Source organism: Peromyscus maniculatus, chromosome 5 (assembly GCF_049852395.1).
Source record: "Peromyscus maniculatus bairdii isolate BWxNUB_F1_BW_parent chromosome 5, HU_Pman_BW_mat_3.1, whole genome shotgun sequence".
Taxonomy (NCBI): Eukaryota; Metazoa; Chordata; class Mammalia; order Rodentia; family Cricetidae; genus Peromyscus; species Peromyscus maniculatus.
In genome coordinates this window covers 36,940,236-37,012,324 of record NC_134856.1, presented here as the reverse complement: position 1 = coordinate 37,012,324, position 72,089 = coordinate 36,940,236, and positions in this window count along the sequence as shown.

The window sequence follows — 72,089 nt, the reverse complement described above, 5'->3', positions numbered from 1 at the left end:
GCCAGTACAGTGAGCTAGCTCAGAACAAAAGAACTGTGCTTCCTACACAAATGGGGCATATCTAGTTCAACTCAGTATTGGAAACTAAGTAAAACAGGAGCTTCTCTTCAGTCCAATACACTGCACTCGCTGGGAACAGACGGGAGTGCTATTTGCACTGTTTATGGCCAGAATAGCACAATAGTGGTGTTCTTACCCTGAATTAACACTAAATGCTAGAACGTGAAACTGAATGTGATTCAACTCCTTTTAGGAAGTTGTACTGAACCCCAGTTGGCCTTACCAGAAAAACACTCTGCTTTTGAGAAACAGGCACATTGCGCTCTACTGTGTTTCCTATAGGGCCAGTACAGTGAGCTAGCTCAGAACAAAAGAACTGTACTTCCTACACAAACGGGGCATATCTAGTTCAACTCAGTATTGGAAACAAGTAAAACAGGAGCTTCTCTTCAGTCCTATACACTGCACTCGCTGGGAACAGACGCGAGTGCTATTTGCACTGTTTATGGCCAGAATAGCACAATAGTTGTGTTCTTACACTGAATTAACACTAAATGCTAGAACGTGAAACTGAATGTGATTCAACTCCGTTTAGGAAGTTGTATTGAACCCCAGTTGGCCTTACCAGAAAAACACTCTGCTTTTGAGAAACAGGCACTCTTGCACTCTACTGTGTTTCCTATAGGGCCAGTACAGTGAGCTAGCTCAGAACAAAAGAACTGTGCTTCCTACACAAACGGGGCATATCTAATTCAACTCAGTATTGGAAACTAACTAAAACAGGAGCTTCTCTTCAGTCCAATACACTGCACTCGCTGGGAACAAACGCTAGTGCTATTTGCACTGTTTATGGCCAGAATAGCACAATATTGGTGTTCTTACCCTGAATTAACACTAAATGCTAGAACGTGAAACTGAATGTGATTCAACTCCGTTTAGGAAGTTGTATTGAACCCCAGTTGGCCTTACAAGAAAAACACTCTGCTTTTGAGAAACAGGCACTCATGCACTCTCCTGTGTTTCCTATAGGGCCAGTACAGTGAGCTAGCTCAGAACAAAAGAACTGTGCTTCCTACACAAACGGGGCATATCTAGTTCAACTCAGTATTGGAAACTAAGTAAAACAGGACCTTCTCTTCAGTCCAATACACTGTACTTGCTGGGAACAGACGCGAGTGCTATTTGCACTGTTTATCGCCAGAATAGCACAATAGTGTTGTTCTTACCCTGAATTAACACTAAATGCTAGAACGTGAAACTGAATGTGATTCAACTCCGTTTAGGAAGTTGTATTGAACCCCAGTTGCCCTTACAAGAAAAACACTCTGCTTTTGAGAAACAGGCACTCTTTCACTCTACTGTGTTTTATATAGGGCAAGTACAGTGAGCTAGCTCAGAACAAAAGAACTGTGCTTCCTACACAAACGGGGCATATCTAGTTCAACTCAGTATTGGAAACTAAGTAAAACAGGAGCTTCTCTTCAGTCCAATACACTGCACTCGCTGGGAACAGACGGGAGTACTATTTGCACTGTTTATGGCCAGAATAGCACAATAGTGGTGTTCTTACCCTGAATTAACAATAAATGCTAGAACGTGAAACTGAATGTGATTCAACTCCTTTTAGAAAGTTGTACTGAACCCTAGTTGGCCTTACCAGAAAAACACTCTGCTTTTGAGAAACAGGCACATTGCACTCTACTGTGTTTACTATAGGGCCAGTACAGTGAGCTAGCTCAGAACAAAAGAACTGTACTTCCTACACAAACGGGGCATATCTAGTTCAACTCAGTATTGGAAACAAGTAAAACAGGAGCTTCTCTTCAGTCCAATACACTGCACTCGCTGGGAACAGACGCGAGTGCTATTTGCACTGTTTATGGCCAGAATAGCACAATATTGGTGTTCTTACCCTGAATTAACACTAAATGCTAGAACGTGAAACTGAATGTGATTCAACTCCGTTTAGGAAGTTGTATTGAAAACCAGTTGGCCTTACAAGAAAAACACTCTGCTTTTGAGAAACAGGCACTCATGCACTCTACTGTGTTTCCTATAGGGCCAGCACAGTGAGCTAGCCTAGAACAAAAGAACTGTGCATCCTACACAAACAGGGCCTATCTAGTTCAACTCAGTATTGGAAACTAAGTAAAACAGGAGCTTCTCTTCAGTCCAATACACTGTACTCGCTGGGAACAGACGCGAGTGCGATTTGCACTGTTTATGGCCAGAATAGCACAATAGTTGTGTTCTTACCCTGAATTAACACTAAATGCTAGAACGTGAAACTGAATGTGATTCAACTCCGTTTAGGAAGTTGTATTGAACCCCAGTTGGCCTTACCAGAAAAACACTCTGCTTTTGAGAAAGAGGCACTCTTGCACTCTACTGTGTTTCCTATAGGGCCAGTACAGTGAGCTAGCTCAGAACAAAAGAACTGTGCTTCCTACACAAACGGGGCATATCTAATTCAACTCAGTATTGGAAACTAACTAAAACAGGAGCTTCTCTTCAGTCCAATACACTGCACTCGCTGGGAACAAACGCTAGTGCTATTTGCACTGTTTATGGCCACAATAGCACAATAGTTGTGTTCTTACCCTGAATTAACACTAAATGCTAGAACGTGAAACTGAATGTGATTCAACTCGGTTTAGGAAGTTGTATTGAACCCCAGTTGGCCTTACAAGAAAAACACTCTGCTTTTGAGAAACAGGCACTCTTGCACTCTCCTGTGTTTCCTATAGGGCCAGTACAGTGAGCTAGCTCAGAACAAAAGAACTGTGCTTCCTACACAAACGGGGCATATCTAGTTCAACTCAGTATTGGAAACTAAGTAAAACAGGACCTTCTCTTCAGTCCAATACACTGTACTTGCTGGGAACAGACGCGAGTGCTATTTGCACTGTTTATCGCCAGAATAGCACAATAGTGGTGTTCTTACCCTGAATTAACACTAAATGCTAGAACGTTAAACTGAATGTGATTCAACTCCGTTTAGGAAGTTGTATTGAACCCCAGTTGGCCTTACAAGAAAAACACTCTGCTTTTGAGAAACAGGCACTCTTGCACTCTACTGTGTTTCCTATAGGGCCAGTACAGTGAGCTAGCTCAGAACAAAAGAACTGTGCTTCCTACACAAATGGGGCATATCTAGTTCAACTCAGTATTGGAAACTAAGTAAAACAGGAGCTTCTCTTCAGTCCAATACACTGCACTCGCTGGGAACAGACGCGAGTGCTATTTGCACTGTTTATGGCCAGAATAGCACAATAGTGTTGTTCTTACCCTGAATTAACACTAAATGCTAGAACGTGAAACTGAATGTGATTCAACTCCTTTTAGGAAGTTTTACTGAACCCCAGTTGGCCTTACCAGAAAAACACTCTGCTTTTGAGAAACAGGCACATTGCACTCTACTGTGTTTCCTATAGGGCCAGTACAGTGAGCTAGCTCAGAACAAAAGAACTGTACTTCCTACACAAACGGGGCATATCTAGTTCAACTCAGTATTGGAAACAAGTAAAACAGGAGCTTCTCTTCAGTCCAATACACTGCACTCGCTGGGAACAGACGCGAGTGCTATTTGCACTGTTTATGGCCAGAATAGCACAATAGTGGTGTTCTTACCCTGAATTAACACTAAATGCTAGAACGTGAAACTGAATGTGATTCAACTCCGTTTAGGAAGTTGTATTGAAAACCAGTTGGCCTTACAAGAAAAACACTCTGCTTTTGAGAAACAGGCACTCATGCACTCTACTGTGTTTCCTATAGGGCTAGTACAGTGAGCTAGCTCAGAACAAAAGAACTGTGCATCCTACATAAACAGGGCCTATCTAGTTCAACTCAGTATTGGAAACTAAGTAAAACAGGAGCTTCTCTTCAGTCCAATATACTGTACTCGCTGGGAACAGACGCGAGTGATATTTGCACTGTTTATGGCCAGAATAGCACAATAGTTGTGTTCTTACCCTGAATTAACACTAAATGCTAGAACGTGAAACTGAATGTGATTCAACTCCGTTTAGGAAGTTGTATTGAACCCCAGTTGGCCTTACCAGAAAAACACTCTGCTTTTGAGAAACAGGCACTCTTGCACTCTACTGTGTTTCCTATAGGGCCAGTACAGTGAGCTAGCTCAGAACAAAAGAACTGTGCTTCCTACACAAACGGGGCATATCTAGTTCAACTCAGTATTGGAAACTAAGTAAAACAGGAGCTTCTCTTCAGTCCAATACACTGTACTCGCTGGGAACAGACGCGAGTGCTATTTGCACTGTTTATGGCCAGAATAGTACAATAGCGGTGTTCTTACCCTGAATTAACACTAAATGCTAGAACGTGAAACGGAATGTGATTCAACTCCGTTTAGGAAGTTGTATTGATCCCCAGTTGGCCTTACAAGAAAAACACTCTGCTTTTGAGAAACAGGCACTCTTTCACTCTACTGTGTTTCCTATAGGGCCAGTATAGTGAGCTAGCTCAGAACAAAAGAACTGTGCTTCCTACACAAACGGGGCATATCTAGTTCAACTCAGTATTGGAAACTAAGTAATACAGGAGCTTCTCTTCAGTCCAATACACTGCACTCGCTGGGAACAGACGGGAGTGCTATTTGCACTGTTTATGGCCAGAATAGCACAATAGTGGTGTTCTTACCCTGAATTAACAATAAATGCTAGAACGTGAAACTGAATGTGATTCAACTCCTTTTAGGAAGTTGTACTGAACCCTAGTTGGCCTTACCAGAAAAACACTCTGCTTTTGAGAAACAGGCACATTGCACTCTACTGTGTTTCCTATAGGGCCAGTACAGTGAGCTAGCTCAGAACAAAAGAACTGTACTTCCTACACAAACGGGGCATATCTAGTTCAACTCAGTATTGGAAACAAGTAAAACAGGAGCTTCTCTTCAGTCCAATACACTGCACTCGCTGGGAACAGACGCGAGTGCTATTTGCACTGTTTATGGCCAGAATAGCACAATAGTGGTGTTCTTACCCTGAATTAACACTAAATGCTAGAACGTGAAACTGAATGTGATTCAACTCCGTTTAGGAAGTTGTATTGAAAACCAGTTGGCCTTACAAGAAAAACACTCTGCTTTTGAGAAACAGGCACTCATGCACTCTACTGTGTTTCCTATAGGGCCAGTACAGTGAGCTAGCCTAGAACAAAAGAACTGTGCATCCTACACAAACAGGGCCTATCTAGTTCAACTCAGTATTGGAAACTAAGTAAAACAGGAGCTTCTCTTCAGTCCAATACACTGTACTCGCTGGGAACAGACGCGAGTGCGATTTGCACTGTTTATGGCCAGAAAAGCACAATAGTTGTGTTCTTACCCTGAATTAACACTAAATGCTAGAACGTGAAACTGAATGTGATTCAACTCCGTTTAGGAAGTTGTATTGAACCCCAGTTGGCCTTACCAGAAAAACACTCTGCTTTTGAGAAAGAGGCACTCTTGCACTCTACTGTGTTTCCTATAGGGCCAGTACAGTGAGCTAGCTCAGAACAAAAGAACTGTGCTTCCTACACAAACGGGGCATATCTAATTCAACTCAGTATTGGAAACTAACTAAAACAGGAGCTTCTCTTCAGTCCAATACACTGCACTCGCTGGGAACAAACGCTAGTGCTATTTGCACTGTTTATGGCCACAATAGCACAATAGTGGTGTTCTTACCCTGAATTAACACTAAATGCTAGAACGTGAAACTGAATGTGATTCAACTCCGTTTAGGAAGTTGTATTGAACCCCAGTTGGCCTTACAAGAAAAACACTCTGCTTTTGAGAAACAGGCACTCTTGCACTCTCCTGTGTTTCCTATAGGGCCAGTACAGTGAGCTAGCTCAGAACAAAAGAACTGTGCTTCCTACACAAACGGGGCATATCTAGTTCAACTCAGTATTGGAAACTAAGTAAAACAGGACCTTCTCTTCAGTCCAATACACTGTACTTGCTGGGAACAGACGCGAGTGCTATTTGCACTGTTTATCGCCAGAATAGCACAATAGTGGTGTTCTTACCCTGAATTAACACTAAATGCTAGAACGTTAAACTGAATGTGATTCAACTCCGTTTAGGAAGTTGTATTGAACCCCAGTTGGCCTTACAAGAAAAACACTCTGCTTTTGAGAAACAGGCACTCTTGCACTCTACTGTGTTTCCTATAGGGCCAGTACAGTGAGCTAGCTCAGAACAAAAGAACTGTGCTTCCTACACAAATGGGGCATATCTAGTTCAACTCAGTATTGGAAACTAAGTAAAACAGGAGCTTCTCTTCAGTCCAATACACTGCACTCGCTGGGAACAGACGGGAGTGCTATTTGCACTGTTTATGGCCAGAATAGCACAATAGTGTTGTTCTTACCCTGAATTAACACTAAATGCTAGAACGTGAAACTGAATGTGATTCAACTCCTTTTAGGAAGTTTTACTGAACCCCAGTTGGCCTTACCAGAAAAACACTCTGCTTTTGAGAAACAGGCACATTGCACTCTACTGTGTTTCCTATAGGGCCAGTACAGTGAGCTAGCTCAGAACAAAAGAACTGTACTTCCTACACAAACGGGGCATATCTAGTTCAACTCAGTATTGGAAACAAGTAAAACAGGAGCTTCTCTTCAGTCCAATACACTGCACTTGCTGGGAACAGACGCGAGTGCTATTTGCACTGTTTATGGCCAGAATAGCACAATAGTGGTGTTCTTACCCTGAATTAACACTAAATGCTAGAACGTGAAACTGAATGTGATTCAACTCCGTTTAGGAAGTTGTATTGAAAACCAGTTGGCCTTACAAGAAAAACACTCTGCTTTTGAGAAACAGGCACTCATGCACTCTACTGTGTTTCCTATAGGGCTAGTACAGTGAGCTAGCTCAGAACAAAAGAACTGTGCATCCTACATAAACAGGGCCTATCTAGTTCAACTCAGTATTGGAAACTAAGTAAAACAGGAGCTTCTCTTCAGTCCAATACACTGTACTCGCTGGGAACAGACGCGAGTGATATTTGCACTGTTTATGGCCAGAATAGCACAATAGTTGTGTTCTTACCCTGAATTAACACTAAATGCTAGAACGTGAAACTGAATGTGATTCAACTCCGTTTAGGAAGTTGTATTGAACCCCAGTTGGCCTTACCAGAAAAACACTCTGCTTTTGAGAAACAGGCACTCTTGCACTCTACTGTGTTTCCTATAGGGCCAGTACAGTGAGCTAGCTCAGAACAAAAGAACTGTGCTTCCTACACAAACGGGGCATATCTAGTTCAACTCAGTATTGGAAACTAAGTAAAACAGGAGCTTCTCTTCAGTCCAATACACTGTACTCGCTGGGAACAGACGCGAGTGCTATTTGCACTGTTTATGGCCAGAATAGTACAATAGCGGTGTTCTTACCCTGAATTAACACTAAATGCTAGAACGTGAAACTGAATGTGATTCAACTCCGTTTAGGAAGTTGTATTGATCCCCAGTTGGCCTTACAAGAAAAACACTCTGCTTTTGAGAAACAGGCACTCTTTCACTCTACTGTGTTTCCTATAGGGCCAGTACAGTGAGCTAGCTCAGAACAAAAGAACTGTGCTATAGCTAGAATTTTCCGCCTTGCCCACAATCAGGACAAATCTTTGTCACCCCCCAGTCCCACAGCCGCTCAGACCCAACCAAGTAAATACAGAGACTTATATTGCTTATAAACTGTATGGCCGTGGCAGGCTTCTTGCTAACTGTGTTTATAGCTTAAATTAATCCATTTCCATAAATCTATACCTTGCCACGTGGCTGGTGGCTTACTGGCGTCTTCACATGCTTCTGGTCATGGCGGCGGCTGCAGTGTCTCTCTGCCTCAGCCTTCTGCTTCCTTGAATTCTCCTCTCTCCTTTTCCCTCCTATTTCCTGCCTGGCCACTGGCCAACCAGTGTTTTATTTATTCACCAATCAGAGCAATTTGACATACAGACCGTCCCACAGCACTTCCCCTTTCTTTTTTTTAAAAGGAAGGTTTTAACTTTTACACATCTCCAAATTCAGCTTGGTATATATTGGAATTTGGGAGTAGCTTCTCTTACTACTTCCTGCTGGAGGGGGGCGCTGTATCTTATGGGGACACAAAGATAATTTTAGGATCATGGAGTAGTCCGTGAGTCCGTATTGTCTGAGCCAGTTGCCTTGAAACGATTCTGGATGTTGAATCATCTGGGTCATGGTGTCATCAGAGATCTTTCAGGTGGTCTTGGCTGGTCAAACCTGATGTATCTTAATCTGGAACAAATCCATAGCCTCTGGCTTTCTGTGGAAACAAAAGCAGAGCCTCCTTTCCAAAGCAACATATCCTTACATCCAAATTTTGAAGTTAAGGTACCTTAAAAATACACATTTTGGCATAACTCAACAGCATTTGCAATCAAATGTTTTTCTTCAGTTACAAATATCAAAGAGAACATAATCCAGATTCTCTGTGTGGTAGCCATCTTTACATGGCTTATTTTTTATATTACCTTGAGCCTATTGCTTTAAACTGCAGCCTTCTAAGCCTGAAAAGGCGCTGTGGCTGCTGGCTCCTCCCACTTCAGCTTCCCAACACGGCGGTGGTACATTTTCCGCCAGCTCTGGGAGCCATCGTGGGTCTATGCTTTTATCCAAGCAGCGTGTAGCCCAGAAACCTCTTTTTGTTTTGTACTAGCAAAGGCTAAATCCACCATGCAGCTTAATGTGCCACTTGCAGAGGCCTCATTCCCGCCATACTGCAGGTCGAGCACACACGCCAGGAACCCGCCAGTAGCTCAAACCGGCAGGCTGCCGCTCATTTGAGAGAGACAATTAGGAAGCTGTTTTTAGTTCCGTTTTAGAATCTTTTCTCAGGTTTTAGGTGGAAACTCTTGCCAACACGTTGGGCGCCATTTATAGCTAGAGTTTTCCGCCTTGCCCACAGTCAGGACAAATCTTTGTCACCGAACAGTCCCACAGCCGCTCAGACCCAACCAAGTAAACACAGAGACTTATATTGCTTATAAACTGTATGGCCGTGGCAGGCTTCTTGCTAACTGTGTTTATAGCTTAAATATATCCATTTCCATAAATCTATACCTTGCCACGTGGCTGGTGGCTTACCGGCGTCTTCACATACTGCTGGTCATGGCGGCGGCTGCAGTGTCTCTCCGCCTCAGCCTTCTGCTTCCCAGAATTCTCCTCTCTCCTTGTCCCACCTACTTCCTGCCTGGCCACTGGCCAACCAGTGTTTTATTTATGGACTAATCAGAGCAATTTGACATACAGACCGTCCCACAGCACTGTGCTTCCTACACAACGGGGCATATGTAGTTCAACTCAGTATTGGAAACTAAGTAAAACAGGAGCTTCTCTTCAATCCAGTACACTGTACTCGCTGGGAACAGACGCGAGTGCTATTTGCACTGTTTATGGCCAGAATAGCACAATAGTGGTGTTCTTACCCTGAATTAACAATAAATGCTAGAATGTGAAACTGAATGTGATTCAACTCCGTTTAGGAAGTTGTATTGAACCCCAGTTGGCCTTACAAGAAAAACACTCTGCTTTTGAGAAACAGGCACTCTTGCACTCTACTGTGTTTCCTATAGGGCCAGTACAGTGAGCTAGCTCAGAACAAAAGAACTGTGCTTCCTACACAAACGGGGCATATCTAGTTCAACTCAGTATTGGAAACTAAGTAAAACAGGAGCTTCTCTTCAGTCCAATACACTGTACTCGCTGGGTACAGACGCGAGTGCTATTTGCACTGTTTATGGCCAGAATAGCACAATAGTAGTGTTCTTACCCTGAATTAACACTAAATGCTAGAACGTGAAACTGAATGTGATTCAACTCCGTTTAGGAAGTTGTATTGAACCCCAGTTGGCCTTACCAGAAAAACACTCTGCTTTGAGAAAGAGGCACTCTTGCACTCTACTGTGTTTCATATAGGGCCAGTACAGTGAGCTAGCTCAGAACAAAAGAACTGTGCTTCCTACACAAACGGGGCATATCTAGTTCAACTCAGTATTGGAAACTAAGTAAAACAGGAGCTTCTCTTTAGTCCAGTACTCTGTACTACTTGGGAACAGACACGAGTGCTATTTGCACTGTTTAGGGGCACAATAGCACAATAGTGGTGTTCTTACCCTGAATTAACAATAAATGCTAGAACATGAAACTGAATGTGATTCAACCCCGTTTAGGAAGTTGTATGGAACCCCAGTTGGCCTTACAAGAAAAACACTCTGCTTTTGAGAAACAGGCACTCTTGCACTCTACTGTGTTTCCTATAGGGCCAGTACAGTGAGCTAGCTCAGAACAAAAGAACTGTGCTTCCTACACAAACGGGGCATATCTAGTTCAACTCAGTATTGGAAACTAAGTAAAACAGGAGCTTCTCTTCAGTCCAATACACTGTACTCGCTGGGAACAGACGCGAGTGCTATTTGCACTGTTTATGGCCAGAATAGCACAATAGTGGTGTTCTTACCCTGAATTAACACTAAATGCTAGAACGTGAAACTGAATGTGATTCAACTCCGTTTAGGAAGTTGTATTGAACCCCAGTTGGCCTTACCAGAAAAACACTCTGCTTAGAGAAAGAGGCACTCTTGCACTCTACTGTGTTTCATATAGGGCCAGTACAGTGAGCTAGCTCAGAACAAAAGAACTGTGCTTCCTACACAAACGGGGCATATCTAGTTCAACTCAGTATTGGAAACTAAGTAAAACAGGAGCTTCTCTTTAGTCCAGTACTCTGTACTACTTGGGAACAGACACGAGTGCTATTTGCAATGTTTAGGGGCACAATAGCACAATAGTGGTGTTCTTACCCTGAATTAACAATAAATGCTAGAACATGAAACTGAATGTGATTCAACCCCGTTTAGGAAGTTGTATGGAACCCCAGTTGGCCTTACAAGAAAAACACTCTGCTTTTGAGAAACAGGCACTCTTGCACTCTACTGTGTTTCCTATAGGGGCAGTAGAGTGAGCTAGCTCAGAACAAAGAACTGTGCTTCCTACACAAACGGGGCATTTCAAATTCAACTCAGTATTGGAAACTAACTAAAACAGGAGCTTCTCTTCAGTCCAATACACTGCACTCGCTGGGAACAGACGCGAGTGCTATTTGCACTGTTTATGGCCACAATAGCACAATTGTGGTGTTCTTACCATGAATTAACACTAAATGCTAGAACGTGAAACTGAATGTGATTCAACTCAGTTTAGGAAGTTGGATTGAACCCCAGTTGGCCTTACAAGAAAAACACTCTGCTTTTGAGAAACAGGCTTCTTGCACTCTACTGTGTTTCCTATAGGGCCACTACAGTGAGCTAGCTCAGAACAAAAGAACTGTGCTTCCTACACAAACGGGGCATATCTAGTTCAACTCAGTATTGGAAACTGGGTAAAACAGGAGCTTCTCTTCAGTCCAGTACACTGTCCTCGCTGGGAACAGATGCGAGTGCTATTTGCACGGTTTATGGCAAGAATAGCACAATAGTGGTGTTCTTACTCTGAATTAACACTAAATGCTAGAACGTGAAACTGAATGTGATTCAACTCCGTTTAGGAAGTTGTATTGAACCCCAGTTGGCCTTACAAGAAAAACACTCTGCTTTTGAGAAACAGGCACTCTTGCACTCTACTGTGTTTCCTATAGGGCCAGTACAGTGAGCTAGCTCAGAACAAAAGAACTGTGCTTCCTACACAAACGGGGCATATCTAGTTCAACTCACTATTGGAAACTAAGTAAAACAGGAGCTTCTCTTCAATCCAGTACACTGTACTTGCTGGGAACAGACGCGAGTGCTATTTGCACTGTTTATGGCCAGAATAGCACAATAGTGGTGTTCTTACCCTGAATTAACACTAAATGCTAGAACGTGAAACTGCATGTGATTCAACTCCGTTTAGGAAGTTGTATTGAACCCCAGTTGGCCTTACCAGAAAAACACTCTGCTTCTGAGAAAGAGGCACTCTTGCACTCTAATGTGTTTCCTATAGGGCCAGTACAGTGAGCTAGCTCAGAACAAAAGAACTGTGCTTCCTACACAAACGGGGCATATCTAGTTCAACTCAGTATTGGAAACTAAGTAAAACAGGAGCTTCTCTTCAGTCCAGTACTCTGTACTACTTGGGAACAGAGGCGAGTGCTATTTGAACTGTTTATGGCCACAATAGCACAATAGTGGTGTTCTTACCCTGAATTAACACTAAATGCTAGAACATGAAACTGAATGTGATTCAACTCCGTTTAGGAAGTTGTATTGAACCCCAGTTGGCCTTACAAGAAAAACACTCTGCTTTTGAGAAACAGGCACTCTTGCACTCTACTGTGTTTCCTATAGGGCCAGTACAGTGAGCTAGCTCAGAACAAAAGAACTGTGCTTCCTACACTAACGGGGCATATCGAATTCAACTCAGTATTGGAAACTAACTAAAACAGGAGCTTCTCTTCAGTCCAATACACGGCACTCGCTGGGAACAGACGCGAGTGCTATTTGCACTGTTTATGGCAAGAATAGCACAATAGTGGTGTTCTTACCCTGAATTAACAATAAATGCTAGAACGTGAAACTGAATGTGATTCAACCCCGTTTAGGAAGTTGTATGGAACCCCAGTTGGCCTTACAAGAAAAACACTCTGCTTTTGAGAAACAGGCACTCTTGCACTCTACTGTGTTTCCTATAGGGGCAGTAGAGTGAGCTAGCTCAGAACAAAGAACTGTGCTTCCTACACAAACGGGGCATTTCAAATTCAACTCAGTATTGGAAACTAACTAAAACAGGAGCTTCTCTTCAGTCCAATACACTGCACTCGCTGGGAACAGACGCGAGTGCTATTTGCACTGTTTATGGCCACAATAGCACAATTGTGGTGTTCTTACCCTGAATTAACACTAAATGCTAGAACGTGAAACTGAATGTGATTCAACTCAGTTTAGGAAGTTGTATTGAACCCCAGTTGGCCTTACAAGAGAAACACTCTGCTTTTGAGAAACAGGCTTCTTGCACTCTACTGTGTTTCCTATAGGGCCACTACAGTGAGCTAGCTCAGAACAAAAGAACTGTGCTTCCTACACAAACGGGGCATATCTAGTTCAACTCAGTATTGGAAACTGGGTAAAACAGGAGCTTCTCTTCAGTCCAGTACACTGTCCTCGCTGGGAACAGATGCGAGTGCTATTTGCACGGTTTATGGCAAGAATAGCACAATAGTGGTGTTCTTACTCTGAATTAACACTAAATGCTAGAACGTGAAACTGAATGTGATTCAACTCCGTTTAGGAAGTTGTATTGAACCCCAGTTGGCCTTACAAGAAAAACACTCTGCTTTTGAGAAACAGGCACTCTTGCACTCTACTGTGTTTCCTATAGGGCCAGTACAGTGAGCTAGCTCAGAACAAAAGAACTGTGCTTCCTACACAAACGGGGCATATCTAGTTCAACTCAGTATTGGAAACTAAGTAAAACAGGAGCTTCTCTTCAATCCAGTACACTGTACTTGCTGGGAACAGACGCGAGTGCTATTTGCACTGTTTATGGCCAGAATAGCACAATAGTGGTGTTCTTACCCTGAATTAACACTAAATGCTAGAACGTGAAACTGCATGTGATTCAACTCCGTTTAGGAAGTTGTATTGAACCCCAGTTGGCCTTACCAGAAAAACACTCTGCTTCTGAGAAAGAGGCACTCTTGCACTCTAATGTGTTTCCTATAGGGCCAGTACAGTGAGCTAGCTCAGAACAAAAGAACTGTGCTTCCTACACAAACGGGGCATATCTAGTTCAACTCAGTATTGGAAACTAAGTAAAACAGGAGCTTCTCTTCAGTCCAGTACTCTGTACTACTTGGGAACAGAGGCGAGTGCTATTTGAACTGTTTATGGCCACAATAGCACAATAGTGGTGTTCTTACCCTGAATTAACACTAAATGCTAGAACATGAAACTGAATGTGATTCAACTCCGTTTAGGAAGTTGTATTGAACCCCAGTTGGCCTTACAAGAAAAACACTCTGCTTTTGAGAAACAGGCACTCTTGCACTCTACTGTGTTTCCTATAAGGCCAGTACAGTGAGCTAGCTCAGAACAAAAGAACTGTGCTTCCTACACTAACGGGGCATATCGAATTCAACTCAGTATTGGAAACTAACTAAAACAGGAGCTTCTCTTCAGTCCAATACACGGCACTCGCTGGGAACAGACGCGAGTGCTATTTGCACTGTTTATGACAAGAATAGCACAATAGTGGTGTTCTTACCCTGAGTTAACAACAAATGCTAGAACGTGAAACTGAATGTGACTCAACTACGTTTAGGAAGTTGTATTGAACCTCAGTTGGCCTTACAACAAAAACACTCTGCTTTTGAGAAACAGGCACTCTTGCACTCTACTGTGTTTCCTATAGGGCCAGTACAGTGAGCTAGCTCAGAACAAAAGAACTGTGCTTCCTACACAAACGGGGCATATCTAGTTCAACTCAGTATTGGAAACTAAGTAAAACAGGAGCTTCTCTTCAGTCCAATACACTGCACTCGCTGGGAACAGACGCGAGTGCTATTTGCACTGTTTACGGCCAGAATAGCACAATAGTGGTGTTCTTACCCTGAATTAACACTAAATGCTAGAACGTGAAACTAAATGTGATTCAACTCAGTTTAGGAAGTTGTATTGAACCCCAGTTGGCCTTACAAGAAAAACACTCTGCTTTTGAGAAACAGGCACTCTTGCACTCTACTGTGTTTCCTATAGGGCCGGTACAGTGAGCTAGCTCAGAACAAAAGAACTGTGCTTCCTACACAAACGGGGCATATCTAGTTGAGCTCATTATTGGAAACTAAGTAAAACAGGAGCTTCTCTTCAGTCAAATACACTGTACTCGCTGGGAACAGACGCGAGTGATATTTGCACTGTTTATGGCCAGAATAGCACAATAGTGGTGTTCTTACCCTGAATTAACACTAAATGCTAGAACGTGAAACTGAATGTGATTCAACTCCGTTTAGGAAGTTGTATTGAACCCCAATTGGCCTTACAAGAAAAACAATCTGCTTTTGAGAAACAGGCACTCTTGCACTCTACTGTGTTTCCTATAGGGCCAGTACAGTGAGCTAGCTCAGAACAAATGAACTGTGCTTCCTACACAAACGTGGCATATCTAGTTCAACACAGTATTGGAAACTAAGTAAAACAGGAGCTTCTCTTCAGTCCAGTACTCTGTACTCGCTGGGAACAGACACGAGTGCTATTTGCACTGTTTATGGCCACAATAGCACAATAGTAGTGTTCTTACCCTGAATTAACACTAAATGCTAGAACATGAAACTGAATGTGATTCAACTCCGTTTAGGAAGTTGTATTGAACCCCAGTTGGCCTTACAAGAAAAACACTCTTCTTTTGAGAAACAGACACTCTTGCACTCTACTGTGTTTCCTATAGGGCCAGTACAGTGGGCTAGCTCAGAACAAAAGAACTGTGCTTCCTACACAAACGGGGCATATGTAGTTCAACTCAGTATTGGAAACTAACTAAAACAGGAGCTTCTCTTCAGTCCAATACACTGCAATCGCTGGGAACAGACGCGAGTGCTATTTGCACTGTTTATGGCCAGAATAGCACAATAGTGGTGTTCTTACCCTGAATTAACAATAAATGCTAGAACGTGAAACTGAATGTGATTGGACTCCATTAAGGAAGTTCTATTGAACCCCAGTTGGCCTTACAAGAAAAACACTCTGCTTTGGGAAACAGGCACTCTTGCACTCTACTGTGTTTCCTATAGGGCCAGTACAGTGAGCTAGCTCAGAACAAAAGAACTGTGCTTCCTACACAAACGGGGCATATGTAGTTCAACTCAGTATTGGAAACTAAGTAAAACAGGAGCTTCTCTTCAGTCCAATACACTGCACTCCCTGGGAACAGACGCGAGTGCTATTTGCACTGTTTACGGCCAGAATAGCACAATAGTGGTGTTCTTATCCTGAATTAACACTAAATGCTAGAACGTGAAACTGAATGTGATTCAACTCCGTTTTGGAAGTTGTATTGAACCCCAGTTGGCGTTACCAGAAAAACACTCTGCTTTTGAGAAACAGGTACTCTTGCACTCTACTGTGTTTCCTATAGGGCCAGTACAGTGAGCTAGCTCAGAACAAAAGAACTGTGCTCCTACACAAACGGGGCATATCTAGTTCAACTCAGTATTGGAAACTAAGTAAAACAGGAGCTTCTCTTCAGTCCAATACACTGTACTCGCTGGGAACAGACGCGAGTGCTATTTGCACTGTTTATGGCCACAATAGCACAATTGTGGTGTTCTTACCCTGAATTAACACTAAATGCTAGAACGTGAAACTGAATGTGATTCAACTCAGTTTAGGAAGTTGTATTGAACCCCAGTTGGCCTTACAAGAGAAACACTCTGCTTTTGAGAAACAGGCTTCTTGCACTCTACTGTGTTTCCTATAGGGCCACTACAGTGAGCTAGCTCAGAACAAAAGAACTGTGCTTCCTACACAAACGGGGCATATCTAGTTCAACTCAGTATTGGAAACTGGGTAAAACAGGAGCTTCTCTTCAGTCCAGTACACTGTCCTCGCTGGGAACAGATGCGAGTGCTATTTGCACGGTTTATGGCAAGAATAGCACAATAGTGGTGTTCTTACTCTGAATTAACACTAAATGCTAGAACGTGAAACTGAATGTGATTCAACTCCGTTTAGGAAGTTGTATTGAACCCCAGTTGGCCTTACAAGAAAAACACTCTGCTTTTGAGAAACAGGCACTCTTGCACTCTACTGTGTTTCCTATAGGGCCAGTACAGTGAGCTAGCTCAGAACAAAAGAACTGTGCTTCCTACACAAACGGGGCATATCTAGTTCAACTCAGTATTGGAAACTAAGTAAAACAGGAGCTTCTCTTCAATCCAGTACACTGTACTTGCTGGGAACAGACGCGAGTGCTATTTGCACTGTTTATGGCCAGAATAGCACAATAGTGGTGTTCTTACCCTGAATTAACACTAAATGCTAGAACGTGAAACTGCATGTGATTCAACTCCGTTTAGGAAGTTGTATTGAACCCCAGTTGGCCTTACCAGAAAAACACTCTGCTTCTGAGAAAGAGGCACTCTTGCACTCTAATGTGTTTCCTATAGGGCCAGTACAGTGAGCTAGCTCAGAACAAAAGAACTGTGCTTCCTACACAAACAGGGCATATCTAGTTCAACTCAGTATTGGAAACTAAGTAAAACAGGAGCTTCTCTTCAGTCCAGTACTCTGTACTACTTGGGAACAGAGGCGAGTGCTATTTGAACTGTTTATGGCCACAATAGCACAATAGTGGTGTTCTTACCCTGAATTAACACTAAATGCTAGAACATGAAACTGAATGTGATTCAACTCCGTTTAGGAAGTTGTATTGAACCCCAGTTGGCCTTACAAGAAAAACACTCTGCTTTTGAGAAACAGGCACTCTTGCACTCTACTGTGTTTCCTATAGGGCCAGTACAGTGAGCTAGCTCAGAACAAAAGAACTGTGCTTCCTACACAAACGGGGCATATCTAGTTCAACTCAGTATTGGAAACTAAGTAAAACAGGAGCTTCTCTTCAGTCCAATACACTGCACTCGCTGGGAACAGACGCGAGTGCTATTTGCACTGTTTACGGCCAGAATAGCACAATAGTGGTGTTCTTACCCTGAATTAACACTAAATGCTAGAACGTGAAACTAAATGTGATTCAACTCAGTTTAGGAAGTTGTATTGAACCCCAGTTGGCCTTACAAGAAAAACACTCTGCTTTTGAGAAACAGGCACTCTTGCACTCTACTGTGTTTCCTATAGGGCCGGTACAGTGAGCTAGCTCAGAACAAAAGAACTGTGCTTCCTACACAAACGGGGCATATCTAGTTGAGCTCATTATTGGAAACTAAGTAAAACAGGAGCTTCTCTTCAGTCAAATACACTGTACTCGCTGGGAACAGACGCGAGTGATATTTGCACTGTTTATGGCCAGAATAGCACAATAGTGGTGTTCTTACCCTGAATTAACACTAAATGCTAGAACGTGAAACTGAATGTGATTCAACTCCGTTTAGGAAGTTGTATTGAACCCCAGTTGGCCTTACAAGAAAAACACTCTTCTTTTGAGAAACAGACACTCTTGCACTCTACTGTGTTTCCTATAGGGCCAGTACAGTGGGCTAGCTCAGAACAAAAGAACTGTGCTTCCTACACAAACGGGGCATATGTAGTTCAACTCAGTATTGGAAACTAACTAAAACAGGAGCTTCTCTTCAGTCCAATACACTGCAATCGCTGGGAACAGACGCGAGTGCTATTTGCACTGTTTATGGCCAGAATAGCACAATAGTGGTGTTCTTACCCTGAATTAACACTAAATGCTAGACCGTGAAACTGAATGTGATTCAACTCAGTTTAGGAAGTTGTATTGAACCCCAGTTGGCCTTACAAGAAAAACACTCTGATTTGAGAAACAGGAACTCTTGCACTCTACTGTGTTTCCTATAGGGCCAGTACAGTGAGCTAGCTCAGAACAAAAGAACTGTGCTTCCTAAACATACGGGGCATATCTAGTTCAACTCAGTATTCTAAACTAAGAAAAACAGGAGCTTCTCTTCAGTCCAATACACTGTACACGCTGGAAACAGACGCGAGTGCTATTTGCACTGTTGATGGCCAGAATAGCACAATAGTGGTGTTCTTACCCTGAATTAACAATAAATGCTAGAACGTGAAACTGAATGTGATTGGACTCCATTAAGGAAGTTCTATTGAACCCCAGTTGGCCTTACAAGAAAAACACTCTGCTTTGGGAAACAGGCACTCTTGCACTCTACTGTGTTTCCTATAGGGCCAGTACAGTGAGCTAGCTCAGAACAAAAGAACTGTGCTTCCTACACAAACGGGGCATATGTAGTTCAACTCAGTATTGGAAACTAAGTAAAACAGGAGCTTCTCTTCAGTCCAATACACTGCACTCCCTGGGAACAGACGCGAGTGCTATTTGCACTGTTTACGGCCAGAATAGCACAATAGTGGTGTTCTTATCCTGAATTAACACTAAATGCTAGAACGTGAAACTGAATGTGATTCAACTCCGTTTTGGAAGTTGTATTGAACCCCAGTTGGCGTTACCAGAAAAACACTCTGCTTTTGAGAAACAGGTACTCTTGCACTCTACTGTGTTTCCTATAGGGCCAGTACAGTGAGCTAGCTCAGAACAAAAGAACTGTGCTCCTACACAAACGGGGCATATCTAGTTCAACTCAGTATTGGAAACTAAGTAAAACAGGAGCTTCTCTTCAGTCCAATACACTGTACTCGCTGGGAACAGACGCGAGTGCTATTTGCACTGTTTATGGCCACAATAGCACAATAGTTGTGTTCTTACCCTGAATTAACACTAAATGCTAGAACGTGAAACTGAATGTGATTCAACTCCGTTTAGGAAGTTGTATTGCACCCCAGTAGGCCTTACCAGAAAAACACTCTGCTTTTGAGAAACAGACACTCTTGCACTCTACTGTGTTTCCTATAGGGCCAATACAGTGAGCTAGCTCAGAACAAAAGAACTGTGCTTCCTACACAAACGGGGCATATCTAGTTGAACTCAGTATTGGAAACTAAGTAAAACAGGAGCTTCTCTTCAGTCCAATACACTGCACTCGCTGGGAACAGACGCGAGTGCTATTTGCACTGTTTATGGCCAGAATAGCACAATAGTGGTGTTCTTACCCTGAATTAACACTAAATGCTAGACCGTGAAACTGAATGTGATTCAACTCAGTTTAGGAAGTTGTATTGAACCCCAGTTGGCCTTACAAGAAAAACACTCTGCTTTTGAGAAACAGGCACTCTTGCACTCTACTGTGTTTCCTATAGGGCCAGTACAGTAAGCTAGCTCAGAACAAAAGAACTGTGCTTCCTACACATACGGGGCATATCTAGTTTAACTCAGTCTTGGAAACTAAGTAAAACAGGAGCTTCTCTTCAGTCCAATACAGTGTACACGCTGAGAACAGACGCGAGTGCTATTTGCACTGTTGATGGCCAGAATAGCACAATAGTGGTGTTCTTACCCTGAATTAACAATAAATGCTAGAACGTGAAACTGAATGTGATTCGACTCCGTTAAGGAAGTTGTATTGAACCCCAGTTGGCCTTACAAGAAAAACACTCTGCTTTTGAGAAACAGGCACTCTTGCACTCTACTGTGTTTCCTATAGGGCCAGTACAGTGAGCTAGCTCAGAACAAAAGAACTGTGCTTCCTACACAAACGGGGCATATCTAGTTCAATTGAGTATTGGAAACTAAGTAAAACAGGAGCTTCTCTTCAGTCCAGTACTCTGTACTCGCTGGGAACAGACGCGAGTGCTATTTGCACTCTTTATGGCCACAATAGCACAATAGTGGTATTCTTACCCTGAATTATTACTAAATGCTAGAACGTGAAACTGAATGTGATTCAACTCCGTTTAGGAAGTTGTATTGAACCCCAGTTGGCCTTACAAGAAAAACACTCTGCTTTTGAGAAACAGGCACTCTTGCACTCTACTGTGTTTCCTATAGGGCCACTACAGTGAGCTAGCTCAGAACAAAAGAACTGTGCTTCCTACACAAACGGGGCATATCTAGTTCAACTCAGTATTGGAAATTAAGTAAAACAGGAACTTCTCTTCAGTCCAATACACTGCACTCCCTGGGAACAGATGCGAGTGCTATTTGCACTGTTTATGGCCAGAATAGCACAATAGTGGTGTTCTTACCCTGAATTAACACTAAATGCTAGAACGTGAAACTGCATGTGATTCAACTCCGTTTAGGAAGTTGTATTGAACCTCTGTTGGCCTTACAAGAAAAACACTCTGCTTTTGAGAAACAGGCACACTTGCACTCTACTGTGTTTCCTTTAGGGCCAGTACAGTGAGCTAGTTCAGAACAAAAGAACTGTGCTGCCTACACAAACGGGGCATATCTAGTTCAACTCAGTATTGGAAACTAAGTAAAACAGGAGCTTCTCTTCAGTCCAATACACTGAACTCGCTGGGAACACACGAGAGTGCGATTTGCACTGTTTATGGCCATATTAGCACAATAGTTGTGTTCTTATTCTGAATTAACACTAAATGCTAGAATGTGAAACTGAATGTGATACAACTCCGTTTAGGAAGTTGTATTGAACTCCAATTGGCCTTACAAGAAAAACACTCTGCTTTTGAGAAACAGGCACTCTTGCACTCTACTGTGTTTCCTATAGGGCCAGTACAGTGAGCTAGCTCAGAACAAAAGAACTGTGCTTCCTACACAAACGGGGCATATCTAGTTCAACTCAGTATTGGAAACTAGGTAAAACAGGAGCTTCTCTTCAGTCCAGTACTCTGTACTCGCTGGGAACAGACGTGAGTGCTATTTGCACTCTTTATGGCCACAATAGCACAATAGTGGTATTCTTACCCTGAATTAACACTAAATGCTAGAACGTGAAACTGAATGTGATTCAACTCCGTTTAGGAAGTTGTATTGAACCCCAGTTGGCGTTACCAGAAAAACACTCTGCTTTTGAGAAAAAGGCACTCTTGCACTCTACTGTGTTTCCTATAGGGCCAGTACAGTGAGCTAGCTCAGAACAAAAGAACTGTGCTTCCTACACAAACGGGGCATATCTAGTTCAACTCAGTATTGGAAACTAAGTAAAACAGATGCTTCTCTTCAGTCCAATACACTGTACTCGCTGGGAACAGACGCGAGTGCTATTTGCACTGTTTATGGCCAGATTAGCACAATAGTAGTGTTCTTACCCTGAATTAACACTAAATGCTAGAACGTGAAACTGCATGTGATTCAACTCCGTTTAGGAAGTTGTATGAACCTCAGTTGGCCTTACAAGAAAAACACTCTGCTTTTGAGAAATAGGCACACTTGCACTCTACTGTGTTTAATAGGGCCAGTACAGTGAGCTAACTCAGAACAAAAGAACTGTGCTTCCTACACAAACGGGGCATATCTAGTTCAACTCAGTATTGGAAACTAAGTAAAACAGGAGCTTCTCTTCAGTCCAATACACTGCACTCGCTGGGAACACACGCGAGTGTGATTTGCACTGTTTATGGCCATAATAGCACAATAGTTGTGTTCTTATTCTGAATTAACACTAAAAGCTAGAATGTGAAACTGAATGTGATTCAACTCCCTTTAGGAAGTTGTACTGAACTCCAATTGGCCTTACAAGAAAAACACTCTGCTTTTGAGAAACAGGCACTCTTGCACTCTACTGTGTTTCCTATAGGGCCAGTACAGTGAGCTAGCTCAGAACAAAAGAACTGTGCTTCCTACACATACGGGGCATATCTAGTTGAACTCAGTATTGGAAACTAAGTAAAACAGGAGCTTCTCTTCAGTCCAATACACTGTACACGCTGGGAACAGACAGGAGTGCTATTTGCACTGTTGATGGCCAGAATAGCACAATAGTTGTGTTCTTACCCTGAATTAACACTAAATGCTAGAACGTGAAACTGAATGTGATTCAACTCCGTTAAGGAAGTTGTATTGAACCCCAGTTGGCCTTACAAGAAAAACACTCTGCTTTTGAGAAACAGGCACTCTTGCAATCTACTATGTTTCCTATAGGGCCAGTACAGTGAGGTAGCTCAGAACAAAAGAACTGTGCTTCCTACACAAACGGGGCATATCTAGTTCAACTCAATATTGGAAACTAAGTAAAACAGATGATTCTCTTCAGTCCAATACACTGCACTCGCTGGGAACCGACGCGAGGGCTATTTGCACTGTTTAAGGCAAGAATAGCACAATAGTGGTGTTCTTACCCTGAATTAACACTAAATACTAGAACGTGAAACTGAATGTGATTCAACTCAGTTGAGGAAGTTGTATTCAACCCCAGTTGGCCTTAGAAGAAAAACACTCTGCTTTTGAGAAACAGGCACACTTGCACTCCACTGTGTTTCCTATAGGGCCAGTACAGTGAGCTAGCTCAGAAAAAAAGAACTGTGCTTCCTACACAAACAGGGCATATCTAGTCCAACTCAGTATTGGAAACTAAGTAAAACAGGAGGTTCTATTCAGTCCAATACACTGTACTCGCTGTGAACAGACGCGAGTGCTATTTGCACTGTTTATGGCCAGAATAGCACAATAGTGGTGTTCTTACCCTGAATTAACACTAAATGCTAGAACGTGAAACTGAATGTGATTCAACTCCGTTTAGGAAGTTGTATTGAACCCCAATTGGCCTTACAAGAAAAACACTCTCCTTTTGAGAAACAGGCACTCTTGCACTCTACTGTGTTTTCTATAGGGCCAGTACAGTGAGCTAGCTAAGAACAAAAGAACTGTGCTTCCTACACAAACGGGGCACATCTAGTTCAACACAGTATTGGAAACTAAGTAAAAGAGGAGCTTCTCTTCAGTCCAGTACTCTGTACTCACTGGGAACAGACGCGAGTGCTATTTGCACTGTTTATGGCCACAATAGCACAATAGTGGTGTTCTTACCCTGAATTAACACTAAATGCTAGAACGTGAAACTGAATGTGATTCAACTCAGTTTAGGAAGTTGTATTGAACCCCAGTTGGCCTTACAAGAAAAACACTCTGCTTTTGAGAAACAGACACTCTTGCACTCTACTGTGTTTCCTATAGGGCCAGTACAGTGAGATAGCTCAGAACAAAAGAACTGTGCTTCCTACACAAACGGGGCATATCTAGTTCAACTCAGTATTGGAAACTAAGTAAACGAGGAGCTTCTCTTCAGTCCAATACACTGCACTCGCTGTGAACACACGCGAGTGCGATTTGCACTGTTTATGGCCATAATAGCACAATAGTTGTGTTCTTATTCTGAATTAACACTAAATGCTAGAATGTGAAACTGAATGTGATTGAACTCCCTTTAGGAAGTTGTATTGAACTCCAATTGGCCTTACAAGAAAAACACTCTGCTTTTGAGAAACAGGCACTCTTGCACTCTACTGTGTTTCCTATAGGGCCTGTACAGTGAGCTAGCTCAGAACAAAAGAACTGTGCTTCCTACACGAACGGGGCATATCTAGTTCAACTCAGTATTGGAAACTAAGTAAAACAGGAGCTTCTCTTCAGTCCAATACACTGCACTCCCTGGGAACAGACGCGAGTGCTATTTGCACTGTTTATGGCCAGAATAGCACAATAGTGGTGTTCTTACCCTGAATTAACACTAAATGCTAGAACGTGAAACTGAATGTGATTCAACTCCGTTTAGGAAGTTGTATTGAACCCCAGTCGGCGTTACCAGAAAAACACTCTGCTTTTGAGAAACAGGCACTCTTGCACTCTACTGTGTTTCCTATAGGGCCAGTACAGTGAGCTAGCTCAGAACAAAAGAACTGTGCTTCCTACACAAACGGGGCATATCTAGTTCAAGTCAGTATTGGAAACTAAGTAAAACAGGAGCTTCTCTTCAGTCCAATACACTGCACTCGCTGGGAACAGACGCGAGTGCTATTTGCACTGTTTATGGCCAGAATAGCACAATAGTGGTGTTCTTACTCTGAATTAACACTAAATGCTAGAACGTGAAACTGAATGTGATTGAACTCAGTTTAGGAAGTTGTATTGAACCCGAGTTGGCCTTACAAGAAAAACACTCTGCTTTTGAGAAACAGGCACTCTTGCACTCTACTGTGTTTCCTATATGGCCAGTGCAGTGAGCTAGCTCAGAACAAAAGAACTGTGCTTCCTACACATACGGGGCATATCTAGTTGAACTCAGTATTGGAAACTAAGTAAAACAGGAGCTTCTCTTCAGTCCAATACACTGTACACGCTGGGAACAGACACGAGTGCTATTTGCACTGTTGATGGCCAGAATAGCTCAATAGTGGTGTTCTTACCCTGAATTAACACTAAATGCTAGAACGTGAAACTGAATGTGATTCGACTCCGTTAAGGAAGTTGTATTGAACCCCAGTTGGCCTTACAAGAAAAACACTCTGCTTTTGAGAAACAGGCACTCTTGCACTCTTCTATGTTTCCTATAGGTCAGTACAGTGAGCTAGCTCAGAACAAAAGAACTGTGCTTCCTACACAAACGGGGCATATCTAGTTCAACTCAGTATTGGAAACTAAGTAAAACAGGAGATTCTCTTCAGTCCAATACACTGCACTCGCTGGTAACAGACGCGAGGGCTATTTGTACTGTTTAAGGCAAGAATAGCACAATAGTGGTGTTCTTACCCTGAATTAACACTAAATGCTAGAACGTGAAACTGAATGTGATTCAACTCAGTTTAGGAAGTTGTATTGAACCCCAGTTGGCCTTACAAGAAAAACACTCTGCTTTTGAGAAACAGGCACACTTGCACTCTACTCTGTTTCCTATAGGGCCAGTACAGTGAGCTAGCTCAGAACAAAAGAACTGTGCTTCCTACACAAACGGGGCATATCTAGTTCAACTCAGTATTGGAAACTAAGTAAAACAGGAGCTTCTATTCAGTCCAATACACTGTACTCGCTGGAAACAGACGCGAGTGCTATTTGCACAGTTTATGGCCAGAATAGCACAATAGTGGTGTTCTTACCCTGAATTAACACTAAATGCTAGAACGTGAAACTGAATGTGATTCAACTCCGTTTAGGAAGTTGTATTGAACCCCAATTGGCCTTACAAGAAAAACACTCTCCTTTTGAGAAACAGGCACTCTTGCACTCTACTGTATTTCCTATAGGGCCAGTACAGTGAGCTAGCTCAGAACAAAAGAACTGTGCTTCCTACACAAACGGGGCATATCTAGTTCAACACAGTATTGGAATCTAAGTAAAAGAGGAGCTTCTCTTCAGTCCAGTACTCTGTACTCACTGGGAACAGACGCGAGTGCTATTTGCACTGTTTATGGCCAGAATAGCACAATAGTGGTGTTCTTACCCTGAATTAACACTAAATGCTAGAACGTGAAACTGAATGTGATTCAACTCAGTTTAGGAAGTTGTAATGAACCCCAGTTGGCCTTACAAGAAAAACACTCTGCTTTTGAGAAACAGGGACAATTGCACTCTACTGTGTTTCCTATAGGGCTAGTACAGTGAGCTAGCTCAGAACAAAAGAACTGTGCTTCCTACACAAACGGGGCATATCTAGTTCAACTCAGTATTGGAAACTAAGTAAAACAGGAGCTTCTCTTCACTCCAGTACACTGTTCGCTGGGAACAGGCGCGAGTGCTATTTGCACTGTTTATGGCCACAATAGCACAATAGTGGTATTCTTATCCTGAATTAACACTAAATGCTAGAACTTGAAACTGAATGTGATTCAACTCCTTTTAGGAAGTTGTATTGAACCCTAGTTGGCATTCCAAGAAAAACCTCTGCTTTTGAGAAACAGGCACTCTTGCACTCTACTGTGTTTCCTATAGGGCCAGTACAGTGAGACAGCTCAAAACAAAAGAACTGTGCTTCCTACACAAACGGGGCATATCAGTTCAACTCAGTATTGGAAACTAAGTAAAACAGGAGCTTCTCTTCAGTCCAATACAATGTACTCGCTGAGAACAGACGCGAGTGCTATTTGCACTGTTTATGGCAAGAATAGCACAATAGTGGTGTTCTTACCCTGAATTAACACTAAATGCTAGAACGTGAAACTGAATGTGATTCAACTCCGTTTAGGAAGTTGTATTGAACCCCAGTTGGCCTTACAAGAAAAACACTCTGCTTTTGAGAAACAGGCACTCTTGCACTCTACTGTGTTTCCTATAGGGCCAGTACAGTGAGCTAGCTCAGAACAAAAGAACTGTGCTTCCTACACAAACGGGGCATATCTAGTTCAACTCAGTATTGGAAACTAAGTAAAACAGGAGCTTCTCTTCAGTTAAATACACTGCACTCCCTGGGAACAGACGCGAGTGCTATTTGCACTGTTTATGGCCAGAATAGCACAATAGTGGTGTTCTTACCCTGAATTAACACTAAATGCTAGAACGTGAAACTGCATGTGATTCAACTCCGTTTAGGAAGTTGTTTTGAAGCCCAGTTGGCCTTACAAGAAAAACACTCTGCTTTTGAGAAACAGGCACTCTTGCACTCTACTGTGTTTCCTATAGGGCCAGTACAGTGAGCTAGCTCAGAACAAAAGAACTGTGTTTCCTACCGAAACGGGGCATATCTTGTTCAACTCAGTATTGGAAACTAAGTAAAACAGGAGCGTCTCTTCAGTCCAGTACACTGCATTTGCTGGGAAAAGACGCGAGTGCTATTTGCACTGTTTATGGCCACAATAGCACAATAGTGGTGTTCTTACCCTGAATTAACACTAAATGCTAGAACGTGAAACTGAATGTGATTCAACTCCGTTTAGGAAGTTGTAGTGAACCCCAGTTGGCCTTACAAGGAAAACACTCTGCTTTTGAGAAAGACGCACTCTTGCACTCTACTGTGTTTCCTATAGGGCCAGTACAGTGAGCTAGCTCAGAACAAAAGAACTGTGCTTCCTACACAAACGGGGCATATCAGTTCAACTCAGTATTGGAAACTAAGTAAAACAGGAGCTTCTCTTCAGTCCAATACACTGTACTCGCTGGGAACAGACGCGAGTGCTATTTGCACTGTTTATGGCTTAATAGCACAATAGTGGTGTTCTTACCCTGAATTAACACTAAATGCTAGCACGTGAAACTGAATGTCATTCAACTCCGTTTAAGAAGTTGTATTGAACCCCAGTTGGCCTTAAAGAAAAACACTCTACTTTTGAGAAACAGGCACAATTGCACTCTACTGTGTTTCCTATAGGGCCAGTACAGTGAGCTAGCTCAGAAAAAAAGAACTGTGCTTCCTAAACAAACGGGGCATATCTAGTTCAACTCAGTATTTGAAACTAAGTAAAACAGGAGCTTCTCTTCAGTCCAATACACTGTACTCGCTGGGAAGAGACGCGAGTGCTATTTGCACTGTTTATGGCCAGAATAGCACAATAGTGGTGTTCTTACCCTGAACTAACACTAAATGCTAGAACGTGAAACTGCATGTGATTCAACTCCGTTTAGGAAGTTGTATTGAACCCCAGTTGGCCTTACAAAGAAAACACTCTGCTTTTGAGAAACAGGCACTCTTGCCCTCTACTGTGTTTCCTGTAGGGCCAGTACAGTAAGCTAGCTCAGAACAAAAGAACTGTGCTTCCTACACAAACGGGGCATATCTAGTTCAACTCAGTATTGGAAACTAAGTAAAACAGGAGCTTCTATTCAGTCCAATACACTGTACTCGCTGGGAACAGACGCGAGTGCTATTTGCACTGTTTATGGCCAGAATAACACAATAGTGGTGTTCTTACCCTGAATTAACACTAAATGCTAGAACGTGAAACTGAATGTGATTCAACTCCTTTTAGGAAGTTGTATTGAACCCCAATTGGCCTTACAAGAAAAACACTCTCCTTTTGAGAAACAGGCACTCTTGCACTCTACTGTGTTTCCTATAGGGCCAGTACAGTGAGCTAGCTCAGAACAAAAGAACTGTGCTTCCTACACAAACGGGGCATATCTAGTTCAACACAGTATTGGAAACTAAGTAAAAGAGGAGCTTCTCTTCAGTCCAGTACTCTGTACTCACTGGGAACAGACGCGAGTGCTATTTGCACTGTTTAATGCCGCAATAGCACAATAGTGGTGTTCTTACCCTGAATTAACACTAAATGCTAGAACGTGAAACTGAATGTGATTCAACTCCTTTTAGGAAGTTGTATTGAACCCCAATTGGCCTTACAAGAAAAACACTCTCCTTTTGAGAAACAGACACTCTTGCACTCTAGTGTGTTTCCTATAGGGCCAGTACAGTGAGCTAGCTCAGAACAAAAGAACTGTGCTTCCTACACAAACGGGGCATATCTAGTTCAACACAGTATTGGAAACTAAGTAAAAGAGGAGCTTCTCTTCAGTCCAGTACTCTGTACTCACTGGGAACAGACGCGAGTGCTATTTGCACTGTTTAAGGTCGCAATAGCACAATAGTGGTGTTCTTACCCTGAATTAACACTAAATGCTAGAACGTGAAACTGAATGTGATTCAACTCCGTTTAGGAAGTTGTATTGAACCCCAGTTGGCCTTACGAGAAAAACACTCTGCTTTTGAGAAACAGGCACTCTTGTACTCTACTGTGTTTCCTATAGGGCCAGTACAGTGAGCTAGCTCAGAACAAAAGAACTGTGCTTCCTACACAAACTGGGCATATCAGTTCAACTCAGTATTGGAAACTAAGTAAAACAGGAGCTTCTCTTCAGTCCAATACACTGTACTCGCTGGGAACAGACGCAAGTGCTATTTGCACTGTTTATGGCAAGAATAGCACAATAGTGGTGTTCTTACCCTGAATTAACACTAAATGCTAGAACGTGAAACTGAATGTGATTCAACTCCGTTTAGGAAGTTGTATTGAACCCCAGTTGGCCTTACAAGAAAAACACTCTGCTTTTGAGAAACAGGCACTCTTGCACTCTACTGTATTTCCTATAGGGCCAGTACAGTGAGCTAGCTCAGAACAAAAGAACTGTGCTTCCTACACAAACGGGGCATACCTTGTTCGACTCAGTATTGGAAACTAAGTAAAATAGGAGCGTCTCTTCAGTCCAATACACTGCACTCGCTGGGAACAGACGCGAGTGCTATTTGCACTCTTTATGGCCACAATAGCACAATAGTGGTGTTCTTACCCTGAATTAACACTAAATGCTAGAACGTGAAACTGAATGTGATTCAACTCCGTTTAGGAAGTTGTAGTGAACCCCAGCTGGCCTTACAAGAAAAACACTCTGCTTTTGAGAAACAGGCACTCTTGCACTCTACTGTGTTTCCTATAGGGCCAGTACAGTGAGCTAGCTCAGAACAAAGAACTGTGCTTCCTACACAAACGGGGCATATCTAGTTCAACTCAGTATTGGAAACTAAGTAAAACAGGAGCTTCTCTTCAGTCCAATACACTGCACTCGCTGGGAACAGACGCGAGTGCTATTTGCACTGTTTATGGCCAGAATAACACAATAGTGGTGTTCTTACCCTGAAATAACACTAAATGCTAGAACGTGAAACTGAATGTGATTCAACTCCGTTTAGGAAGTTGTATTGAACCCCAGTTGGCCTTACAAGAAAAACACTCTGCTTTTGAGAAACAGGCACTCTTGTACTCTACTGTGTTTCCTATAGGGCCAGTACAGTGAGCTAGCTCAGAACAAAAGAACTGTGCTTCCTACACAAACTGGGCATATCAGTTCAACTCAGTATTGGAAACTAAGTAAAACAGGAGCTTCTCTTCAGTCCAATACACTGTACTCGCTGGGAACAGATGCGAGTGCTATTTGCACTGTTTATGGCAAGAATAGCACAATAGTGGTGTTCTTACCCTGAATTAACACTAAATGCTAGAACGTGAAACTGAATGTGATTCAACTCCGTTTAGGAAGTTGTATTGAACCCCAGTTGGCCTTACAAGAAAAACACTCTGCTTTTGAGAAACAGGCACTCTTGCACTCTACTGTGTTTCCTATAGGGCCAGTACAGTGAGCTAGCTCAGAACAAAAGAACTGTGCTTCCTACACAAACGGGGCATATCTTGTTCGACTCAGTATTGGAAACTAAGTAAAACAGGAGCGTCTCTTCAGTCCAATACACTGCACTCGCTGGGAACAGACGCGAGTGCTATTTGCACTCTTTATGGCCACAATAGCACAATAGTGGTGTTCTTACCCTGAATTAACACTAAATGCTAGAACGTGAAACTGAATGTGATTCAACTCCGTTTAGGAAGTTGTAGTGAACCCCAGCTGGCCTTACAAGAAAAACACTCTGCTTTTGAGAAACAGGCACTCTTGCACTCTACTGTGTTTCCTATAGGGCCAGTACAGTGAGCTAGCTCAGAACAAAGAACTGTGCTTCCTACACTAACGGGGCATATCTAGTTCAACTCAGTATTGGAAACTAAGTAAAACAAGAGCTTCTCTTCAGTCCAATACACTGCACTCGCTGGGAACAGACGCGAGTGCTATTTGCACTGTTTATGGCCAGAATAGCACAATAGTGGTGTTCTTACCCTGAATTAACACTAAATGCTAGAACGTGAAACTGAATGTGATTCAACTCAGTTTAGGAAGTTGTATTGAACCCCAGTTGGCCTTACAAGAAAAACACTCTGCTTTTGAGAAACAGGCACACTTGCACTCTACTGTGTTTCCTATAGGGCCAGTACAGTGAGCTAGCTCAGAACAAAAGAACTGTGCTTCCTACACAAACGGGGCATATCTAGTTCAACTCAGTATTGGAAACTAAGTAAAACAGGAGCTTCTCTTCAGTCCAGTACACTGATCGCTAGGAACAGGCGCGAGTGCTATTTGCACTGTTTATGGCCACAATAGCACAATAGTGGTGTTCTTACCCTGAGTTAACACTAAATGCTAGCACGTGAAACTGAATGTCATTCAACTCCGTTTAAGAAGTTGTATTGAACCCCAGTTGGCCTTAAAGAAAAACACTCTACTTTTGAGAAACAGGCACAATTGCACTCTACTGTGTTTCCTATAGGGCCAGTACAGTGAGCTAGCTCAGAAAAAAAGAACTGTGCTTCCTAAACAAACGGGGCATATCTAGTTCAACTCAGTATTGGAAACTAAGTAAAACAGGAGCTTCTCTTCAGTCCAATACACTGTACTCGCTGGGAACAGACGCGAGTGCTATTTGCACTGTTTATGGCCAGAATAGCACAATAGTGGTGTTCTTACCCTGAACTAACACTAAATGCTAGAACGTGAAACTGCATGTGATTCAACTCCGTTTAGGAAGTTGTATTGAACCCCAGTTGGCCTTACAAGGAAAACACTCTGCTTTTGAGAAACAGGCACTCTTGCCCTCTACTGTGTTTCCTATAGGGCCAGTACAGTGAGCTAGCTCAGAACAAAAGAATTGTGCTTCCTACACAAACGGGGCATATCAGTTCAACTCAGTATTGGAAACTAAGTAAAACAGGAGCTTCTCTTCAGTCCAATACACTGTACTCGCTGGGAACAGACACGAGTGCTATTTGCACTGTTTATGGCAAGAATAGCACAATAGTGGTGTTCTTACCCTGAATTAACACTAAATGCTAGAACGTGAAACTGAATGTGATTCAACTCCGTTTAGGAAGTTGTATTGAACCCCAGTTGGCTTTACAAGAAAAACACTCTGCTTTTGAGAAACAGGTACTCTTGCACTCTACTGTGTTTCCTATAGGGCTAGTACAGTGAGCTAGCTCAGAAAAAAAGAATTGTGCTTCCTACACAAACGAGGCATATCTTGTTCAACTCAGTGTTGGAAACTAAGTTAAACAGGAGCTTCTCTTCAGTCCAGTACACTGCACTCGCTGGGAACAGACGCGAGGGCTATTTGCACTGTTTAAGGCAAGAATAGCACAATAGTGGTGTTCTTACCCTGAATTAACACTAAATGCTAGAACGTGAAACTGAATGTGATTCAACTCAGTTTAGTAAGTTGTATTGAACCCCAGTTGGCCTTACAAGAAAAACACTCTGCTTTTGAGAAACAGGCACCCTTGCACTCTACTGTGTTTCCTATAGGGCCAGTACTGTGAGACAACTCAGAACAAAAGAACTGTGCTTCCTACACAAACGGGGCATGTCAGTTCAACTCAGTATTGGAAACTAAGTAAAACAGGAGCTTCTCTTCAGACCAATACAATGTACTCGCTGAGAACAGACGCGAGTGCTATTTGCACTGTTTATGGCTTAATAGCACAATAGTGGTGTTCTTACCCTGAATTAACACTAAATGCTAGCACGTGAAACTGAATGTCATTCAACTCCGTTTAAGAAGTTGTATTGAACCCCAGTTGGCCTTAAAGAAAAACACTCTACTTTTGAGAAACAGGCACAATTGCACTCTACTGTGTTTCCTATAGGGCCAGTACAGTGAGCTAGCTCAGAAAAAAAGAATTGTGCTTCCTACACAAACGGGGCATATCAGTTCAACTCAGTATTGGAAACTAAGTAAAACAGGAGCTTCTCTTCAGTCCAGTACTCTGTACTCGCTGGGAACAGACGCGAGTGCTATTTGCACTCTTTACGGCCACAATAGCACAATAGTGGTATTCTTTCCCTGAATTAACACTAAATGCTAGAACGTGAAACTGAATGTGATTCAACTCCGTTTAGGAAGCTGTATTGAACCCCAGTTGGCCTTACAAGAAAAACACTCTGCTTTTGAGAAACAGGTACTCTTGCACTCTACTGTGTTTCCTATAGGGCCAGTACAGTGAGCTAGCTCAGAACAAAAGAACTGTGCTTCCTAGACAAACGGGGCATATCTAGTTCAACTCAGTATTGGAAACTAAGTAAAACAGGAGCTTCTATTCAGTCCAATACACTGTACTCGCTGGGAACAGACGCGAGTGCTATTTGCACTGTTTATGGCCAGAATAGCACAATAGTGGTGTTCTTACCCTGAATTAACACTAAATGCTAGAACGTGAAACTGCATGTGATTCAACTCCGTTTAGGAAGTTGTATTGAACCCCAATTGGCCTTACAAGAAAAACACTCTCTTTTTGAGAAACAGGCACTCTTGCACTCTACTGTGTTTCCTATAGGGCCAGTACAGTGAGCTAGCTCAGAACAAAAGAACTGTGCTTCCTACACAAACGGGGCATATCTAGTTCAACACAGTATTGGAAACTAAGTAAAAGAGGAGCTTCTCTTCAGTCCAGTACTCTGTACTCACTGGGAACAGACACGAGTGCTATTTGCACTGTTTATGGCCACAATAGCACAATAGTGGTGTTCTTACCCTGAATTAACACTAAATGCTAGAACGTGAAACTGAATGTGATTCAACTCAGTTTAGGAAGTTGTATTGAACCCCAGTTGGCCTTACAAGAAAAACACTCTGCTTTTGAGAAACAGACACTCTTGCACTCTACTGTGTTTCCTATAGGGCCAGTACAGTGAGATAGCTCAGAACAAAAGAACTGTGCTTCCTACACAAACGAGGCATATCTAGTTCAAATCAGTATTGGAAACTAAGTAAAAGAGGAGCTTCTCTTCAGTCCAGTACTCTGTACTCGCTGGGAACAGACGCGAGTGCTATTTGCACTCTTTATGGCCACAATAGCACAATAGTGGTATTCTTTCCCTGAAATAACACTAAATGCTAGAACGTGAAACTGAATGTGATTCATCTCCGTTTAGGAAGTTGTATTGAACCCCAGTTGGCCTTACAAGAAAAACACTCTGCTTTTGAGAAACAGGCACTCTTGCACTCTACTGTGTTTCCTATGGGGCCAGTACAGTTAGCTAGCTCAGAAGAAAAGAACTGTGCTTCCTACACAAACGGGGCATATCTAGTTCAACTCAGTATTGGAAACTAAGTAAAACAGGAGCTTCTCTTCAGTCCAGTACACAGTACTCCCTGAAAACAGACACGAGTGCTATTTGCAATGTTTATGGCCAGAATAGCACAATAGTAGTGTTCTTACTCTGAATTAACACTAAATGCTAGAACGTGAAACTGAATGTTATTCAACTCCGTTTAGGAAGTTGTATTGAACCCCAGTTGGCCTTACAAGAAAAACACTCTGCTTTTGAGAAACAGGCACTCTTGCACTCTACTGTGTTTCCTATAGGGCCAGTACAGTGAGCTAGCTCAGAACAAAAGAACTGTGCTTCCTACACAAACGGGGCATATCTTGTTCAACTCAGTATTGGAAACTAAGTAAAACAGGAGCGTCTCTTCAGTCCAGTACACTGCATTTGCTGGGAAGAGACGCGAGTGCTATTTGCACTGTTTATGGCCACAATAGCACAATAGTGGTGTTCTTACCCTGAATTAACATTAAATGCTAGAACGTGAAACTGAATGTGATTCAACTCCGTTTAGGAAGTTGTAGTGAACCCCAGCTGGCCTTACAAGAAAAACACTCTGCTTTTGAGAAACAGGCACTCTTGCACTCTACTGTGTTTCCTATAGGGCCAGTACAATGAGCTAGCTCAGAACAAAAGAACTGTGCTTCCTACACAAACGGGGCATATCTAGTTCAACTCAGTATTGGAAACTAAGTAAAACAGGAGCTTCTCTTCAGTCCAATACACTGCACTCGCTGGGAACAGACGCGAGTGCTATTTGCACAGTTTATGGCCAGAATAACACAATAGTGGTGTTCTTACCCTGAATTAACACTAAATGCTAGAACGTGAAACTGAATGTGATTCAACTCCGTTTAGGAAGTTGTATTGAACCCCAGTTGGCGTTACAAGAAAAACACTGTGCTTTTGAGAAACAGGTACTCTTGAACTCTACTGTGTTTCCTATAGGGCCAGTACAGTGAGCTAGCTCAGAACAAAAGAACTGTGCTTCGTACACAAACGGGGCATATCTAGTTCAACTCAGTATTGGAAACTAAGTAAAACAGGAGCTTCTCTTCAGTCCAGTACACTTTTCGCTAGGAACAGGCGCGAGTGCTATTTGCACTGTTTATGGCCACAATAGCACAATAGTGGTGTTCTTACCCTGAATTAACACTAAATGCTAGCACGTGAAACTGAATGTCATTCAACTCCGTTTAAGAAGTTGTATTGAACCCCAGTTGGCCTTAAAGAAAAACACTCTACTTTTGAGAAACAGGCACAATTGCACTCTACTGTGTTTCCTATAGGGCCAGTACAGTGAGCTAGCTCAGAAAAAAAGAACTGTGCTTCCTAAACAAACGGGGCATATCTAGTTCAACTCAATATTGGAAACTAAGTAAAACAGGAGCTTCTCTTCAGTCCAATACACTGTACTCGCTGGGAACAGACGCGAGTGCTATTTGCACTGTTTATGGCCAGAATAGCACAATAGTGGTGTTCTTACCCTGAACTAACACTAAATGCTAGAACGTGAAACTGCATGTGATTCAACTCCGTTTAGGAAGTTGTATTGAACCCCAGTTGGCCTTACAAGGAAAACACTCTGCTTTTGAGAAACAGGCACTCTTGCCCTCTACTGTGTTTCCTATAGGGCCAGTACAGTGAGCTAGCTCAGAACAAAAGAATTGTGCTTCCTACACAAACGGGGCATATCAGTTCAACTCAGTATTGGAAACTAAGTAAAACAGGAGCTTCTCTTCAGTCCAATACACTGTATTCGCTGGGAACAGACACGAGTGCTATTTGCACTGTTTATGGCAAGAATAGCACAATAGTGGTGTTCTTACCCTGAATTAACACTAAATGCTAGAACGTGAAACTGAATGTGATTCAACTCCGTTTAGGAAGTTGTATTGAACCCCAGTTGGCTTTACAAGAAAAACACTCTGCTTTTGAGAAACAGGTACTCTTGCACTCTACTGTGTTTCCTATAGGGCTAGTACAGTGAGCTAGCTCAGAAAAAAAGAACTGTGCTTCCTACACAAACGAGGCATATCTTGTTCAACTCAGTGTTGGAAACTAAGTTAAACAGGAGCTTCTCTTCAGTCCAGTACACTGCACTCGCTGGGAACAGACGCGAGGGCTATTTGCACTGTTTAAGGCAAGAATAGCACAATAGTGGTGTTCTTACCCTGAATTAACACTAAATGCTAGAACGTGAAACTGAATGTGATTCAACTCAGTTTAGTAAGTTGTATTGAACCCCAGTTGGCCTTACAAGAAAAACACTCTGCTTTTGAGAAACAGGCACCCTTGCACTCTACTGTGTTTCCTATAGGGCCAGTACAGTGAGACAGCTCAGAATAAAAGAACTGTGCTTCCTACACAAACGGGGCATGTCAGTTCAACTCAGTATTGGAAACTAAGTAAAACAGGAGCTTCTCTTCAGACCAATACAATGTACTCGCTGAGAACAGACGCGAGTGCTATTTGCACTGTTTATGGCTTAATAGCACAATAGTGGTGTTCTTACCCTGAATTAACACTAAATGCTAGCACGTGAAACTGAATGTCATTCAACTCCGTTTAAGAAGTTGTATTGAACCCCAGTTGGCCTTAAAGAAAAACACTCTACTTTTGAGAAACAGGCACAATTGCACTCTACTGTGTTTCCTATAGGGCCAGTACAGTGAGCTAGCTCAGAAAAAAAGAACTGTGCTTCCTAAACAAACGGGGCATATCTAGTTCAACTCAATATTGGAAACTAAGTAAAACAGGAGCTTCTCTTCAGTCCAATACACTGTACTCGCTGGGAACAGACGCGAGTGCTATTTGCACTGTTTATGGCCAGAATAGCACAATAGTGGTGTTCTTACCCTGAACTAACACTAAATGCTAGAACGTGAAACTGCATGTGATTCAACTCCGTTTAGGAAGTTGTATTGAACCCCAGTTGGCCTTACAAGGAAAACACTCTGCTTTTGAGAAACAGGCACTCTTGCCCTCTACTGTGTTTCCTATAGGGCCAGTACAGTGAGCTAGCTCAGAACAAAAGAATTGTGCTTCCTACACAAACGGGGCATATCAGTTCAACTCAGTATTGGAAACTAAGTAAAACAGGAGCTTTTCTTCAGTCCAATACACTGTACTCGCTGGGAACAGACACGAGTGCTATTTGCACTGTTTATGGCAAGAATAGCACAATAGTGGTGTTCTTACCCTGAATTAACACTAAATGCTAGAACGTGAAACTGAATGTGATTCAACTCCGTTTAGGAAGTTGTATTGAACCCCAGTTGGCTTTACAAGAAAAACACTCTGCTTTTGAGAAACAGGTACTCTTGCACTCTACTGTGTTTCCTATAGGGCTAGTACAGTGAGCTAGCTCAGAAAAAAAGAACTGTGCTTCCTACACAAACGAGGCATATCTTGTTCAACTCAGTGTTGGAAACTAAGTTAAACAGGAGCTTCTCTTCAGTCCAGTACACTGCACTCGCTGGGAACAGACGCGAGGGCTATTTGCACTGTTTAAGGCAAGAATAGCACAATAGTGGTGTTCTTACCCTGAATTAACACTAAATGCTAGAACGTGAAACTGAATGTGATTCAACTCAGTTTAGTAAGTTGTATTGAACCCCAGTTGGCCTTACAAGAAAAACACTCTGCTTTTGAGAAACAGGCACCCTTGCACTCTACTGTGTTTCCTATAGGGCCAGTACAGTGAGACAGCTCAGAATAAAAGAACTGTGCTTCCTACACAAACGGGGCATGTCAGTTCAACTCAGTATTGGAAACTAAGTAAAACAGGAGCTTCTCTTCAGACCAATACAATGTACTCGCTGAGAACAGACGCGAGTGCTATTTGCACTGTTTATGGCTTAATAGCACAATAGTGGTGTTCTTACCCTGAATTAACACTAAATGCTAGCACGTGAAACTGAATGTCATTCAACTCCGTTTAAGAAGTTGTATTGAACCCCAGTTGGCCTTAAAGAAAAACGCTCTACTTTTGAGAAACAGGCACAATTGCACTCTACTGTGTTTCCTATAGGGCCAGTACAGTGAGCTAGCTCAGAAAAAAAGAATTGTGCTTCCTACACAAACGGGGCATATCAGTTCAACTCAGTATTGGAAACTAAGTAAAACAGGAGCTTCTCTTCAGTCCAGTACTCTGTACTCGCTGGGAACAGACGCGAGTGCTATTTGCACTCTTTACGGCCACAATAGCACAATAGTGGTATTCTTTCCCTGAATTAACACTAAATGCTAGAACGTGAAACTGAATGTGATTCAACTCCGTTTAGGAAGCTGTATTGAACCCCAGTTGGCCTTACAAGAAAAACACTCTGCTTTTGAGAAACAGGTACTCTTGCACTCTACTGTGTTTCCTATAGTGCCAGTACAGTGAGCTAGCTCAGAACAAAAGAACTGTGCTTCCTACACAAACGGGGCATATCTAGTTCAACTCAGTATTGGAAACTAAGTAAAACAGGAGCTTCTATTCAGTCCAATACACTGTACTCGCTGGGAACAGACGCGAGTGCTATTTGCACTGTTTATGGCCAGAATAGCACAATAGTGGTGTTCTTACCCTGAATTAACACTAAATGCTAGAACGTGAAACTGCATGTGATTCAACTCCGTTTAGGAAGTTGTATTGAACCCCAATTGGCCTTACAAGAAAAACACTCTCTTTTTGAGAAACAGGCACTCTTGCACTCTACTGTGTTTCCTATAGGGCCAGTACAGTGAGCTAGCTCAGAACAAAAGAACTGTGCTTCCTACACAAACGGGGCATATCTAGTTCAACACAGTATTGGAAACTAAGTAAAAGAGGAGCTTCTCTTCAGTCCAGTACTCTGTACTCACTGGGAACAGACGCGAGTGCTATTTGCACTGTTTATGGCCACAATAGCACAATAGTGGTGTTCTTACCCTGAATTAACACTAAATGCTAGCACGTGAAACTGAATGTCATTCAACTCCGTTTAAGAAGTTGTATTGAACCCCAGTTGGCCTTAAAGAAAAACACTCTACTTTTGAGAAACAGGCACAATTGCACTCTACTGTGTTTCCTATAGGGCCAGTACAGTGAGCTAGCTCAGAAAAAAAGAATTGTGCTTCCTACACAAACGGGGCATATCAGTTCAACTCAGTATTGGAAACTAAGTAAAACAGGAGCTTCTCTTCAGTCCAGTACTCTGTACTCGCTGGGAACAGACGCGAGTGCTATTTGCACTCTTTACGGCCACAATAGCACAATAGTGGTATTCTTTCCCTGAATTAACACTAAATGCTAGAACGTGAAACTGAATGTGATTCAACTCCGTTTAGGAAGCTGTATTGAACCCCAGTTGGCCTTACAAGAAAAACACTCTGCTTTTGAGAAACAGGTACTCTTGCACTCTACTGTGTTTCCTATAGTGCCAGTACAGTGAGCTAGCTCAGAACAAAAGAACTGTGCTTCCTACACAAACGGGGCATATCTAGTTCAACTCAGTATTGGAAACTAAGTAAAACAGGAGCTTCTATTCAGTCCAATACACTGTACTCGCTGGGAACAGACGCGAGTGCTATTTGCACTGTTTATGGCCAGAATAGCACAATAGTGGTGTTCTTACCCTGAATTAACACTAAATGCTAGAACGTGAAACTGCATGTGATTCAACTCCGTTTAGGAAGTTGTATTGAACCCCAATTGGCCTTACAAGAAAAACACTCTCTTTTTGAGAAACAGGCACTCTTGCACTCTACTGTGTTTCCTATAGGGCCAGTACAGTGAGCTAGCTCAGAACAAAAGAACTGTGCTTCCTACACAAACGGGGCATATCTAGTTCAACACAGTATTGGAAACTAAGTAAAAGAGGAGCTTCTCTTCAGTCCAGTACTCTGTACTCACTGGGAACAGACGCGAGTGCTATTTGCACTGTTTATGGCCACAATAGCACAATAGTGGTGTTCTTACCCTGAATTAACACTAAATGCTAGAACGTGAAACTGAATGTGATTCAACTCAGTTTAGGAAGTTGTATTGAACCCCAGTTGGCCTTACAAGAAAAACACTCTGCTTTTGAGAAACAGACACTCTTGCACTCTACTGTGTTTCCTATAGGGCCAGTACAGTGAGATAGCTCAGAACAAAAGAACTGTGCTTCCTACACAAACGAGGCATATCTAGTTCAAATCAGTATTGGAAACTAAGTAAAAGAGGAGCTTCTCTTCAGTCCAGTACTCTGTACTCGCTGGGAACAGACGCGAGTGCTATTTGCACTCTTTATGGCCACAATAGCACAATAGTGGTATTCTTTCCCTGAAATAACACTAAATGCTAGAACGTGAAACTGAATGTGATTCATCTCCGTTTAGGAAGTTGTATTGAACCCCAGTTGGCCTTACAAGAAAAACACTCTGCTTTTGAGAAACAGGCACTCTTGCACTCTACTGTGTTTCCTATGGGGCCAGTACAGTTAGCTAGCTCAGAAGAAAAGAACTGTGCTTCCTACACAAACGGGGCATATCTAGTTCAACTCAGTATTGGAAACTAAGTAAAACAGGAGCTTCTCTTCAGTCCAGTACACAGTACTCCCTGAAAACAGACACGAGTGCTATTTGCAATGTTTATGGCCAGAATAGCACAATAGTAGTGTTCTTACTCTGAATTAACACTAAATGCTAGAACGTGAAACTGAATGTGATTCAACTCCGTTTAGGAAGTTGTATTGAACCCCAGTTGGCCTTACAAGAAAAACACTCTGCTTTTGAGAAACAGGCACTCTTGCACTCTACTGTGTTTCCTATAGGGCCAGTACAGTGAGCTAGCTCAGAACAAAAGAACTGTGCTTCCTACACAAACGGGGCATATCTTGTTCAACTCAGTATTAGAAACTAAGTAAAACAGGAGCGTCTCTTCAGTCCAGTACACTGCATTTGCTGGGAAGAGACGCGAGTGCTATTTGCACTGTTTATGGCCACAATAGCACAATAGTGGTGTTCTTACCCTGAATTAACACTAAATGCTAGAACGTGAAACTGAATGTGATTCAACTCCGTTTAGGAAGTTGTAGTGAACCCCAGCTGGCCTTACAAGAAAAACACTCTGCTTTTGAGAAACAGGCACTCTTGCACTCTACTGTGTTTCCTATAGGGCCAGTACAGTGAGCTAGCTCAGAACAAAAGAACTGTGCTTCCTACACAAACGGGGCATATCTAGTTCAACTCAGTATTGGAAACTAAGTAAAACAGGAGCTTCTCTTCAGTCCAATACACTGCACTCGCTGGGAACAGACGCGAGTGCTATTTGCACAGTTTATGGCCAGAATAACACAATAGTGGTGTTCTTACCCTGAATTAACACTAAATGCTAGAACGTGAAACTGAATGTGATTCAACTCCGTTTAGGAAGTTGTATTGAACCCCAGTTGGCGTTACAAGAAAAACACTGTGCTTTTGAGAAACAGTTACTCTTGAACTCTACTGTGTTTCCTATAGGGCCAGTACAGTGAGCTAGCTCAGAACAAAAGAACTGTGCTTCGTACACAAACGGGGCATATCTAGTTCAACTCAGTATTGGAAACTAAGTAAAACAGGAGCTTCTCTTCAGTCCAATACAGTGTACTCGCTGGGAACAGACGCGAGTGCTATTTGCACTGTTTATGGCCAGAATAGCACAATAGTGGTGTTCTTACCCTGAATTAACACTAAATGCTAGCACGTGAAACTGAATGTCATTCAACTCCGTTTAAGAAGTTGTATTGAACCCCAGTTGGCCTTAAAGAAAAACACTCTACTTTTGAGAAACAGGCACAATTGCACTCTACTGTGTTTCCTATAGGGCCAGTACAGTGAGCTAGCTCAGAAAAAAAGAACTGTGCTTCCTAAACAAACGGGGCATATCTAGTTCAACTCAGTATTGGAAACTAAGTAAAACAGGAGCTTCTCTTCAGTCCAATACACTGTACTCGCTGGGAACAGACGCGAGTGCTATTTGCACTGTTTATGGCCAGAATAGCACAATAGTGGTGTTCTTACCCTGAACTAACACTAAATGCTAGAACGTGAAACTGCATGTGATTCAACTCCGTTTAGGAAGTTGTATTGAACCCCAGTTGGCCTTACAAGGAAAACACTCTGCTTTTGAGAAACAGGCACTCTTGCCCTCTACTGTGTTTCCTATAGGGCCAGTACAGTGAGCTAGCTCAGAACAAAAGAATTGTGCTTCCTACACAAACGGGGCATATCAGTTCAACTCAGTATTGGAAACTAAGTAAAACAGGAGCTTCTCTTCAGTCCAGTACTCTGTACTCGCTGGGAACAGACGCGAGTGCTATTTGCACTCTTTATGGCCACAATAGCACAATAGTGGTATTCTTTCCCTGAATTAACACTAAATGCTAGAACGTGAAACTGAATGTGATTCAACTCCGTTTAGGAAGTTGTATTGAACCCCAGTTGGCCTTACAAGAAAAACACTCTAATTTTGAGAAACAGGTACTCTTGCACTCTACTGTGTTTCCTATAGGGTCAGTACAGTGAGCTAGCTCAGAAAAAAAGAACTGTGCTTCCTACACAAACGAGGCATATCTTGTTCAACTCAGTGTTGGAAACTAAGTAAAACAGGAGCTTCTCTTCAGTCCAGTACACTGCACTCGCTGGGAACAGACGCGAGGGTTATTTGCACTGTTTAAGGCAAGAATAGCACAATAGTGGTGTTCTTACCCTGAATTAACACTAAATGCTAGAACGTGAAACTGAATGTGATTCAACTCAGTTTAGGAAGTTGTATTGAACCCCAGTTGGCCTTACAAGAAAAACACTCTGCTTTTGAGAAACAGGCACACTTGCACTCTACTGTGTTTCCTATAGGGCCAGTACAGTGAGCTAGCTCAGAACAAAAGAACTGTGCTTCCTACACAAACGGGGCATATCTAGTTCAACTCAGTATTGGAAACTAAGTAAAACAGGAGCTTCTATTCAGTCCAATACACTGTACTCGCTGGGAACAGACGCGAGTGCTATTTGCACTGTTTATGGCCAGAATAGCACAATAGTGGTGTTCTTACCCTGAATTAACACTAAATGCTAGAACGTGAAACTGAATGTGATTCAACTCCGTTTAGGAAGTTGTATTGAACCCCAATTGGCCTTACAAGAAAAACACTCTCCTTTTGAGAAACAGGCACTCTTGCACTCCACTGTGTTTCCTATAGGGCCAGTACAGTGAGCTAGCTCAGAACAAAAGAACTGTGCTTCCTACACAAACGGGGCATATCTAGTTCAACACAGTATTGGAAACTAAGTAAAAGGGGAGCTTCTCTTCAGTCCAGTACTCTGTACTCACTGGGAACAGACGCGAGTGCTATTTGCACTGTTTATGGCCACAATAGCACAATAGTGGTGTTCTTACCCTGAATTAACACTAAATGCTAGAACGTGAAACTGAATGTGATTCAACTCAGTTTAGGAAGTTGTTTTGAACCCCAGTTGGCCTTACAAGAAAAACACTCTGCTTTTGAGAAACAGACACTCTTGCACTCTACTGTGTTTCCTATAGGGCCAGTACAGTGAGATAGCTCAGAACAAAAGAACTGTGCTTCCTACACAAACGGGTTATATCTAGTTCAAATCAGTATTGGAAACTAAGTAAAAGAGGAGCTTCTCTTCAGTCCAGTACTCTGTACTCGCTGGGAACAGACGCGAGTGCTATTTGCACTCTTTATGGCCACAATAGCACAATAGTGGTATTCTTTCCCTGAATTAACACTAAATGCTAGAACGTGAAACTGAATGTGATTTAACTCCGTTTAGGAAGTTGTATTGAACCCCAGTTGGCCTTACAAGAAAAACACTCTGCTTTTGAGAAACAGGCACTCTTGCACTCTACTGTGTTTCCTATAGGGCCAGTACAGTGAGCTAGCTCAGAACAAAAGAACTGTGCTTCCTACACAAACGGGGCATATCTTGTTCAACTCACTATTGGAAACTAAGTAAAACAGGAGCGTCTCTTCAGTCCAGTACACTGCATTTGCTGGGAACAGACGCGAGTGCTATTTGCACTGTTTATGGCCACAATAGCACAATAGTGGTGTTCTTACCCTGAATTAACACTAAATGCTAGAACGTGAAACTGAATGTGATTCAACTCCGTTTAGGAAGTTGTAGTGAACCCCAGCTGTCCTTACAAGAAAAACACTCTGCTTTTGAGAAACAGGCACTCTTGCACTCTACTGTGTTTCCTATAGGGCCAGTACAGTGAGCTAGCTCAGAACAAAAGAACTGTGCTTCCTACACAAACGGGGCATATCTAGTTCAACTCAGTATTGGAAACTAATTAAAACAGGAGCTTCTCTTCAGTCCAATACACTGCACTCGCTGGGAACAGACGCGAGTGCTATTTGCACTGTTTATGGCCAGAATAACACAATAGTGGTGTTCTTACCCTGAATTAACACTAAATGCTAGAACGTGAAACTGAATGTGATTCAACTCCGTTTAGGAAGTTGTATTGAACCCCAGTTGGCGTTACAAGAAAAACACTGTGCTTTTGAGAAACAGGTACTCTTGCACTCTACTGTGTTTCCTATAGGGCCAGTACAGTGAGCTAGCTCAGAACAAAAGAACTGTGCTTCCTACACAAACGGGGCATATCTAGTTCAACTCAGTATTGGAAACTAAGTAAAAGAGGAGCTTCTCTTCAGTCCAATACACTGTACTCGCTGGGAACAGACGCGAGTGCTATTTGCACTGTTTATGGCCAGAATAGCACAATAGTGGTGTTCTTACCCTGAATTAACACTAAATGCTAGCACGTGAAACTGAATGTCATTCAACTCCGTTTAAGAAGTTGTATTGAACCCCAGTTGGCCTTAAAGAAAAACACTCTACTTTTGAGAAACAGGCACAATTGCACTCTACTGTGTTTCCTACAGGGCCAGTACAGTGAGCTAGCTCAGAAAAAAAGAACTGTGCTTCCTAAACAAACGGGGCATATCTAGTTCAACTCAGTATTGGAAACTAAGTAAAACAGGAGCTTCTCTTCAGTCCAATACACTGTACTCGCTGGGAACAGACCCGAGTGCTATTTGCACTGTTTATGGCCAGAATAGCACAATAGTGGTGTTCTTACCCTGAACTAACACTAAATGCTAGAACGTGAAACTGCATGTGATTCAACTCCGTTTAGGAAGTTGTATTGAACCCCAGTTGGCCTTACAAGGAAAACACTCTGCTTTTGAGAAACAGGCACTCTTGCCCTCTACTGTGTTTCCTATAGGGCCAGTACAGTGAGCTAGCTCAGAACAAAAGAATTGTGCTTCCTACACAAACGGGGCATATCAGTTCAACTCAGTATTGGAAACTAAGTAAAACAGGAGCTTCTCTTCAGTCCAATACACTGTACTCGCTGGGAACAGACACGAGTGCTATTTGCACTGTTTATGGCAAGAATAGCACAATAGTGGTGTTCTTACCCTGAATTAACACTAAATGCTAGAACGTGAAACTGAATGTGATTCAACTCCGTTTAGGAAGTTGTATTGAACCCCAGTTGGCCTTACAAGAAAAACACTCTGCTTTTGAGAAACAGACACTCTTGCACTCTACTGTGTTTCCTATAGGGCCAGTACAGTGAGCTAGCTCAGAAAAAAAGAACTGTGCTTCCTACACAAACGAGGCATATCGTATTCAACTCAGTTTTGGAAACTAAGTAAAACAGGAGCTTCTCTTCAGTCCAGTACACTGCACACGCTGGGAACAGACGCGAGGGCTATTTGCACTGTTTAAGGCAAGAATAGCACAATAGTGGTGTTCTTACCCTGAATTAACACTAAATGCTAGAACGTGAAACTGAATGTGATTCAACTCAGTTTAGGAAGTTGTATTGAACCCCAGTTGGCCTTACAAGAAAAACACTCTGCTTTTGAGAAACAGGCACACTTGCACTCTACTGTGTTTCCTATAGGGCCAGTACAGTGAGCTAGCTCAGAACAAAAGAACTGTGCTTCCTACACAAACGGGGCATATCTAGTTCAACTCAGTATTGGAAACTAAGTAAAACAGGAGCTTCTATTCAGTCCAATACACTGTACTCGCTGGGAACAGACGCGAGTGCTATTTGCACTGTTTATGGCCACAATAGCACAATAGTGGTGTTCTTACCCTGAAATAACACTAAATGCTAGAACGTGAAACTGAATGTGATTCAACTCCGTTTAGGAAGTTGTATTGAACCCCAATTGGCCTTACAAGAAAAACACTCTCCTTTTGAGAAACAGGCACTCTTGCACTCTACTGTGTTTCCTATAGGGCCAGTACAGTGAGCTAGCTCAGAACAAAAGAACTGTGCTTCCTACACAAACGGGGCATATCTAGTTCAACACAGTATTGGAAACTAAGTAAAAGAGGAGCTTCTCTTCAGTCCAGTACTCTGAACTCACTGGGAACAGACGCGAGTGCTATTTGCACTGTTTATGGCCACAATAGCACAATAGTGGTGTTCTTACCCTGAATTAACACTAAATGCTAGAACGTGAAACTGAATGTGATTCAACTCAGTTTAGGAAGTTGTATTGAACCCCAGTTGGCCTTACAAGAAAAACACTCTGCTTTTGAGAAACAGACACTCTTGCACTCTACTGTGTTTCCTATAGGGCCAGTACAGTGAGATAGCTCAGAACAAAAGAACTGTGCTTCCTACACAAACGGGGCATATCTAGTTCAACTCAGTATTGGAAACTAAGTAAAAGAGGAGCTTCTCTTCAGTCCAGTACTCTGTACTCGCTGGGAACAGACGCGAGTGCTATTTGCACTCTTTATGGCCACAATAGCACAATAGTGGTATTCTTTCCCTGAATTAACACTAAATGCTAGAACGTGAAACTGAATGTGATTCAACTCCGTTTAGGAAGTTGTATTGAACCCCAGTTGGCCTTACAATAAAAACACTCTGCTTTTGAGAAACAGGCACTCTTGTACTCTACTGTGTTTCCTATAGGGCCAGTACAGTGAGCTAGCTCAGAACAAAAGAACTGTGCTTCCTACACAAACTGGGCATATCAGTTCAACTCAGTATTGGAAACTAAGTAAAACAGGAGCTTCTCTTCAGTCCAATACACTGTACTCGCTGGGAACAGACGCGAGTGCTATTTGCACTCTTTATGGCAAGAATAGCACAATAGTGGTGTTCTTACCCTGAATTAACACTAAATGCTAGAACGTGAAACTGAATGTGATTCAACTCCGTTTAGGAAGTTGTATTGAACCCCAGTTGGCCTTACAAGAAAAACACTCTGCTTTTGAGAAACAGGCACTCTTGCACTCTACTGTGTTTCCTATAGGGCCAGTACAGTGAGCTAGCTCAGAACAAAAGAACTGTGCTTCCTACACAAACGGGGCATATCTTGTTCAACTCAGTATTGGAAACTAAGTAAAACAGGAGCGTCTCTTCAGTCCAGTACACTGCATTTGCTGGGAACAGACGCGAGTGCTATTTGCACTGTTTATGGCCACAATAGCACAATAGTGGTGTTCTTACCCTGAATTAACACTAAATGCTAGAACGTGAAACTGAATGTGATTCAACTCCGTTTAGGAAGTTGTAGTGAACCCCAGCTGGCCTTACAAGAAAAACACTCTGCTTTTGAGAAACAGGCACTCTTGCACTCTACTGTGTTTCCTATAGGGCCAGTACAGTGAGCTAGCTCAGAACAAAAGAACTGTGCTTCCTACACAAACCGGGCATATCTAGTTCAACTCAGTATTGGAAACTAAGTAAAACAGGAGCTTCTCTTCAGTCCAATACACTGCACTCGCCTGGAACAGACGCGAGTGCTATTTGCACTGTTTATGGCCAGAATAACACAATAGTGGTGTTCTTACCCTGAATTAACACTAAATGCTAGAACGTGAAACTGAATGTGATTCAACTCCGTTTAGGAAGTTGTATTGAACCCCAGTTGGCGTTACAAGAAAAACACTGTGCTTTTGAGAAACAGGTACTCTGGAACTCTACTGTGTTTCCTATAGGGCCAGTACAGTGAGCTAGCTCAGAACAAAAGAACTGTGCTTCGTACACAAACGGGGCATATCTAGTTCAACTCAGTATTGGAAACTAAGTAAAACAGGAGCTTCTCTTCAGTCCAATACACTGTACTCGCTGGGAACAGACGCGAGTGCTATTTGCACTGTTTATGGCCAGAATAGCACAATAGTGGTGTTCTTACCCTGAACTAACACTAAATGCTAGAACGTGAAACTGCATGTGATTCAACTCCGCTTAGGAAGTTGTATTGAACCCCAGTTGGCCTTACAAGGAAAACACTCTGCTTTTGAGAAACAGGCATTCTTGCACTCTACTGTGTTTCCTATAGGGCAAGTACAGTGAGTTAGCACAGAACAAAAGAACTGTGCTTCCTACACAAACGGGGCATATCTAGTTCAACTCAGTATTGGAAACTAAGTAAAACAGGAGCTTCTCTTCAGTCCAATACACTGTACTGGCTGGGAACAGACACGAGTGCTATTTGGACTGTTTATGGCCAGAATAGCAAAATAGTGGTGTTCTTACCCTGAATTAACACTAAATGCTAGAACGTGAAACTGAATGTGATTCAACTCCGTTTAGGAAGTTGTATTGAACCCCAGTTGGCCTTACAAGAAAAACACTCTGCTTTTGAGAAACAGGCACTCTTGCACTCTACTGTGTTTCCTATAGGGCCAGTACAGTGAGCTAGCTCAGAAAAAAAGAACTGTGCTTCCTACACCAACGAGGCATATCTTGTTCAACTCAGTGTTGGAAACTAAGTAAAACAGGAGCTTCTCTTCAGTCCAGTACACTGCATTTGCTGGGAACAGACGCGAGTGCTATTTGCACTGTTTATGGCCACAATAGCACAATAGTGGTGTTCTTACCCTGAATTAACACTAAATGCTAGAACGTGAAACTGAATGTGATTCAAGTCCGTTTAGGAAGTTGTATTGAACCCCAGTTGGCCTTACAAGAAAAACACTCTTCTTTTGAGAAACAGGCACTCTTGCACTCTACTGTGTTTCCTATAGGGCCAGTACAGTGAGCTAGCTCAGGACAAAAGAACTGTGCTTCCTACACAAACGGGGCATATCTAGTTCAACTCAGTATTGGAAACTAAGTAAAACAGGAGCTTCTCTTCAGTCCAATACACTGCACTCCCTGGGAACAGACGCGAGTGCTATTTGCACTGTTTATGGCAAGAATAGCACAATAGTGGTGTTCTTACCCTGAATTAACACTAAATGCTAGAACGTGAACTGAATGTGATTCAACTCCGTTTAGGAAGTTGTATTGAACCGCAGTTGGCGTTTCCAGAAAAACACTGTGCTTTTGAGAAACAGGCACAATTGCACTCTACTGTGTTTCCTATAGGGCCAGTACAGTGAGCTAGCTCAGAACAAAAGAACTGTGCTTCCTACACAAACGGGGCATATCTAGTTCAACTCAGTATTGGAAACTAAGTAAAACAGGAGCTTCTCTTCAGTCCAATACACTGTACTCGCTGGGAACAGACGCGAGTGCAATTTGCACTGTTTATGGCCAGAATAGCACAATAGTGGTATTCTTACCCTGAATTAACACTAAATGCTAGAACGTGAAACTGCATGTGTTTCAACTCCGTTTAGGAAGTTGTATTGAACCCCAGTGGCCTTACAAGGAAAACACTCTGCTTTTGAGAAACAGGCACTCTTGCACTCTACTGTGTTTCCTATAGGGCCAGTACAGTGAGCTAGCACAGAACAAAAGAACTGTGCTTCCTACACAAACGGGGCATATCTTGTTCAACTCAGTATTGGAAACTAAGTAAAACAGGAGCTTCTCTTCAGTCCAGTACTCTGTACTCGCTGGGAACAGACGCGAGTGCTATTTGCACTGTTTATGGCCAGAATAGCACAATAGTGGTATTCTTACCCTGAATTAACACTAAATGCTAGAACGTGAAACTGAATGTGATTCAACTCCATTTAGGAAGTTGTATTGAACCTCAGTTGGCCTTACAAGAAAAACACTCTGCTTTTGAGAAACAGGCACTCTTGCACTCTACTGTGTTTCCTATAGGGCCAGTACAGTGAGCTAGCTCAGAACAAAAGAACTGTGCTTCCTACACAAACGGGGCATATCTAGTTCAACTCAGTATTGGAAACTAAGTAAAACAGGAGCTTCTCTTCAGTCCAATACACTGCACTCCCTGGGAACAGACGCGAGTGCTATTTGCACTGTTTATGGCCAGAATAGCACAATAGTGGTGTACTTACCCTGAATTAACACTAAATGCTAGAATGTGAAACTGAATGTGATTCAAGTCCGTTTAGGAAGTTGTATTGAACCCCAGTTGGCGTTACAAGAAAAACACTGGGCTTTGGAGAAACAGGTACTCTTGCCCTCTACTGTGTTTCCTATAGGGCCAGTACAGTGAGCTAGCTCAGAACAAAAGAACTGTGCTTCCTACACAAACGGGGCATATCTAGTTCAACTCAGTATTGGAAACTAAGTAAAACAGGAGCTTCTCTTCAGTCCAATACACTGTACTCGCTGGGAACAGATGCGAGTGCTATTTGCACTGTTTATGGCCAGAATAGCACAATAGTTGTGTTCTTAAGCTGAATTAACACTAAATGCTAGAACGTGAAACTGAATGTGATTCAACTCCGTTTAGGAAGTTGTATTGAACCCCAGTTGGCCTTAAAGAAAAACACTCTGCTTTTGAGAAACAGGCATTCTGGCACTCTACTGTGTTTCCTATAGGGCAAGTACAGTGAGCTAGCTCAGAAAAAAAGAACTGTGCTTCCTACACAAACGGGGCATATCTAGTTCAACTCAGTATTGGAAACTAAGTAAAACAGGAGCTTCTCTTCAGTCCAATACACTGTACTGGCTGGGAACAGACACGAGTGCTATTTGGACTGTTTATGGCCAGAATAGCAAAATAGTGGTGTTCTTACCCTGAATTAACACTAAATGCTAGAACGTGAAACTGAATGTGATTCAACTCCGTTTAGGAAGTTGTATTGAACCCCAGTTGGCCTTACAAGAAAAACACTCTTCTTTTGAGAAACAGGCACTCTTGCACTCTACTGTGTTTCCTATAGGGCCAGTACAGTGAGCTAGCTCAGAACAAAAGAACTGTGCTTCCTACACAAACGGGGCATATCTAGTTCAACTCAGTATTGGAAACTAAGTAAAACAGGAGCTTCTCTTCAGTCCAGTACTCTGTACTCGCTGGGAACAGACGCGAGTGCTATTTGCACTGTTTATGGCCACAATAGCACAATAGTGGTATTCTTACCCTGAATTAACACTAAATGCTAGAACGTGAAACTGAATGTGATTCAACTCCGTTTAGGAAGTTGTATTGAAACCCAGTTGGCCTTACAAGAAAAACACTCTGCTTTTGAGAAACAGGCACTCTTGCACTCTACTGTGTTTCCTATAGGGCCAGTACAGTGAGCTAGCTCAGAACAAAAGAACTGTGCTTCCTACACAAACTGGGCATATCAGTTCAACTCAGTATTGGAAACTAAGTAAAACAGGAGCTTCTCTTCAGTCCAATACACTGTACTCGCTGGGAGCAGACGAGAGTGCTATTTGCACTGTTTATGGCAAGAAGAGCACAATAGTGGTGTTCTTACCCTGAATTAACACTAAATGCTAGAACGTGAAACTGAATGTGATTCAACTCCGTTTAGGAAGTTTTATTTAACCCCAGTTGGCCTTACAAGAAAAACGCTCTGCTTTTGAGAAACAGGCACTCTTGCACTCTACTGTGTTTCCTATAGGGCCAGTACAGTGAGCTAGCTCAGAACAAAAGAACTGTGCTTCCTACACAAACGGGGCATATCTAGTTCAACTCAGTATTGGAAACTAAGTAAAACAGGAGCTTCTCTTCAGTCCAGTACTCTGTACTCGCTGGGAACAGACGCGAGTGCTATTTGCACTCTTAATGGCCACAATAGCACAATAGTGGTATTCTTACCCTGAATTAACACTAAATGCTAGAATGTGAAACTGAATGTGATTCAAGTCCGTTTAGGAAGTTGTATTGAACCCCAGTTGGCCTTACAAGAAAAACACTCTGCTTTTGAGAAACAGGCACTCTTGCACTCTACTGTGTTTCCTATAGGGCCAGTACAGTGAGCTAGCTCAGAACAAAAGAACTGTGCTTCCTACACAAACGGGGCATATCTAGTTCAACTCAGTATTGGAAATTAAGTAAAACAGGAGCTTCTCTTCAGTCCAATACACTGCACTCCCTGGGAACAGACGCGAGTGCTATTTGCACTGTTTATGGCAAGAATAGCACAATAGTGGTGTTCTTACCCTGAATTAGCACTAAATGCTAGAACGTGAAACTGAATGTGATTCAACTCCGTTTAGGAAGTTGTATTGAACCCCAGTTGGCGTTTCCAGAAAAACAGTGTGCTTTTGAGAAACAGGTACTCTTGCACTCTACTGTGTTTCCTATAGGGCCAGTACAGTGAGCTAGCTCAGAACAAAAGAACTGTGCTTCCTACACAAACGGGGCATATCTTGTTCAACTCAGTATTGGAAACTAAGTAAAACAGGAGCTTCTCTTCAGTCCAGTACACTGCATTTGCTGGGAACAGACGCGAGTGCTATTTGCACTGTTTATGGCCACAATAGCACAATAGTGGTGTTCTTACCCTGAATTAACACTAAATGCTAGAACGTGAAACTGAATGTGATTCAACTCCGTTTAGGAAGTTGTATTGAACCCCAGTTGGCCTTACAAGAAAAACACTCTGCTTTTGAGAAACAGGCACTCTTGCACTCTACTGTGTTTCCTATAGGGCCAGTACAGTGAGCTAGCTCAGAACAAAAGAACTGTGCTTCCTACACAAACGGGGCATATCTAGTTCAACTCAGTATTGGAAACTAAGTAAAACAGGAGCTTCTCTTCAGTCCAGTACTCTGTATTCGCTGGGAACAGACGCGAGTGCTATTTGTACTGTTTATGGCCAGAATAGCACAATAGTGGTATTCTTACCCTGAATTAACACTAAATGCTAGAACGTGAAACTGAATGTGATTCAACTCCGTTTAGGAAGTTGTATTGAACCCCAGTTGGCCTTACAAGAAAAACACTCTGCTTTTGAGAAACAGGCACTCTTGCACTCTACTGTGTTTCCTATAGGGCCAGTAGAGTGAGCTAGCTCAGAACAAAAGAACTGTGCTTCCTACACAAACGGGGCATATCTAGTTCAACTCAGTATTGGAAACTAAGTAAAACAGGAGCTTCTCTTCAGTCCAATACACTGCACTCCCTGGGAACAGACGCGAGTGCTATTTGCACTGTTAATGCCAGAATAGCACAATAGTGGTGTTCTTACCCTGAATTAACACTAAATGCTAGAACGTGAAACTGAATGTGATTCAACTCCGTTTAGGAAGTTGTATTGAACCCCAGTTGGCCTTACAAGAAAAACACTCTGCTTTTGAGAAACAGGTACTCTTGCACTCTACTGTGTTTCCTATAGGGCCAGTACAGTGAGCTAGCTCAGAACAAAAGAACTGTGCTTCCTACACAAACGGGGCATATCTAGTTCAACTCAGTATTGGAAACTAAGTAAAACAGGAGCTTCTCTTCAGTCCAATACACTGTACTGGCTGGGAACAGACACGAGTGCTATTTGGACTGTTTATGGCCAGAATAGCAAAATAGTGGTGTTCTTACCCTGAATTAACACTAAATGCTAGAACGTGAAACTGAATGTGATTCAACTCCGTTTAGGAAGTTGTATTGAACCCCAGTTGGCCTTACAAGAAAAACACTCTGCTTTTGAGAAACAGGCACTCTTGCACTCTACTTTGTTTCCTATAGGGCCAGTACAGTGAGCTAGCTCAGAACAAAAGAACTGTGCTTCCTACACAAACGGGGCATATCTAGTTCAACTCAGTATTGGAAACTAAGTAAAACAGGAGCTTCTCTTCAGTCCAGTACTCTGTACTCGCTGGGAACAGACGCGAGTGCTATTTGCACTGTTTATGGCCACAATAGCACAATAGTGGTATTCTTACCCTGAATTAACACTAAATGCTAGAACGTGAAACTGAATGTGATTCAACTCCGTTTAGGAAGTTGTATTGAAACCCAGTTGGCCTTACAAGAAAAACACTCTGCTTTTGAGAAACAGGCACTCTTGCACTCTACTGTGTTTCCTATAGGGCCAGTACAGTGAGCTAGCTCAGAACAAAAGAACTGTGCTTCCTACACAAACTGGGCATATCAGTTCAACTCAGTATTGGAAACTAAGTAAAACAGGAGCTTCTCTTCAGTCCAATACACTGTACTCGCTGGGAACAGACGAGAGTGCTATTTGCACTGTTTATGGCAAGAAGAGCACAATAGTGGTGTTCTTACCCTGAATTAACACTAAATGCTAGAACGTGAAACTGAATGTGATTCAACTCCGTTTAGGAAGTTTTATTTAACCCCAGTTGGCCTTACAAGAAAAACGCTCTGCTTTTGAGAAACAGGCACTCTTGCACTCTACTGTGTTTCCTATAGGGCCAGTACAGTGAGCTAGCTCAGAACAAAAGAACTGTGCTTCCTACACAAACGGGGCATATCTAGTTCAACTCAGTATTGGAAACTAAGTAAAACAGGAGCTTCTCTTCAGTCCAGTACTCTGTACTCGCTGGGAACAGACGCGAGTGCTATTTGCACTCTTAATAGCCACAATAGCACAATAGTGGTATTCTTACCCTGAATTAACACTAAATGCTAGAATGTGAAACTGAATGTGATTCAAGTCCGTTTAGGAAGTTGTATTGAACCCCAGTTGGCCTTACAAGAAAAACACTCTGCTTTTGAGAAACAGGCACTCTTGCACTCTACTGTGTTTCCTATAGGGCCAGTACAGTGAGCTAGCTCAGAACAAAAGAACTGTGCTTCCTACACAAACGGGGCATATCTAGTTCAACTCAGTATTGGAAATTAAGTAAAACAGGAGCTTCTCTTCAGTCCAATACACTGCACTCCCTGGGAACAGACGCGAGTGCTATTTGCACTGTTTATGGCAAGAAGAGCACAATAGTGGTGTTCTTACCCTGAATTAGCACTAAATGCTAGAACGTGAAATGAATGTGATTCAACTCCGTTTAGGAAGTTGTATTGAACCCCAGTTGGCGTTTCCAGAAAAACAGTGTGCTTTTGAGAAACAGGTACTCTTGCACTCTACTGTGTTTCCTATAGGGCCAGTACAGTGAGCTAGCTCAGAACAAAAGAACTGTGCTTCCTACACAAACGGGGCATATCTTGTTCAACTCAGTATTGGAAACTAAGTAAAACAGGAGCTTCTCTTCAGTCCAGTACCCTGCATTTGCTGGGAACAGACGCGAGTGCTATTTGCACTGTTTATGGCCACAATAGCACAATAGTGGTGTTCTTACCCTGAATTAACACTAAATGCTAGAACGTGAAACTGAATGTGATTCAACTCCGTTTAGGAAGTTGTATTGAACCCCAGTTGGCCTTACAAGAAAAACACTCTGCTTTTGAGAAACAGGCACTCTTGCACTCTACTGTGTTTCCTATAGGGCCAGTACAGTGAGCTAGCTCAGAACAAAAGAACTGTGCTTCCTACACAAACGGGGCATATCTAGTTCAACTCAGTATTGGAAACTAAGTAAAACAGGAGCTTCTCTTCAGTCCAGTACTCTGTATTCGCTGGGAACAGACGCGAGTGCTATTTGCACTGTTTATGGCCAGAATAGCACAATAGTGGTATTCTTACCCTGAATTAACACTAAATGCTAGAACGTGAAACTGAATGTGATTCAACTCCGTTTAGGAAGTTGTATTGAACCCCAGTTGGCCTTACAAGAAAAACACTCTGCTTTTGAGAAACAGGCACTCTTGCACTCTACTGTGTTTCCTATAGGGCCAGTACAGTGAGCTAGCTCAGAACAAAAGAACTGTGCTTCCTACACAAACGGGGCATATCTAGTTCAACTCAGTATTGGAAACTAAGTAAAACAGGAGCTTCTCTTCAGTCCAATACACTGCACTCCCTGGGAACAGACGCGAGTGCTATTTGCACTGTTAATGCCAGAATAGCACAATAGTGGTGTTCTTACCCTGAATTAACACTAAATGCTAGAACGTGAAACTGAATGTGATTCAACTCCGTTTAGGAAGTTGTATTGAACCCCAGTTGGCCTTACAAGAAAAACACTCTGCTTTTGAGAAACAGGTACTCTTGCACTCTACTGTGTTTCCTATAGGGCCAGTACAGTGAGCTAGCTCAGAACAAAAGAACTGTGCTTCCTACACTAACGGGGCATATCTAGTTCAACTCAGTATTGGAAACTAAGTAAAACAGGAGCTTCTCTTCAGTCCAATACACTGTACTCGCTGGGAACAGACGCGAGTGCTATTTGCACTGTTTATGGCCAGAATAGCACAATAGTGGTGTTCTTACCCTGAATTAACACTAAATGCTAGAACGTGAAACTGAATGTGATTCAACTCCGTTTAGGAAGTTGTATTGAACCCCAGTTGGCCTTAAAGAAAAACACTCTGCTTTTGAGAAACAGGTACAATTGCACTCTACTGTGTTTCCTATAGAGCCAGTACAGTGAGCTAGCTCAGAACAAAAGAACTGTGCTTCCTACACAAACGGGGCATATCTAGTTCAACTCAGTATTGGAAACTAAGTAAAACAGGAGCTTCTCTTCAGTCCAATACACTGTACTCGCTGGGAACATTCGCGAGTGCTATTTGCACTGTTTATGGCCAGAATAGCACAATAGTGGTGTTCATACCCTGAATTAACACTAAATGCTAGAACGTGAAACTGCATGTGATTCAAATCCGTTTAGGAAGTTGTATTTAACCCCAGTTGGCCTTACAAGTAAAACTCTCTGCTTTTGAAAAACAGGCACTCTTGCACTCTACTGTGTTTCCTATAGGGCCAGTACAGTGAGCTAGCTCAGAACAAAAGAACTGTGCTTCCTACACAAACGGGACATATCAGTTCAACTCAGTATTGGAAACTTAGTAAAAAAGGAGCTTCTCTTCAGTCCAATACACTGTACTCGCTGGGAAGAGACGCGAGTGCTATTTGCACTGTTTATGGCAAGAATAGCACAATAGTGGTGTTCTTACCCTGAATTAGCACTAAATGCTAGAACGTGAAATGAATGTGATTCAACTCCGTTTAGGAAGTTGTATTGAACCCCAGTTGGCGTTTCCAGAAAAACAGTGTGCTTTTGAGAAACAGGTACTCTTGCACTCTACTGTGTTTCCTATAGGGCCAGTACAGTGAGCTAGCTCAGAACAAAAGAAATGTGCTTCCTACACAAACGGTGCATATCTAGTTCAACTCAGTATTGGAAACTAAGTAAAACAGGAGCTTCTCTTCAGTCCAGTACTCTGTATTCGCTGGGAACAGACGCGAGTGCTATTTGCACTGTTTATGGCCAGAATAGCACAATAGTGGTATTCTTACCCTGTATTAACACTAAATGCTAGAACGTGAAACTGAATGTGATTCAACTCCGTTTAGGAAGTTGTATTGAACCCCAGTTGGCCTTACAAGAAAAACACTCTGCTTTTGAGAAACAGGCACTCTTGCACTCTACTGTGTTTCCTATAGGGCCAGTACAGTGAGCTAGCTCAGAACAAAAGAACTGTGCTTCCTACACAAACGGGGCATATCTAGTTCAACTCAGTATTGGAAACTAAGTAAAACAGGAGCTTCTCTTCAGTCCAATACACTGCACTCCCTGGGAACAGACGCGAGTGCTATTTGCACTGTTTATGCCAGAATAGCACAATAGTGGTCTTCTTACCCTGAATTAACACTAAATGCTAGAACGTGAAACTGAATGTGATTCAACTCCGTTTAGGAAGTTGTATTGAACCCCAGATGGCCTTACAAGAAAAACACTCTGCTTTTGAGAAACAGGTACTCTTGCACTCTACTGTGTTTCCTATAGGGCCAGTACAGTGAGCTAGCTCAGAACAAAAGAACTGTGCTTCCTACACTAACGGGGCATATCTAGTTCAACTCAGTATTGGAAACTAAGTAAAACAGGAGCTTCTCTTCAGTCCAATACACTGTACTCGCTGGGAACAGACGCGAGTGCTATTTGCACTGTTTATGGCCAGAATAGCACAATAGTGGTGTTCTTACCCTGAATTAACACTAAATGCTAGAACGTGAAACTGAATGTGATTCAACTCCCTTTAGGAAGTTGTATTGAACCCCAGTTGGCCTTAAAGAAAAACACTCTGCTTTTGAGAAACAGGCACAATTGCACTCTACTGTGTTTCCTATAGGGCCAGTACAGTGAGCTAGCTCAGAACAAAAGAACTGTGCTTCCTACACAAACGGGGCATATCTAGTTCAACTCAGTATTGGAAACTAAGTAAAACAGGAGCTTCTCTTCAGTCCAATACACTGTACTCGCTGGGAACATTCGCGAGTGCTATTTGCACTGTTTATGGCCAGAATAGCACAATAGTGGTGTTCTTACCCTGAATTAACACTAAATGCTAGAACGTGAAACTGCATGTGATTCAAATCCGTTTAGGAAGTTGTATTGAACCCCAGTTGGCCTTACAAGGAAAACTCTCTGCTTTTGAAAAACAGGCACTCTTGCACTCTACTGTGTTTCCTATAGGGCCAGTACAGTGAGCTAGCTCAGAACAAAAGAACTGTGCTTCCTACACAAACGGGACATATCAGTTCAACTCAGTATTGGAAACTAAGTAAAAAAGGAGCTTCTCTTCAGTCCAATACACTGTACTCGCTGGGAAGAGACGCGAGTGCTATTTGCACTGTTTATGGCAAGAATAGCACAATAGTTGTGTTCTTACCCTGAATTAACACTAAATGCTAGAACGTGAAACTGAATGTGATTCAACTCCGTTTGGGAAGTTGTATTGAACCCCAGTTGGCCTTACAAGAAAAACACTCTGCTTTTGAGAAACAGGCACTCTTGCACTCTACTGTGTTTCCTATAGGGCCAGTACAGTGAGCTAGTTCAGAAAAAAAGAACTGTGCTTCCTACACAAACGGGGCATATCTTGTTCAACTCAGTATTGGAAACTAAGTAAAACAGGAGCGTCTCTTCAGTCAAGTACACTGCATTTGCTGGGAACAGACGCGAGTGCTACTTGCACTGTTTATGGCCACAATAGCACAATAGTGGTGTTCTTACCCTGAATTAACACTAAATGCTAGAACGTGAAACTGAATGTGATTCAACTCCGTTTACGAAGTTGTATTGAACCCCAGTTGGCCTTACAAGAAAAACACTCTGCTTTTGAGAAACAGGCACTCTTGCACTCTACTGTGGTTCCTATAGGGCCAGTACAGTGAGCTAGCTCAGAACAAAAGAACTGTGCTTCCTACACAAACGGGGCATATAAGTTCAACTCAGTATTGGAAACTAAGTAAAACAGGAGCTTCTCTTCAGTCCAGTACTCTGTACTCGCTGGGAAGAGACGCGAGTGCTATTTCACTCTTATGGCCACAATAGCACAATAGTGGTATTCTTACCCTGAATTAACACTAAATGCTAGAACGTGAAACTGAATGTGATTCAACTCCGTTTAGGAAGTTGTATTGAACCCTAGTTGGCCTTACAAGAAAAACACTCTGCTTTTGAGAAACAGGCACTCTTGCACTCTACTGTGTTTCCTATAGGGCCAGTACAGTGAGCTAGCTCAGAACAAAAGAACTGTGCTTCCTACACAAACGGGGCATATCTAGTTCAACTCAGTATTGGAAACTAAGTAAAACAGGAGCTTCTCTTCAGTCCAATACACTGCACTCCCTGGGAACAGACGCGAGTGCTATTTGCACTGTTTATGCCAGAATAGCACAATAGTGGTGTTCTTACCCTGAATTAACACTAGATGCTAGAACGTGAAACTGAATGTGATTCAACTCCGTTTAGGAAGTTGTATTGAACCCCAGTTGGCGTTACCAGAAAAACACTCTGCTTTTGAGAAACAGGCACTCTTGCACTCTACTGTGTTTCCTATAGGGCCAGTACAGTGAGCTAGCTCAGAACAAAAGAACTGTGCTTCCTACACAAACGGGGCATATCTAGTTCAACTCAGTATTGGAAACTAAGTAAAACAGGAGCTTCTCTTCAGTCCAATACACTGTACTTGCTGGGAACAGACGCGAGTGCTATTTGCACTGTTTATGCCAGATTAGTACAATAGTGGTGTTCTTACCCTGAATTAACACTAAATGCTAGAACGTGAAACTGAATGTGATTCAACTCCGTTTAGGAAGTTGTATTGAACCCCAGTTGGCCTTAAAGAAAAACACTCTGCTTTTGAGAAACAGGCACAATTGCACTCTACTGTGATTCCTATAGGGCCAGTACAGTGAGCTAGCTCAGAACAAAAGAACTGTGCTTCCTACACAAACGGGGCATATCTAGTTCAACTCAGTATTGGAAACTAAGTAAAAAAGGAGCTTCTCTTCAGTCCAGTACACTGTACTCGCTGAGAACAGACGCGAGTGCTATTTGCACTGTTTATGGCCAGAATAGCACAATAGTTGTGTTCTTACCCTGAATTAACAATAAATGCTAGAACGTGAAACTGAATGTGATTCAACTCCGTTTAGGACGTTGTATTGAACCTCAGTTGGCCTTACAAGAAAAACACTCTGCTTTTGAGAAACAGGCACACTTGCACTCTACTGTGATTCCTATAGGGCCAGTACAGTGAGCTAGCTCAGAACAAAAGAACTGTGCTTCCTACACAAACGGGGCATATCTAGTTCAACTCAGTATTGGAAACTAAGTAAAACAGGAGCTTCTCTTCAGTCCAATACACTGTACTCGCTGGGAACATTCGCGAGTGCTATTTGCACTGTTTATGGCCAGAATAGCACAATAGTGGTGTTCTTACCCTGAATTAACACTAAATGCTAGAACGTGAAACTGCATGTGATTCAACTCCGTTTAGGAAGTTGTATTGAACCCCAGTTGGCCTTACAAGGAAAACACTCTGCTTTTGAGAAACAGGCACTCTTGCACTCTACTGTGTTTCCTATAGGGCCAGTACAGTCAGCTAGCTCAGAACAAAAGAACTGTGCTTCCTAAACAAACGGGGCATATCTAGTTCAACTCAGTATTGGAAACTAAGTAAAACAGGAGCTTCTCTTCAGTCCAGTACACTGTACTCGCTGGGAACAGACGCGAGTGCTATTTGCACTGTTTATGGCCAGAATAGCACAATAGTGGTGTTCTTACCCTGAATTAACAATAAATGCTAGAACGTGAAACTGAATGTGATTCAACTCCGTTTAGGAAGTTGTATTGAACCTCAGTTGGCCTTACAAGAAAAACACTCTGCTTTTGAGAAACAGGCACTCTTGCACTCTACTTTGTTTCCTATAGGGCCAGTACACAGAGCTAGCTCAGAACAAAAGAACTGTGCTTCCTACACAAACGGGGCATATCTAGTTCAACTCAGTATTGGAAACTAAGTAAAACAGGAGCTTCTCTTCAGTCCAATACACTGCACTCGCTGGGAACAGACGCGAGTGCTATTTGCACTGTTTAAGGCCAGAAGAACACAATAGTGGTGTTCTTACCCTGAATTAAAACTAAATGCTAGAACGTGAAACTGAATGTGATTCAACTCAGTTTAGGAAGTTGTATTGAACCCCAGTTGGCCTTACAAGAAAAACACTCTGCTTTTGAGAAACAGGCACACTTGCACTCTACTGTGTTTCCTATAGGGCGAGTACAGTGAGCTAGCTCAGAACAAAAGAACTGTGCTTCCTACACAAACGGGACATATCTAGTTGAACTCAGTATTGGAAACTAAGTAAAACAGGAGCTTCTCTTCAGTCCAATACACTGTGCTCGCTGGGAACAGACGGGAGTGCTATTTGCACTGTTTATGGCCACAATAGCACAATAGTGGTGTTTTACCCTGAATTAACACTAAATGCTAGAACGTGAAACTGAATGTGATTCAACTCCGTTTAGGAAGTTGTATTGAACCCCAGTTGGCCTTACAGGAAAAACACTCTGCTTTTGAGAAACAGGCACAATTGCACTCTACTGTGTTTCCTATAGGGCCAATACAGTGAGCTAGCTCAGAACAAAAGAACTGTGCTTCCTACACAAACGGGGCATATCTAGTTCAACTCAGTATTGGAAACTAAGTAAAACAGGAGCTTCTCTTCAGTCCAATACACTGTACTCGCTGGGAACATTCGCGAGTGCTATTTGCACTGTTTATGGCCAGAATAGCACAATAGTGGTGTTCTTACCCTGAATTAACACTAAATGCTAGAACGTGAAACTGCATGTGATTCAAATCCGTTTAGGAAGTTGTATTGAACCCCAGTTGGCCTTACAAGGAAAACTCTCTGCTTTTGAAAAACAGGCACTCTTGCACTCTACTGTGTTTCCTATAGGGCCAGTACAGTGAGCTAGCTCAGAAAAAAAGAACTGTGCTTCCTACACAAACGGGACATATCAGTTCAACTCAGTATTGGAAACTAAGTAAAAAAGGAGCTTCTCTTCAGTCCAATACACTGTACTCGCTGGGAACAGACGCGAGTGCTATTTGCACTGTTTATGGCAAGAATAGCACAATAGTGGTGTTCTTACCCTGAATTAACACTAAATGCTAGAACGTGAAACTGAATGTGATTCAACTCCGTTTGGGAAGTTGTATTGAACCCCAGTTGGCGTTACCAGAAAAACACTCTGCTTTTGAGAAACAGGCACTCTTGCACTCTACTGTGTTTCCTATAGGGCCAGTACAGTGAGCTAGCTCAGAACAAAAGAACTGTGCTTCCTACACAAACGGGGCATATCTAGTTCAACTCAGTATTGGAAACTAAGTAAAACAGGAGCTTCTCTTCAGTCCAATACACTGTACTTGCTGGGAACAGACGCGAGTGCTATTTGCACTGTTTATGCCAGATTAGTACAATAGTGGTGTTCTTACCCTGAATTAACACTAAATGCTAGAACGTGAAACTGAATGTGATTCAACTCCGTTTAGGAAGTTGTATTGAACCCCAGTTGGCCTTAAAGAAAAACACTCTGCTTTTGAGAAACAGGCACAATTGCACTCTACTGTGATTCCTATAGGGCCAGTACAGTGAGCTAGCTCAGAACAAAAGAACTGTGCTTCCTACACAAACGGGGCATATCTAGTTCAACTCAGTATTGGAAACTAAGTAAAAAAGGAGCTTCTCTTCAGTCCAGTACACTGTACTCGCTGAGAACAGACGCGAGTGCTATTTGCACTGTTTATGGCCAGAATAGCACAATAGTTGTGTTCTTACCCTGAATTAACAATAAATGCTAGAACGTGAAACTGAATGTGATTCAACTCCGTTTAGGACGTTGTATTGAACCTCAGTTGGCCTTACAAGAAAAACACTCTGCTTTTGAGAAACAGGCACACTTGCACTCTACTGTGATTCCTATAGGGCCAGTACAGTGAGCTAGCTCAGAACAAAAGAACTGTGCTTCCTACACAAACGGGGCATATCTAGTTCAACTCAGTATTGGAAACTAAGTAAAACAGGAGCTTCTCTTCAGTCCAATACACTGTACTCGCTGGGAACATTCGCGAGTGCTATTTGCACTGTTTATGGCCAGAATAGCACAATAGTGGTGTTCTTACCCTGAATTAACACTAAATGCTAGAACGTGAAACTGCATGTGATTCAACTCCGTTTAGGAAGTTGTATTGAACCCCAGTTGGCCTTACAAGGAAAACACTCTGCTTTTGAGAAACAGGCACTCTTGCACTCTACTGTGTTTCCTATAGGGCCAGTACAGTCAGCTAGCTCAGAACAAAAGAACTGTGCTTCCTAAACAAACGGGGCATATCTAGTTCAACTCAGTATTGGAAACTAAGTAAAACAGGAGCTTCTCTTCAGTCCAGTACACTGTACTCGCTGGGAACAGACGCGAGTGCTATTTGCACTGTTTATGGCCAGAATAGCACAATAGTGGTGTTCTTACCCTGAATTAACAATAAATGCTAGAACGTGAAACTGAATGTGATTCAACTCCGTTTAGGAAGTTGTATTGAACCTCAGTTGGCCTTACAAGAAAAACACTCTGCTTTTGAGAAACAGGCACTCTTGCACTCTACTTTGTTTCCTATAGGGCCAGTACACAGAGCTAGCTCAGAACAAAAGAACTGTGCTTCCTACACAAACGGGGCATATCTAGTTCAACTCAGTATTGGAAACTAAGTAAAACAGGAGCTTCTCTTCAGTCCAATACACTGCACTCGCTGGGAACAGACGCGAGTGCTATTTGCACTGTTTAAGGCCAGAAGAACACAATAGTGGTGTTCTTACCCTGAATTAAAACTAAATGCTAGAACGTGAAACTGAATGTGATTCAACTCAGTTTAGGAAGTTGTATTGAACCCCAGTTGGCCTTACAAGAAAAACACTCTGCTTTTGAGAAACAGGCACACTTGCACTCTACTGTGTTTCCTATAGGGCGAGTACAGTGAGCTAGCTCAGAACAAAAGAACTGTGCTTCCTACACAAACGGGACATATCTAGTTGAACTCAGTATTGGAAACTAAGTAAAACAGGAGCTTCTCTTCAGTCCAATACACTGTGCTCGCTGGGAACAGACGGGAGTGCTATTTGCACTGTTTATGGCCACAATAGCACAATAGTGGTGTTTTACCCTGAATTAACACTAAATGCTAGAACGTGAAACTGAATGTGATTCAACTCCGTTTAGGAAGTTGTATTGAACCCCAGTTGGCCTTACAGGAAAAACACTCTGCTTTTGAGAAACAGGCACAATTGCACTCTACTGTGTTTCCTATAGGGCCAATACAGTGAGCTAGCTCAGAACAAAAGAACTGTGCTTCCTACACAAACGGGGCATATCTAGTTCAACTCAGTATTGGAAACTAAGTAAAACAGGAGCTTCTCTTCAGTCCAATACACTGTACTCGCTGGGAACATTCGCGAGTGCTATTTGCACTGTTTATGGCCAGAATAGCACAATAGTGGTGTTCTTACCCTGAATTAACACTAAATGCTAGAACGTGAAACTGCATGTGATTCAAATCCGTTTAGGAAGTTGTATTGAACCCCAGTTGGCCTTACAAGGAAAACTCTCTGCTTTTGAAAAACAGGCACTCTTGCACTCTACTGTGTTTCCTATAGGGCCAGTACAGTGAGCTAGCTCAGAAAAAAAGAACTGTGCTTCCTACACAAACGGGACATATCAGTTCAACTCAGTATTGGAAACTAAGTAAAAAAGGAGCTTCTCTTCAGTCCAATACACTGTACTCGCTGGGAACAGACGCGAGTGCTATTTGCACTGTTTATGGCAAGAATAGCACAATAGTGGTGTTCTTACCCTGAATTAACACTAAATGCTAGAACGTGAAACTGAATGTGATTCAACTCCGTTTGGGAAGTTGTATTGAACCCCAGTTGGCCTTACAAGAAAAACACTCTGCTTTTGAGAAACAGGCACTCTTGCACTCTGCTGTGTTTCCTATAGGGCCAGTACAGTGAGCTAGTTCAGAAAAAAAGAACTGTGCTTCCTACACAAACGGGGCATATCTTGTTCAACTCAGTATTGGAAACTAAGTAAAACAGGAGCGTCTCTTCAGTCAAGTACACTGCATTTGCTGGGAACAGACGCGAGTGCTATTTGCACTGTTTATGGCCACAATAGCACAATAGTGGTGTTCTTACCCTGAATTAACACTAAATGCTAGAACGTGAAACTGAATGTGATTCAACTCCGTTTACGAAGTTGTATTGAACCCCAGTTGGCCTTACAAGAAAAACACTCTGCTTTTGAGAAACAGGCACTCTTGCACTCTACTGTGGTTCCTATAGGGCGAGTACATGAGCTAGCTCAGAACAAAAGAACTGTGCTTCCTACACAAACGGGGCATATAAGTTCAACTCAGTATTGGAAACTAAGTAAAACAGGAGCTTCTCTTCAGTCCAGTACTCTGTACTCGCTGGGAAGAGACGCGAGTGCTATTTGCACTCTTATGGCCACAATAGCACAATAGTGGTATTCTTACCCTGAATTAACACTAAATGCTAGAACGTGAAACTGAATGTGATTCAACTCCGTTTAGGAAGTTGTATTGAACCCCAGTTGGCCTTACAAGAAAAACACTCTGCTTTTGAGAAACAGGCACTCTTGCACTCTACTGTGTTTCCTATAGGGCCAGGACAGTGAGCTAGCTCAGAACAAAAGAACTGTGCTTCCTACACAAACGGGGCATATCTAGTTCAACTCAGTATTGGAAACTAAGTAAAACAGGAGCTTCTCTTCAGTCCAATACACTGCACTCGTTGGGAACAGACGCGAGTGCGATTTGCACTGTTTATGGCCAGAATTTCACAATAGTGGTGTTCTTACCCTGATTTAACACTAAATGCTAGAACGTGAAACTGAATGTGATTCAACTCCGTTATGGAAGTTGTATTGAACCCCAATTGGTCTTACAGGAAAAACACTCTGCTTTTGAGAAACTGGCACTCTTGCACTCTACTGTGTTTCCTATAGGGCCAGTACAGTGAACTAGCTCAGAACAAAAGAACTATGCTTCCTACACAAACGGGGCATATCTAGTTCAACTCAGTATTGGAAACTAAGTAAAACAGGAGCTTCTCTTCAATCCAGTACACTGTACTCGCTGGGAACAGACACGAGTGGTATTTGCACTGTTTATGGCCAGAATAGCACAATAGTGGTGTTCTTACCCTGAGTTAACAATAAATGCTAGAACGTGAAACTGAATGTGATTCAACTCCGTTTAGGAAGTTGTATTGAACCCCAGTTGGCCTTACAAGAAAAACACTCTGCTTTTGAGAAACAGGCACACTTGCACTCTACTGTGTTTCCTATAGGGCCAGTACAGTGAGCTAGCTCAGAACAAAAGAACTGTGCTTCCTACACAAACGGGGCATATCTAGTTGAACTCAGTATTGGAAACTAAGTAAAACAGGAGCTTCTCTTCAGTCCAATACACTGTGCTCGCTGGGAACAGACGCGAGTGCTATTTGCACTGTTTATGGCCACAATAGCACAATAGTGGTGTTTTACCCTGAATTAACACTAAATGCTAGAACGTGAAACTGAATGTGATTCAACTCCGTTTAGGAAGTTGTATTGAACCCCAGTTGGCCTTACAAGAAAAACACTCTGCTTTTGAGAAACAGGCACAATTGCACTCTACTGTGTTTCCTATAGGGCCAATACAGTGAGCTAGCTCAGAACAAAAGAACTGTGCTTCCTACACAAACGGGGCATATCTAGTTCAACTCAGTATTGGAAACTAAGTAAAACAGGAGCTTCTCTTCAGTCCAATACACTGTACTCGCTGGGAACATTCGCGAGTGCTATTTGCACTGTTTATGGCCAGAATAGCACAATAGTGGTGTTCTTACCCTGAATTAACACTAAATGCTAGAACGTGAAACTGCATGTGATTCAAATCCGTTTAGGAAGTTGTATTGAACCCCAGTTGGCCTTACAAGGAAAACTCTCTGCTTTTGAAAAACAGGCACTCTTGCACTCTACTGTGTTTCCTATAGGGCCAGTACAGTGAGCTAGCTCAGAACAAAAGAACTGTGCTTCCTACACAAACGGGACATATCAGTTCAACTCAGTATTGGAAACTAAGTAAAAAAGGAGCTTCTCTTCAGTCCAATACACTGTACTCGCTGGGAACAGACGCGAGTGCTATTTGTACTGTTTATGGCAAGAATAGCACAATAGTGGTGTTCTTACCCTGAATTAACACTAAATGCTAGAACGTGAAACTGAATGTGATTCAACTCCGTTTGGGAAGTTGTATTGAACCCCAGTTGGCCTTACAAGAAAAACACTCTGCTTTTGAGAAACAGGCACTCTTGCACTCTACTGTGTTTCCTATAGGGCCAGTACAGTGAGCTAGTTCAGAAAAAAAGAACTGTGCTTCCTACACAAACGGGGCATATCTTGTTCAACTCAGTATTGGAAACTAAGTAAAACAGGAGCGTCTCTTCAGTCAAGTACACTGCATTTGCTGGGAACAGACGCGAGTGCTATTTGCACTGTTTATGGCCACAATAGCACAATAGTGGTGTTCTTACCCTGAATTAACACTAAATGCTAGAACGTGAAACTGAATGTGATTCAACTCCGTTTACGAAGTTGTATTGAACCCCAGTTGGCCTTACAAGAAAAACACTCTGCTTTTGAGAAACAGGCACTCTTGCACTCTACTGTGGTTCCTATAGGGCGAGTACAGTGAGCTAGCTCAGAACAAAAGAACTGTGCTTCCTACACAAACGGGGCATATAAATTCAACTCAGTATTGGAAACTAAGTAAAACAGGAGCTTCTCTTCAGTCCAGTACTCTGTACTCGCTGGGAAGAGACGCGAGTGCTATTTGCACTCTTATGGCCACAATAGCACAATAGTGGTATTCTTACCCTGAATTAACACTAAATGCTAGAACGTGAAACTGAATGTGATTCAACTCCCTTTAGGAAGTTGTATTGAACCCCAGTAGGCCTTACAAGAAAAACACTCTGCTTTTGAGAAACAGGCACTCTTGCACTCTACTGTGTTTCCTATAGGGCCAGTACAGTGAGCTAGCTCAGAACAAAAGAACTGTGCTTCCTACACAAACGGTGCATATCTAGTTCAACTCAGTATTGGAAACTAAGTAAAACAGGAGCTTCTCTTCAGTCCAATACACTGCACTCGTTGGGAACAGACGCGAGTGCGATTTGCACTGTTTATGGCCAGAATATCACAATAGTGGTGTTCTTACCCTGAATTAACACTAAATGCTAGAACGTGAAACTGAATGTGATTCAACTCTGTTAAGGAAGTTGTATTGAACCCCAATTGGTCTTACAAGAAAAACACTCTGCTTTTGAGAAACAGGCACTCTTGCACTCTACTGTGTTTCCTATAGGGCCAGTACAGTGAACTAGCTCAGAACAAAAGAACTGTGCTTCCTACACAAACGGGGCATATCTAGTTCAACTCAGTATTGGAAACTAAGTAAAACAGGAGCTTCTCTTCAATCCAGTACACTGTACTCGCTGGGAACAGACACGAGTGGTATTTGCACTGTTTATGGCCAGAATAGCACAATAGTGGTGTTCTTACCCTGAGTTAACAATAAATGCTAGAACGTGAAACTGAATGTGATTCAACTCCGTTTAGGAAGTTGTATTGAACCTCAGTTGGCCTTACAAGAAAAACACTCTGCTTTTGAGAAACAGGCACTCTTGCACTCTACTGTGTTTCCTATAGGGCCAGTACACAGAGCTAGCTCAGATCAAAAGAACTGTGCTTCCTACACAAACGGGGCATATCTAGTTCAACTCAGTATTGGAAACTAAGTAAAACAGGAGCTTCTCTTCAGTCCAATACACTGCACTCGCTGGGAACAGACGCGAGTGCTATTTGCACTGTTTAAGGCCAGAAGAGCACAATAGTGGTGTTCTTACCCTGAATTAAAACTAAATGCTAGAACGTGAAACTGAATGTGATTCAACTCAGTTTAGGAAGTTGTATTGAACCCCAGTTGGCCTTACAAGAAAAACACTCTGCTTTTGAGAAACAGGCACACTTGCACTCTACTGTGTTTCCTATAGGGCCAGTACAGTGAGCTAGCTCAGAACAAAAGAACTGTGCTTCCTACACAAACGGGGCATATCTAGTTCAACTCAGTATTGGAAACTAAGTAAAACAGGAGCTTCTCTTCAGTCCAATACACTGTGCTCGCTGGGAACAGACGCGAGTGCTATTTGCACTGTTTATGGCCACAATAGCACAATAGTGGTGTTTTACCCTGAATTAACACTAAATGCTAGAACGTGAAACTGAATGTGATTCAACTCCGTTTACGAAGTTGTATTGAACCCCAGTTGGCCTTACAAGAAAAACACTCTGCTTTTGAGAAACAGGCACTCTTGCACTCTACTGTGGTTCCTATAGGGCCAGTACAGTGAGCTAGCTCAGAACAAAAGAACTGTGCTTCCTACACAAACGGGGCATATAAGTTCAACTCAGTATTGGAAACTAAGTAAAACAGGAGCTTCTCTTCAGTCCAGTACTCTGTACTCGCTGGGAAGAGACGCGAGTGCTATTTGCACTCTTATGGCCACAATAGCACAATAGTGGTATTCTTACCCTGAATTAACACAAAATGCTAGAACGTGAAACTGAATGTGATTCAACTCCGTTTAGGAAGTTGTATTGAATCCCAGTTGGCCTTACAAGAAAAACACTCTGCTTTTGAGAAACAGGCACAATTGCACTCTACTGTGTTTCCTATAGGGCCAATACAGTGAGCTAGCTCAGAACAAAAGAACTGTGCTTCCTACACAAACGGGGCATATCTAGTTCAACTCAGTATTGGAAACTAAGTAAAACAGGAGCTTCTCTTCAGTCCAATACACTGTACTCGCTGGGAACATTCGCGAGTGCTATTTGCACTGTTTATGGCCAGAATAGCACAATAGTGGTGTTCTTACCCTGAATTAACACTAAATGCTAGAACGTGAAACTGCATGTGATTCAAATCCGTTTAGGAAGTTGTATTGAACCCCAGTTGGCCTTACAAGGATAACTCTCTGCTTTTGAAAAACAGGCACTCTTGCACTCTACTGTGTTTCCTATAGGGCCAGTACAGTGAGCTAGCTCAGAACAAAAGAACTGTGCTTCCTACACAAACGGGACATATCAGTTCAACTCAGTATTGGAAACTAAGTAAAAAAGGAGCTTCTCTTCAGTCCAATACACTGTACTCGCTGGGAACAGACGCGAGTGCTATTTGCACTGTTTATGGCAAGAATAGCACAATAGTGGTGTTCTTACCCTGAATTAACACTAAATGCTAGAACGTGAAACTGAATGTGATTCAACTCCGTTTGGGAAGTTGTATTGAACCCCAGTTGGCCTTACAAGAAAAACACTCTGCTTTTGAGAAACAGGCACTCTTGCACTCTACTGTGTTTCCTATAGGGCCAGTACAGTGAGCTAGTTCAGAAAAAAAGAACTGTGCTTCCTACACAAACGGGGCATATCTTGTTCAACTCAGTATTGGAAACTAAGTAAAACAGGAGCGTCTCTTCAGTCAAGTACACTGCATTTGCTGGGAACAGACGGGAGTGCTATTTGCACTGTTTATGGCCACAATAGCACAATAGTGGTGTTCTTACCCTGAATTAACACTAAATGCTAGAACGTGAAACTGAATGTGATTCAACTCCGTTTAGGAAGTTGTATTGAACCCCAGTTGGCCTTACAAGAAAAACACTCTGCTTTTGAGAAACAGGCACTCTTGCACTCTACTGTGGTTCCTATAGGGCGAGTACAGTGAGCTAGCTCAGAACAAAAGAACTGTGCTTCCTACACAAACGGGGCATATAAGTTCAACTCAGTATTGGAAACTAAGTAAAACAGGAGCTTCTCTTCAGTCCAGTACTCTGTACTCGCTGGGAAGAGACGCGAGTGCTATTTGCACTCTTATGGCCACAATAGCACAATAGTGGTATTCTTACCCTGAATTAACACTAAATGCTAGAACGTGAAACTGAATGTGATTCAACTCCGTTTAGGAAGTTGTATTGAACCCCAGTTGGCCTTACAAGAAAAACACTCTGCTTTTGAG